At 43.7% G+C, this 72,089-nt stretch overlaps 1 protein-coding gene across 1 annotated transcript; it reads right to left on the bottom strand.

Annotated features, from left to right (window-relative positions):
* Positions 1-21,647: 21,647 nt before the first annotated feature.
* fam20ca (FAM20C golgi associated secretory pathway kinase a) lies at positions 21,648-60,381 on the bottom strand. The gene is made up of 10 exons (XM_073494556.1): positions 59,813-60,381; positions 58,875-59,059; positions 53,683-53,761; positions 28,123-28,215; positions 25,606-25,721; positions 24,681-24,861; positions 24,439-24,548; positions 24,271-24,352; positions 24,072-24,131; positions 21,648-23,379 (listed from the first exon to the last, which is right to left on the bottom strand). Exons 1-10 carry the CDS (start codon positions 60,361-60,363, stop codon positions 23,121-23,123), a joined length of 1,716 nt encoding a protein of 571 aa, XP_073350657.1. The 5' UTR covers positions 60,364-60,381; the 3' UTR covers positions 21,648-23,120.
* Between the last annotated feature and the right edge of the window lie 11,708 nt (positions 60,382-72,089).

Here is a 72,089-nt window from a genome sequence, read left to right as displayed (position 1 = left end):
AGGAGGAGAAGGGGTGAGAGGAAGGGGGAGTGTTCGCTGACAGGAAAGGGGGGAGGCAGATGATGCAATGGGCCATCATTTTGTGTATGTCTGTGTGTGTGTGTGTGTAAGTGCCCCCTTTTTTGGATGACCCATTTTCATTGTCCTCCAGTGGATTAAAGGCACCCAAAATGGATCGTGTGTGTGTGTGTTCGTGTGCGTTTGGGGCCATAGCGAAGACGGCCGTCATTTTGCTGCTGAAGCTGTCAACATCAATGCCCTTCCAATACATCCATCATCACACTACACACACACACACACACGTCCGATGCATAAACACACACATACATATATGTAGGCTACATATGGAGTATACACAGGTGACATAACACAAAAAAAATCCACTTTTAACAGATGGCAAGAGAGATGAGGGGAACACTTTTGAAACACTGTTGAATTTCCACAAATTACACACCTCACCCATAACCCCATCAGTCTTTACTGAGAGTTGGAACCTTCCAACAGGGTCACAAGCTCAATCTAAGGGGTCGCAAGGAGATTAAAGGAACCCTGTGTTGTTTTCTTGTAAAAAAAAGAGTCATGTTTACGTTCTGTATTTTTCATCAACTGATCTCAAGTCATTTGAAAAGAAGAAGCAAACAGTAATCATCATCTGCATCACATGTTCCCCGGTCCGACTCCCTTCTGCTGACCGCACAGATACAGCGGGGGGGACGCGATACCCGTGGCCCACTTTCTCAAAGGCGAAGCCTTCTCTTTCTCCTCCAAGGCCGAAGATTGCCTTAGCATCGAGCATTGGCATGCCACGGGGGAAAGTGGATCAATCACGGCTTTATGATGATGAGTGAGTTAGGGTAGGTGTGCGGGGAAGTAAATGGCACTACATTATGCAGCGCAATAACTTTTCATAACGGGAGGCAGCCGCAAGAGGCTAGCAGCAGAACAAGATGTTTACATAAACAGAAAGGGGAGGATGCTGACGATGTAGATTTGGCGGTGTGTGTGCGCGCGTGTGTGTGTGAATGTTGCAATAGCACAATGTGTTGGTGCTGTTTGAAAATAAGATGTGTGTTAACTGGTGCTGCTTTATTATATTTGGCTGTTTTTTTCTCATTTGCGCAGATGTGTGGATGTTTACAGATGTGTCTGCATACCGCCGTTTGATTTTGGTGCAGTGGCGTAACGGAATGCCGGACTGAGGACGAGACCGTTATCAGCAGTCGCTGTGACAATGGAGCCCCAGTGGTCACAGGGACAGAGGAGGAGAACGAGGGGAGGAGGAGAGAGGAGGAGTAAGAGCGAGGTGGGGGGATGGAGGGGGTAAAGTCTGCCGGAGGAATCAGTGATGGGGAAAATGGATGGAGGGGAGGGGGGTGGGGGGCACTAATGGCCCGAAGACACAGCTGGCTGCAGACACCCAAGGACAGAGAGACGGAAAAAGAGTGAGAGACAGACAGAGAGAGAGAGAGAGAGAGAGAGAAGGAGAGAGGAGATGATAAAAATAGAGGGGAGAGGGAAAGAGAGAGCGAGGGAGGCGTCTCGTCATCGCCACAGACGAGCGAGGGAGGCAGGGAGGGAGGGAGAGAGGGAAGGTTATTTTCTTGTCATGGCTTTTGCATCTGTTCGCCCACCGTGGCAAACACACACACACACACACACACACACACACACACACGTTACACATACAAACAAACACGGGTGCTGCTGCCGTGCATGTCAATGAATTATCCATGGAACAATGGCGGCTCTTCACGTTAATGAACATAAACGAGGGGACAAAGATAGAGGGCTGAGGCTAAAACAGCATGAAATCCTCTTCAGCTGATTGCCTCCAGTTGCAAACATTCATGAAGGTAATTAGCGTTTGATGAGAGGATCTGCAATTATCTGTCAATATTTTCCACGATGATATCTATATATATATATATATATATATATATATATATATATATATATGTGAGAGGTCATCGGATGATATCAGCGCATCCCAAAATACTTAGATGTTCATTGAGTAAACTCACTAATCAGTGAAAGTATTTCCTACCTATAACCCCCGGATACTCTCAGCATTAGCACCTCAGCTGTTAACCTTGACGGTGACATTACGCACGCTGAATAGATTAACAGGGAAAAGGTGTGTGTGTGTGTGTGTGTGCGAGCATGTGGCTGCTTGAATGAGACAGAAATATGCAATCATGCGTCATCCCGAAAGTGAGATAGAGGGGAGGAGGAGGGGAGAGTGATAAAAAAGAACAGACCCAATAATGAAGTGTAATGGGGGTGAGGGCAGCATGCTGAAAAGGGAGAGGATTGGTGTTAGACGAGCAGATGTGAGCTGACGATAGGGGAAAAAAACGGCGGAAAGGGAGAAAAAAGAAAGAGGAGAGAAGGAGGGAGGAGGTGTGGTATAGGATGTTGACGGAGCAGCGGAGAGGGAATGATGCAAAGACTGAAACGGAGAGGCGAGACACACTGCGAGCCAGGGAGACGTCTGTGCACACCGGCGAGAGGAAGAGAGAGTGAAAGAAAAGGCGGAGGAAGAGAGGAAGAGCATAAAAGGTTAAAGAAAGGGGAGCCGGGGAGAGAGAGATGGGTAGCGGAAGAGGCAGGGAGGAACAGTGAAAGATGGAGGCGCTGAGGGGGAAGATAAAGTGAGCAGGATGGGGGTAACTCAAAGGAGGAAAGGGAGGAGGCTGCAGAACAGATATTGAAAGATGGAGCTGCTATGGGGGAAGAAGTGGAGATACAGAGAGGGACGGAAGGGAGGAAGGGAGAGGAGGTGTCAGGAGAGGTGGACGGATGAGAAGGAATCTGATTACTCTCCTCTGTGACAGGGTACCGCCTTCATCCAGGTGGCAACAAATGAAAAAACTAAAGAGAATAACAGCGACTGTAGAATTACTTCCTCATCTTAAAAGGCAGTTTAAAACCAGTAATGATGATGCTGGTGCACATACCGCTGTTGTCCACAGGGGCCGCCAGAATCAACATAAAAAACAAAACAAAACGTGCTTGTAGCTGCTTTAAAAAGCCCAAATTATCTGATTTTGTGGTGTTACATGTTTGTGGCACCAGATACAAACAGATACAAGCAAATCCTCTTTTAATTGGATCATTTTCTATTTGTTTTGACTGTGGATTTTATTCAGATGTAACTGCCAACAATTTGTTGACGCTTGTGTATTTCTTTTCAACATGTGGGAGAAATCGTCTCCAACTTAAAATTAAAACCAGGAGGCCAAGGTGAGTGTGTTTTGGTCCAAACAATGACATGAATGCAGCATTTGGATCTTCCCTGCCAGCTCACTGGCACTCAGCACGCAGCCCATTTACTCCTTCTGGTGTAAATCTTTAAAAGCGACTCACAATAATGAAGTTTCGCTTCTATAAAAAGGCTAAACACTTTACTCAAAGAGCTGGGCACTGTTGTTTTCAACAAATGTCACTCAAATGGAAGGAAAAAGTGCAGCTGTTGGGGACTATTTCCAGCTGCGGGTTGATACAAAAAGTGTTTATTCACTTAAACAGTACAGTGTTTGAAAGACTGACTCAAAATGGACAACAGTGCCTTTGTTCTTGGTGGAAGGAACATGTCAGCCAGCTCACAGCGTGGCTCACTGACGTGTTTTTAATAGTTTTAGGACAACATTGGAGCTCCATGGCACAGAGGGACAAGACACACAGACAATACTTGTTATTAGGATCAATTCATTGTTGGTTTGGGTCTTTTCACAGGCTTTGTTGACATTAAGAAAAATATAAAACATTGGTGGGCTTCAAACATACAAACATCATCTGTGCTTCAGTTTGTGTGCAAGCTCACAATGTGTTTTCATTATGTGTGTGTTTGCGTGCGTGCGTGTGTGTGTCGGTGGGTGTCAAACCACATGAATAAATATGGCCACGGAGATAGCCCAGGGTTTGTTGACTGCTCTGATGTTTAAATTTGTGCTGCGGCTTCTCCCAGCGAAGCTTGTGACTCACCCTCTGATACAAGCTAGCACGCTAAAAGCAACACTGGGTCAACCTATTCTAATTTAATGCTGGGGGGAGAAACTGCTTAGGTAGCTGTGAATTGTTGCCAGCCTGAGCTAATTCCACCGCCCAGATGAGGAGGCTGCTTGTGTGTTTTTTTTTTTCTAGGAAGATCGATGTGTGCCAGATTGTTAGATGGCGCTTCATGCTAATAACATTGACACGGATTTTGATATTAGCCGGCTAGGCTAATGCATTCTAATGCATTCCTCGCTGTCTGTCTGTTATCCAGCCGGGATAAGTGTGTAGCATCCTGTCTGACTCACCGAGATCTCATTACAGATCTCTCTGGCTGTACAAACCCCTGTCACTGGCCTCCCCCCCTCCATCCATACATCCTTCACTCCATCCCTCGCTTGTCTCATCCATCGCTCTCTTCGCCCCTCTTCTATCCTGCTCTTTTTAGTATGCATTGCTATATAGTCTATGGCTGCAGGTGAGAGTCGATGCTTATGTATGAGTCCCCGTATGTGTGTGTGTGTTTGTCGGCATGGGTTAGTGAGCATGCATGTGTTGGCATATGAGTGTGATTGCATGTAAATCCAGGCTGAGGAGACACGGCTGAGTGAACTGGAACTTGATCTTGATTTTGCTTTTGCTTGCATGCACATGCATGCAGTCACAAACATGAGAGCAAATGCAAACTCTCGTACACACACACGCACACGGAGCACACACACTTGTACACACTGAGAGCCATATTATAGCATTACAGATGGCTTCTCCGCAGCCCAGCTGTGCTTTGCGCATATTTTCCTGTATAGGTTTGAGCGTGCATGTGTGTGTTTCTGTGAGTGTGTATATATGCATGCACGTGTGTGATTGATTACTATTCTAACTCTCTCCCAGGTGCTTCTACTATTCAGCAGCCTTCACTCTTTCCCCCCCGTCTCCCTCTTTTTCCTCCCCCTCTTTGTGTAAAGCCTCAGCACACACATGGTTTTATTCCCACAAAAGAGGTGATAGGTGTAATAAAGCGATATTAAAGCACAGAATAGCCTGGCAGCATCATTCTCTGCATTCATTATGTTTTGCTCACCGTGGCGGAAATACATCCTAACAAGTGAGATAATTGATGATATCAAATTATAATTTAATTTCAAATTTTGGCTCAGGCTTATCCCCTCATCGCGGCCCCAGGTGACTTTGTGTTTTGTGTGCGAACATGGGCGCATGTGTGTGCGCTTTCATCCTGGCTGCCATGGAGATGGCTTGGTCAGTTAATAGACATCAGAGTGAGAGGTCATTAGCATGTCCCTCGTGTTTTCTCTGCATGGGAACATTAGCAATTAGCCAGATCCGGACTATGCGCCTGCTTGTTATCTCCTTCGTGTGACTCAACAGCACACCTTGGGACGTGGCTATCATCTAGATCACAAGCCAACATGCAGTCCGACTCTGACGTCTGTGCCATGATTGTTTATATTCTTTTCACTTGGTGTTTTGTTCTTTGTCCGGACGAGTTCAGCTGATTTAGCACAGCTCGCCATGTGAGTTGTGTACTGTCGGGCCCACTTTCTGAGGGCTTTTTTGTTAGTTCTGTGCCAAACCTTGACCGTTAATTGTTAGCGTTTGACGTGCGTTTGACGTCTGAGGCGTGTGTATGTATATGTGCGTGTGGGTGCATGAGTGTGTGTGTATCCAAGGTGATGGGCCAGCTCTGACAATAACACTCTGACGAAGAAAAAAAAAAAATCTCCTCTGCCCCCGCACTACACCCACCTCTGCAATGCCGCAACCTCTTTCTCAGAGAGACACAGAGAGAGAAGAGAGGAGAAAAGCAAACAGAGAGACAGAGAGAGAGAGAGATAAGAGAAGGAAAGCAAACAGAGAGAGAGAGAGAGAAAAAACAGGGGATGAAAAGTGGAGAGATGCTGAGCGGCAAACAAAAATAGCGACGGAGGACGAGGAACAGTAGGAAAACAAACTGAAGGAGCGTCAAACAGACAGAGCAGCTCCATTATCACACTGAACGCTGCTTTTGACTTCCATCCACATACCAACGCACATTGTTAACCCCCCCTCCAGCCACCAGCCCTCCTATCACCACAGCAACGCCCCATTGTCTGCGCCCGTCGGCATGCCAGCGTGCCCACCGTACCCACATCCTGGCACCGGGCCTGTGCCCACTTTGAGATCGCACGAGCAGAGCGGCGTTCATTCACCTCGCTGCCTGCCTGCCTGCATGCCTGGCTGTGTGGCGCTGGTTGCTATGGAAGCTAATTCACAGGCAGAGAACTCACTTTGCGTCCGTAGCACGGAGGCTGTCGAGCAAGACATACACACACACGTGCAGGCACGCACACATACATGCGAGCGGACGCGCACATGCAACCTAGCAACGGCACCGAGTGGGGAGTGTGGTTAATGCACACAGTGGGGACTCGAGAGGGGATGCAGATTTTCCTTTGGATGCAAAATCATTCCCGTTTAGAAGTAAAGATTTAGCAGTACTGTGCAGAGATCAGGCAGATGACAGGTCAAAGGTCAAAGAAAAGATAATTATGTATTTTAAGTGTAGGAGGAATGTTGGCTAGGCTTTAGGGTGCACTAATAAACCATACTTTGTAGTGATGTCCATGTTGTCCAGATAGTTTGTGGATCTAACAGGTAGGAATTGAGATTTGCAGTACAGTTGCAGATTAACCCCAAAGGAAGTCTTATAAGGTGCTTCCAAGGAAGCGTGGCGATATACTAGTAGCCTACCTACAAACTCCATGGGAGTCCGAGGAGCATCGATGAGAGACTACAGTGTTGTTTGACTTTATTTTACAGGACAGCTTTATTTTAATTGACCACAAATTACCCTGTTACAAATTAAAACTATGTTAAATTAAGCCCAAATGCATCGTCCTCTGAGCTCTGTTCTCTGACTTACCATTATTAATACATCTCTACATATGTCAAATTATAGCCTGCGTTGTCTAATTAAGCCACTGCTGGTCCATGATGGTAGCATTAGGTGTGGTGTCTATGTTACATTTTTGTTAGTAAGGGGAAAACAGCCTCTAATTAATATATTGTGGAGCTGCTATGGCATTGTTTTAATTTTATTAGTATTTAGTATTAGTATTAGGTGTGTTTTAGGTCTGATAAGGCACCATGTGTGGTTTCTAATTACAACATGATTTAGTGTTTGTCTATTTTGATACATTTTGATTTAAATTTCGGCTTGTTACGTCTTATTAGTTTACCTGGGCTATAACTGTGTTCTTTATTGTTTTATAAAAAATATATTATTTCTAGTTTTCATCTAATTTTTTACACATTACATCTTAATATGTCTTATTAGTTTACTAAAGGCTCAACTGCCTTTGGTTACCATCTAATAAAGACCATATTATTTTTAGTTTTTGGCTAATCTGACAGAATGTACGACTGATTCTGTCTCATCAGTGTGACCGGAATGTCTACTGAGGACTGTCCCTTTACTTCCTCTTACATATACAGATAAATGTAAGGTTGTGTGTACGCATGTGAGCGTACGTTCATGGCTGCTCGGCAATAAAACTCTGTCGGGCAGCGAGGCAGCCAGCTACACCTTTAGTGCTTTCCCCAGAGAGCCTTTTCTATTCTAACCCACATCCGCCGACAAGACAGCGTAGCTGGGCCACACGCCCACCCACACAGACACACTCACATGTGCACTAATACACTTAACATACATACATTCACACCTTCTGCTCCCGCACTGTCCTGTTTTAGTGCAACGCAGCCTCAGTGGCGTTTTATCATTACAATCATGATCATATCAGCAGAATAACTGTAAAACTGTGCAAAACAAAGCTGTTTATGTTTGCCCTCACGTGGATGCTTATTCAGGCTATGACTAGGATTAGGTAAGTGTGTGAAAGTGTGTGTGTTGTGTATTATATCACGGCAGAGGACTTGTTCTGTGCCATTTCTCCCTCTTGGTTCCTCTATCTGTCTCTCTCTGTCTCTGATCTCGCTTTTTTTTCCTCTCAGGATTATGCAACTCCAGCAGCTGTTTGAAGGCACAGGAGGGGGGTAGAAAACTTTTCAAAGTGCTGTTGTTGCTGCGTGATCAGAACACAGGAGAGACGGCGCTGACAGTTTCTGGTTCCAGTACGATTCTTGACAATTGCCTGGTCCCATCACACGCTTCCTGCACGCTCTAATGGCTGTTATTTCCACCTCTCTGTTTCCCCTCTCTCTCTCTCCCTGACACAGACATACACAAAACAATCTGCATCTTTGACTTTAAGCTGTTCCTCCATTTTGTTCAAATGTTCCATATTGCGTTGTGTTGTTCTCTTGATTCTATTCTGTTCCCCCGATCTGTTTTCTTCTCCCTCCACAGCTCCCTGATCCCTGCTTTGGCATCAATCTTTATTTGTTCCCCTCACCTCATCTTCTTCTTGTTGCCTCCATCTGCCTCTCTGCCCTTCTTCTTCACTCCTTCCAGCATGATTTTCATCTCTCCCCTCCCTTTGCCTAATTTGTTTCTTCTCTCTCTCTCTTCTCTTTCATTCTCTTTCTGCCTGGCAGACAGCTAAGCAGCAGCGCGACAGGCTTTAGTTAGCAAGACGCTCATTTAGCTGAACGCACACACACATAGCCTACACAAACACACACTCCAAGTCTCTTAAAAAGCAACCTGACTAAAATTACGGCTTTGCTTGCCGGTTATAGCGCCGAACAGCTGAACCAAAAAACTTCAATACTAATAAGAATCTATCATTCTCCATATGCTTAAGGTCACTCCCTTCCTTGCTGATGCTGAGTTAAAGCCTTGATCATGCATATTACTTCAGCTTCACTCCTGCATATACAAGGGTGCAGGTTAAACCTTGGCGGTGACACATTAAGTGAAAAGATTTGAGCCGTCAACCTCATCATTTCCTGCATTCTGTTGGAATTCTTCCTTTATTTATATAAAGGACAACAGAGAAATCAGGGACCAGGTGACAATTTAAAGGAAAAGTTACGCAAAAATGAAAATTCTGTCATTATCTATTCACCCTGATGGAAAGTCCCCCCAGACAACCCCCCAAACTGGCTCCATACAGCTCGTACAGTGTAATACAAGCTCGACTGTGTATCGATGGCATGATTAATGATCTTTTCAAATCAACTTGGGGTCTTTCAGAGACTTGGATTATGCTGGAAAAGCTGCATGGAGCATTTTATTATTTTACTTGGATGTTTTTCCCCATCTACTTCAGTTGTTTAGGAGAATGCTGCTTTTCCTGTGAAGCTCTAGAAATGTTTTGTGGACGACAAAACTTCACTCGCCTTTCCATCAACATTAGGGTGAGGAGATAATGACTGCATTTTCATTTTTTGGTGATATTATGCTTTAAAATATAATGTAATATGATGCACTAAAGCTCTTAAGCAAGCTGAGGGGGACCCGTCCCCACCGTCCCGCACCAAATCTATGCCTATGCACATATACACAGCTCTGTGAGTCTGTGTGCTTACATACATTCATAATTGTACGTGTTATTTCTCACTGGAGCAGATTTTTCCCTTTAATTAGCAACAGGTGTATTCTGGTCACCCTGCTTATGATTTCATGAAAAAAGCATGTCACCACAGTAACATATGAAGCGTCTGTGAGACTTCATAATCGCACATACGCTTATTAGCCCGGATACGTGCAAATGATTTCATTACTGATCTTTTACAAGCATGATATATTCGGCTCTAATGAGGCGCATTTGATCAAATACTCATCAGTGATAAAAGACCCCCCCCCCCCCGCCATCTTCGTTCTCCCCTTTTCCATCTATCAGGACCAGCGTTGCAAAGCGGCGTTTTGTTGCGGTAATGCTGGGCCGGGAGGATTGAGCGCAGAGAAGAGAGGAAGCGATGAGCGAGGAAGGGAAGGCGAGGACAGATGATGAGAGGAGGACGGGGGATGAGAGACATGAAGGACAGTTGATGAACTGCACAGGGCTGGACGGCAGCCAGATCCTTTTAATGAGCAAAGTGCTGCACCCAACACCTCACACCTAATTACACACTCTCCCTCTCACACACACTCTTGCTGGAACCTTATTTTTTGCCTTCCCCACTCTGCAGCATCCCACCATCCAGCATTAAGTACTCCCTCCAGATCAAACAAGCAGCACACAGTAACCAGCATACAGATGAGCCTCTCTACCCCCTCCTCGCTCTCTCCCTCGCTCTCTCATCACAACCTCTGTCTTCTCTTCCCCGCAGTAACCCCTTGCTCTTCCTCTCCACCATCCCCCTGTTCCTCCCCCCCCCGCCTACATCCCTCTCTCTGATGTTCCTCACTCTCACGGAAGGAAATACATCAGCCCTCGCTAGACAAACACACTGCGCTGACACTGTCCTGGATAGTCCAATAAAAACATATTACCTGCAAACTGCATTAGGCCCAAGTGCAGACACACACACACACGGACACATAGGAACACACACACACACACACACACAGACAGACAGACACGGATGTGCATGCGAGGAGCTACTGTGTGTAATCAGATCTGGGTTAGCAGCTGTGATATACGGCTCACTGGAACAGCGTGTACCCGCCCGCTCACACTGTGTTTGTGTGTGTGCTGGGGTGTATGATGCACATGAAGCCCTCAGTATTTACACTTAGAGTGCGAGTGTGTGTGTGTGAAGATGCAGGGATGTTGGAGAAAGATGAGACATATGAATTAGTGTGTGTGTGTCTGTGTGTGTGTGTTTGTTTTAGGGTTGGGAGTGACGTCATGTTGCAGACCACGTGTTTACTCCATGTGTGAGCATGTGCGTGTTTCCGAGTGTGTGTGCAGGTATCGGAGATGAACACAAGGCAGAAGTTTATAACCTCTGGACAAAGAAAGAGAGTGGTACGCTACCACAGAGCGCGTTATTTCTCATAAACACATGGTTCACAGTGGGATTATTCAAAGTGTGCCATTACTTGTTGCCACTTTCTTAAAATAAAGTTAATGTTTGGTTTGTAATGCTCACTTTTCATATGCACACGTTATTTTAGACATTTATTATACATTTATCTATTATTTTATTAGATATAGTCCACTATTATTGTGAATCTCAGACTTTGCTTAACCGATTTCAAGCACCAGAACAATTTGTCCATCCGAGTAAAGGTACGTTTTTACAAGAGATGTAAAGAATTTCAAAAATCGGACAACAAATTTTCAGCTCTCAGCCAAATGATTTCTTAAGACATTGCTGTAGGGCAAATGAGTCCTGATTATTCAGAGAGCTGAGACTGTTTTGTGAATTTTGATATAAAACACATGGGTATCATGTTAAATCCAAGAACCTTTAAAAGGTCAATTAAGAAGAGATGAAAAAATCGAGTAAACGCCTTTAGACTCCAGCAGAATGTGTTGGGGCGATATGTTCCCAATACGTACCTTACAGCGATAAGGACTACATCAGTAGCAGAAGTTGTAATCTTATAATATTGCACATTTTTCTGAGCACCTTGGTAGTGGAGTGGTTATAGCACATACTGCATGACCGCATGGTCGCTATGATTCCATCCGGCGACCTCTGTTGCATGTCATACTCCTCTCTCTCAACAGTTTCCTCAGTGCCTCTCACTATCCCTGTCCAATAAGGCAAAAACAGCCAAGAAAATAACCTAAAAAATGTATATCGCATATCTCATCTGACCTTGGAACGCCTCAGATCCCCCAGGAGGAGCTGGTGAGTGTTGCCTGGGAGAGGAATGTCTGGACTACCCTGCTTAGCCTACTACCACCGCGACCTGACCCCGGATAAGCAGAAGAAAATGGATGGATGGGTGAAACATGTTCACACCTTCTGGCCATTTGTGGTTAAATATGACTTAATGTCAAAGCACAAACACATCGCAGTGTAAAGTGTACAAGCAAGCCTGGATTGACAACTGGGCAGCTGACCCCAGATCCTCAGAAGCCACAGGTTTCTTTAGTTTTCTTGAGATTTTGCACAGCCTGAGATCTGGCCTTTTGAATTAGTGCCCCATTTTCCATCACTTCTTAAAACATAACTGTATAAAGCTGCTCTACCCCCCTTATATTTATTGTGTTTCATTCAACTTCGACTTATTTTTGTCTTCCTTTCAGTCATCTCTCTATTTATATCCGTAAGCCACTGTAACAATTGCTTTTCCTTGTGACTCTTTCATTGTTTGCTAAGTTGTACAGCACTTTGAACTCTGTTTTTAAAGGTGCTGTTAATAAAGTTATTATTTCTGTATTTAAATGCCCCGATAGAGCATAACATTAAGTGCCCCAAGGTGACTCCTGCGTTTTCGCCCCGGGGCCGCCTCGCAGGTTAATCCGGGTCTGGTTACAACACGTGTATGTGTTATGCTCATGGCAAGCTGCTGGACCTCAGTGAAACCCGAAAGGAAAGAATCAGCCGATAGTTCAGTGATTTCAGGGAAAGCTTGCTACTTTTGACACGCATTGTCATTCAGCGTGAATAATGGCACGCTATGAGTCACAGTCGGAGTGTCCACATTCATTAGCAGCTCACTGTGTTTATGTGTGTGTGCTTTTAATGACGCTGCTGTGGTCCGGTTGCCCCCTATGCAGGTCTGCTTGGGTTCGTGGCACTTCTCTTTAATGAGGGACAAACATTCTCTCTCTCAGTCTGCCTAATAACCTCCCCCCCCTCTCCCACAGTAAATAACCATGAGCCTCTGGGGCAATTAGGTGGGCATGTGGGGGCTTATAGTGTGGCACTCATAAACACACAAACGTAAAGTACAAGGGTCTAGTAGAAAGCGGGCCGAGAGTAATTGAGGAATCGGAGAGATCAATGTAGGGACAGGGAGATTAAACGAAGGAGAAATGTGGAGAGAAAGATCCTCGTCCTCCTTGTCTGTCTTTAATCTGTCCTCTCAGTCTCTCATTCTGCCTGTTTTGTCAGTTGTTTTCCCCTCGACTCCTTGACCTCATATATTTGTTTTGGTCCGAGACAGAAAGGGGAAGGAAGAGAGGGAGAGAAAGCAAGAGACGCAGAGGGGAGCGTTCACCTTTCATTTCACCACGGCGATGAGTTGCCAATTTCAGTATGCCCTTTGCTGACCATCACACACATCTACACACACACACACACACACACACAGGCTGAAACCTGTTCTCCACACGCCGCCCAATCTCCATGATAATCAGCTTCCTTTCATTGTGTTGCATCATGCAGGAAACCCACTGTTAGCCTGAACAGTGTGTGTGTGTGTGCGTGCGTGAAGGAGAAAAAAGTCAGAGGAGAAGGAGACTTTCAGTGTGTGTGCTTGTCTGTGTAGCAGCGATTGTGTATTCGAGGTGCGTTGCCTTGCCATGCCATGCTGTGCCAAGCCAGTGGGCTGGCTCTTGTCTTATCTATTTCTTTTGACTACAGGAATATTGCTTTTACACACGCAGAGACACACAAAACAAAGCGCACACACGCCAGATCCGAAGACGTCAGCTGTAAACATCTTCGGGAAAACATGTACACAGAAACCGCAGGTATTTTTTTATACGATTAGACTAGAAATTGAACATTTATTATTAGCATATATTACCTATAAACAAAGATACACTCCTGGGCTATTTGTGCACGCGCACACACACTGTTTGCGGTGCAGATGTTTACGTGTTGATGGCGGCCATGTCGCTGCATCCCTATGGGGGATCAGAGTCTCATCTTCCATTCATATATTCTTCCTCCCCTTCATCGCCTATCACTCTCCCTCTCCCGCTCCATCATTCTCTCATTCTTACTCCTTTTGCGTGCGTTGCCACTATCTTTCCAGGCACACACACACACACACACACACACACACACACACACACACACACACACACACACACAGGCACACACACACACACACACACACTCTCTATCTCACCTCTGTTTTCTCTCTCTGACACCTCTCTACGCCCTCTCTGCGTTATCTCCGTCGTCACCCCCTCCTCCCTGTCGCTCTCTCTCTCTCTCTCCCACGCACACACACAAACACATATTGCCGTGTCTGTCTCCACCTCCTCCCTTTTGCTTTTATTTTTTACTCTCTCTCTCTGTCACACCTCTCTCTCTCTTGCTCTCCTCAGGTCGAGCGAGGCTGTTGGTAGCATCGGTTTCAGTCAGCAGTGACACTGCAGTCTCAGTGCATCTTTTAATGGCACGCTGTAGTAAAGCCGCCTCTGAAGTGACGCACAAACACACACTCTCTCTCTCTCTCTCTCTCACTCTCTCTCTCTCACACACACACACATATAGGAGCAGGGTGCATCTATAACATACAGCATGGTCAGCACATATCAGACAGGGCTTCACTTAAAAATAGCACCTATAAGCTTTAATTTGATCGTGCGCCACCTTTTTATTATTCCTCAACAACACAAGTAAACACGGATTAGAAGAAGCAAAATCTGCCTTCGTCACTGGTTTCATAAGATCAGAGCTTGTAGTGCGAGCGTGTGCGTATGTATTTCAGATTCCTCCTTATGCAATAGGCAGAGTAAACAGCGTGCTATGACACATCACCGCTCTGACATAGCGTCCCGTTATAGCACTACGTAACACATCCTAAGGCTCAGGATGCTGGACGCAGCGAAGGGAGAGAAAAAAAAACACAAAAAACAACAAAACTGAGAGGCTGCGGCTCCTCGTTCCAGATACAGTGTTTCGTTTTTTTCCCTTTCGGTGCCTGATGTTTGGACAGATGCTGGCTGGAAAACAAGGTTGAGGCAGGTGTCTAGTGTTGGGAGTGTTTGTGTGTGTGTGTGGGAGGCGAGTGTTCGTCACCCAGCGAAAATAGAATGCGATCCCATGAGGGAAACATGCTGTCCTCTACAAACACACACGCACACACACACACACACACACACAAACACACACACGCCCCCTCTGCCATTCCCCCTTTGCTCTCACTGTGCATCTGCACAGCTGTCCATCTCCTATCCTGCTACAGATGAAGAAGAAGAAGAAGAAGAAGTAGAAGAAGAAGAAGAAGAGTGGTACCTGTGTTAGGGGTCAGCCGTTCTCTCCTCCTCCTGTCGTCCCTCCAGTCCCCCCCTCTTGTTCAGCTATTCTGAGTTGAGCTGAGCCGAGGCGAGCCGAGCTGAGCGTGCAGCGCCGAGGCTCAATCCTTTTACCCTGCGATGCTGAAAATGGCACCAGTATTCCCTGATAGCGGCAGCCTGCCTGTCTGCCTGTCTGCCTGCCTGCCTGCCTGCCTCTCTCTCTCTCTCTCTCTCCCTCCCTCTCTCTCTCTCTCTCTCACTCTCTCCTGCTCTCTATCTCACCTCCCTCCTCTGCTTGTCTGCTGCCATGTTGAGTGCACGCAGGGCGAGGGGTGGGCTGAGAGAAGGTGGGGGGGAGAGGTGGATGGAGGAGAGATGAGGAGGAGGAGGAGGAGGAGGAGGAGAGAGTGAGGGGGACTCAGGGGGATAAGAAAGCAATTAGAAGACAGCCCCTCTTCCTTCCAGTCAGGAATGTATAATGGAATTAGCTCAGGGGGGCGGCGGCGGCGGCGGCGGTGAGGAGGGTGGTGTTGGAGGGGTGCTTCGTCCTGCAGCCTGTCCGACAGCCGCCACGCACAAATGTGTGTGTGTGTGTGTGTGTGTGTGTGTGTGTGTGTGTGTGTGGGGAAGGGAGAGTGAGAGCAGATGGGGGGTGGTGGTGTGGAGTGACTGTGACTGCACTGAGTGTGTGTGTGTGTGTGTGTGTGTGTGTGTGTGAGAGAGAGAGAGAGAGAGAGAGAGAGAGAGAGAGAGACTGATGGGAGGGAGGAGAGGAGTGGTTGAGCTGTGGGACCACCTGCTCCTCACCCCCCCCCCCCCCCCTCTCTCACCCTCATGCACTGGGAGAGAGAAAGGGCGAGCGGCAGCTTCAAAGCCCTTCTCTGTCTCAGGTTTGCTCTCCCTCCTCCTCCCCTCCCTCCCTCACTTTCTCTCTCCCTCGGAGTGGGTGGCGAGGAAGCTGCATGTGTGTCTGGAAACACAACTGTGCTGCTGCTTGCATGTGTGTGTGCGTTTACTCGTGTCTGAAAAGAGACGACCAAAAAAGAAAAAAAAAAAAAATCCCAGTGTGAGAGACAGCGATAGGAAGAGATGAGGGGGTCCGCGGTGTGTCTCTGTGTTTATGAGAAAATTAGATAACAAAAGGACAACAGGAAGAGTGTGTGTGTGTGTGTCACTGTGAGACGGCGTGTGTGTGTGTGTCACTGTGAGACGGCGCGTGTGTGTGTGTGTGTGTGTGTGAGAGAGAGGGAGAACGCGCGCTCTTTTGATGGAGAGGGACTGAGCCAGCGACTGCGTGGGGGAGATATGTGTATGTCTCTGATTGTGCCATGAATGAAAATAAGGAGAAAGGGAGGGTGAGGAGGAGGAGGAGGAGGAGGAAGAGGAGGAGGGGGGGGCTGTGACTCTCCTCCCATTCAGCCGTCTCCTCCTCTCCGTCCTCTCCTCCTCCTCCTCCTCCTCCTCCTCCTGTGAGTGACAGACGAGAGGCTGCAAGCGGCTCGCTCAGGCGCGCGTCAATAATTAGTATCCTCCTCTCCTCTCCTCTCCTCTCCTCTCCTCTCCTCTCCTCTCCTCTCCTCTCCTCTCCTCTCCCCTCCTCGCTTTCATCTGCTGTGTCGTGCAAAAAGAGTGCTTGTCGCAACCCGACCATAGCCTCTCTCCCGGTCATTCTGAATTTCCTCCTGTGCAGCCAAGGGTATTTCATCGGGTTTTACAAGCGTCCCTCCCTCCATCCCTCCCTCCCCTCCGCATATGCAATGGCCCGTGATCGCTCCTGGCACACAGACACACACACACACACACACAAACAGAGAGAGAGAGAGAGAGACACGCCGGAATGGACAGATGCGTTGGGGAGTAGTGCGCACAACAACATCGGCTGCTTTTTTCTCACTTTCATCAACAAATTCAAGCATCGGCTGGCAGTCAGTCAGTCAGTCAGTCAGTGACACGCACGCGCGAGCGGTGGTTCAAGGGCGATTGATTTGGAGTTTAATTTCTCTCCCGGTGCTCTTGACGCAAAAGGATGCGCCTCCGTCTGACCTTGACGACAGACAGGGGGAGTTTTGTCTCTGTCGCCAGGCTCGCTCTGGGACGCACACACACACACACACACACACACACACACACACACACACACACACACACACACACACACACAGCATCTTCACCTGGAAACGTCTACGTATTATTATAAATGAACGCTTTCCATCTGCTTTCTAATTATAGCCAACATAAGGCTATTCCTAATTTTAGCTGCAGCCGCGAAATAGTCGCCTTTTTAATAATTCATGAGTTCAGACACAGAGCCTGCTCCTACTGGCACGCTTATTGCCGGGGCGGATGAAAAACAAGGTGGACTGGCTTTTCAGAGAGGGGACAAGGCTCTGACGGAGCTTGTAAAGTTCTCGTCAGACACAATTGAAGCTTCAAGGAGAGAAAAAGGGGACTGAACAGCCGGCCCAAATGCAGGAAACCATATCAATCAGTTTTTAAAAAGATGTGCTGATGAGTGTTTGGCAGTTTGGATATCAGTACCACCAGATGCATGGAGCCAAGCCATGAAAACGTGTGCTTGAATCGTTTCGGTGAGCCATCCTCCCCGGGATGCATTTGTTTTGATCAATGCGGATCTGAGTGAGGCGTGATTTTGCCTACAGCGCTGACATCAATCGGAATGGACAGGGGTTAAAAACGACCGGCTCTGAAGGCGCTGTTTGAAAGCTCCTCTCATCTCAGCTCGCCATATGACGCACACACACACACACGCACAGGCCTGTTTGTGTGTGCAGCTTGTTAATGTTTTCCACTCAAATACATCAGCAGGAGAGCTGTTTTGTGGGTATGAGGCCTTCTCAAGTCAATAATAAACATTTAGCTGCTCATTTCTTAGCAAAATATCAAGATGTTTGGGCCCATTAGGTGGTTTTAGCGTCGCTTTATTAAACTGGCCCTGGCAAATTATTGCTTTTGCCAAAAAAAAAAAAAAAAGTATTTTAAGATTTTTTGATTAACTTTAGCTGTTTTCCTTTTCAAGAAATGTAAACGCCAATTCAGGCATAATCAAGTTCACGAATGGGGGAGGTGTGGGGTGTAAGGGTCAGGGTCATCTAGGACTCAGCCACACACACACACACACACACACACACACACTCACCTCAGATCAATGGGAGGCAGGGCAGGAAGGGGGTTGCATCTGTTGCCATAGAGACGGGAGGACAGTGGTGTTGGATACTGTTACTAGGCAGGAGAGGCTGCGTCTGAATGAGGTGAGAGGATGTGGGGTGGTCCGCTGTCTGTGGAGGGTGACATCAACATCAGGGCTGAGGGGGAAGTGATCAAGACGAACGTTTATGATATTTTCCTGCTCGGATTATTTTCTCAGGTGAGTTGGAGTAAAATAATTCACACTGGGGTCAGAAAAGACAGCTGGAAAAATGTTAGGAAGTCTGAAAAAATCATGAATGAATTAATCAGACAGCCACATCTGCCTCACTTGAACATATAACCCCAAATTAATTGGTCACTTTTATCAAAACAATCAATAACAACTATTAAGTGCTGCACAGTTCTGGTGCACAACCCAGTGGCGATTGCTTTGAAGTGCAGCAGCACTGTGCCCCATTTATCTCCCTCTGAATTACATGTCTGCTCTCTGCGCGTCTGTTTTTCTTTAACTTTTCCACAAGCTAATGAGCACCGTCGTGTTGACAAGTTGTGAAATCACATGGCATCATATTACAGTCTACTGCTTGCAGCCTCCATGTCCTTCAGTCTGAGCGAGGGTCATGATCAAAACACAGAAGATATTACCTGAAAAGTAAGATCACACCGAGGAGGAAGTATAATTCACAGGTTATCACCTTAATTCAGGGCAACAAACAGCGTCATCATCACTGTGATGAGGATGTAAGCCTCCCAGATATTATGAGCATGAGGCTCGAGTGCCACCTGCTGGGTTTTTGTCAGTGACAGCTTCCTGTTTCTGAGCTCTGCAGTACACTGGCGCCCTCTCCTGGGGAGTAATCGCAACACCTGCATTCAATGTAAATAAAACAGGACTACAGCTGTCCTTGATGACTTTCTGCTATAAGAACATGCTCTCTTGTACAACACTGGTACATTTTTCAAACTTTTTTTTGTTTTAATTCATTTCTACTTTTTTTTATTGTTTTCAACTCACATGTCATATTATTTTTATTTGTTATTTGCTTCTAATTATTATTTTATCTGATCGTATTCTTTATTTTAACAGCTTTAAGTCACATAACACTTAATCATTCGTATTAGTCAGTTGCTATTTAAATTTTTAAACCATTAAATACCAATTTAACTCACACGCATTATAAATGTTTAATTGTGTTTACTTGCTACTAATGTCACATACTCACACAGTTTTTGTGACTACAGCTGCCGTGGTAGCTCCCACGCTGCGCAGCACATTGTGCTCCTACCTGGAATAAAAATAAAAAGTGCTACATAAATAAAGTTTTGCTTTCTGCTATCTGTGTGCTGTTTTCAAAATCCATTGCTGTGTGAACCAACTGTCGCTACCTGGTGGGAGTGGCGCATGCGCAGGTACGTCCGTCGTCTTGCACGGATAGGTACGGCAACACGACTAGGACAAACGACATACAGAACAGCAGTAAACGAGCAAACGAACAAAAATAGGTAAACAAAAATAAATATATAGCCTAATGCAAGAAATAAAAAAATAGGCTATGTGATGTGATGTCAAATGTGTACAAGGGTGATTGAAAAATAAAAATATTCTAAATACCTTATTTTCTTTATTAGACAGCATTTTCCAAAGTATTTGAGAGGTCTTTAAATATTTCTTGCTCGCTGTTATCTTAGAAAAATAGCTGCTGTAATAATAATCATAAACAAACATTACAAATGTCCACTTTAAATGCTTTCATAGGAATGAACAGGGCTCTGCCTCCAAGGCTGTGTCCAGATATAACAAAACTCTCCTGCTCACCTCCCTCCATGCAAACAGAGTTTCCCCCAACACTAGTTTGCAGGGGCACTATTGCTGCATCCTGGGTAAAGTGTTTACCCAAGACTGTTGTGATTGGTTTAAAGACAGCTACCACTGACAAACATCAGGGCGCTGTCCGTGGTGCTGTTCATGGCACCATTACAGTCATCGTTGGATTCCTTCAGGACCTCAGACAGCGCCATGGCTCTCTTTGTCTGTCTGGCTGGTTTCACAGCTTAGTGTTCAGCAAATGCTGAACTTCATATTTCTGGTCTGGTCCAGAAAATTGAGGGAAACCATTTTAAGGTTTAGGGACTTTTTTGGCATGGGAAAACAGCTGCAGCCAGGTCTTAAACTTATCTAAAAACTATATCTATATTATGTAAACAGATTTATTGATTCTTTCATGATTTCTACAAATAAATCATTTATGGATGTGGCATCAAATTTACCTGCTTTTAAAGTACATTCCAGTTTACTTTTGTTCATGAGATAACGCATGATGGAAACTGTTAATAGGACAAAAATAACAAAAATGATCAACAGTGTAAATAGTTATTATGATTTTGTTTTAGAGATATCTACTGAATTTAGCATGCTAACCAGCTAGCCCCAGCCCATCCCTGTCTAAAGCCCCAGTGCTAGTGGTGTAATTATCAACAGTCCCCTGGTCCCCAAGCTCAGACTGAACTGCTAGCTGCACGGCTAAGCAGACAGCAACTAGAGTTAACAGCAGTTAGCGGTTAATGTGCTGATGTGCCGCACCTTATTTGCTTTGAGTATGGATTTGACAGGTGGCCAATTCTTACATATTGCAACTTACTGCAAAGTTACTTTAAATAAATATGTTGAAAACAAAAAAAACATGGTAAATGTGCTGGAAAATATGATAAAAATGTTCAGTGTGCTTCTTCTAAAATGCAGTAAAACGTTACTATGATACATGATACTGAGCTAAAAAAATAATATTTATAGCTAAATTTATAGCTTATATTTGGCGGACCCTGCCACCTTTCTAACTTCAACAGTGTTCTGGGGACCTTATTTTCCTCTGGGACTAGCTTGTTAATTCAGTTATGGAGAAAATAAATATGCCTGAGTTTATATTATTACCTCATTAATATTGTAAACATTACAAATCTGAGTTTGAATTTCTTCTCCAAAAACTACATAGTGCCCCTTTAAAGGATGACAAAACGGACATTTAACTAATATAACGATGAAAAAACTGGGGCTCAGTAGCATGCAAAATGAAATGTATGTGAGAGTGCATGCAGTTTTGACTCACCTTTAGTGGTTATCAACCAGAAAGGTTTTCAATTTAGAGCTTTATTGAAACAAGAGAAATGTGGAACGTTGACGTTGTCACAATCTTCACCCAGAGGCCTGTAAAATCAGCATGAGTGAGGAGGGCTGAAGGTTATTTATAAATGAAGAAACTGATTTAAGTAAACGGTTTGATCCATTTTCCTAACCTTTACGATGAAGGCTGAGTTTGCTCATGTGATTTCTTTAAGGCTGCAACTTGCCTAGATGGGTTAAACAGATGTGAAACTGTATTGTTGATAAAAAAAGGACACATACACCTCCACCCATTCATAAAATCAATAAATAATAAATCATACAATCAAGTCTCACACGTCCACAGCTGCCTACACAATGACAGATCCATCCTCACTCTTTGTTTTTATTGCACACTTTAATCATTTAGTAAACAGATCTTTCACAGTAACAATGCAATAGCAGAAAACAGAAGCAAATCACTGTGCGGTGAAGCTTGTTAGGTCTTCAACGTATTTATAGGTATTTACACTGAGAATATGAAAATCAAAGAGCAGTGCCCGAGGTTATCCCTGCAGTGGGACGAGGCGTTTTTAACCCCTTTATCGACCCCCGAAGCACTTCTCAGACTTGAGTCCAGCCTCTCAGGCTGTACACTGCTTGCAGCTCTGTGAATCCTGTCCATACTGCTAACCCAAAAACATTCAAGTACTGTATTTCTGTCATTGCACAGGTACCGGGTCAGCCAGTGCACAGGACTCTGTGGAGGAGAAATGCATGGCACTGCGTCAAAAATCTAATAGCTTTGTTGTTTCTCTGTCATCTGAACATAAAAAATAAGTCCCCAAAGGAATTTAAATACGCAGTATCCAAATGCTAAGGTAAATATTTCCCAACATATAAAGCAAAAACCTAGAATGTATTAAAACACATCTCATTCTTTGTGATGCACCAATAAATAGTCATCTGGACATGAAATCTCTTAAAAATGACTCAACGTACAAACTGTAACATGTTGCATTGCATAAACTGATGACAGCTCTAAATGTTCCAGGTCTGCATGTAAGGATAGTAGTGCATTTGAATGAACACTAACACGTTTCATGTTTTTGGTTTGGAAAATACTATTTTAGTGTTGCGCTGTTGTGCCGCAAGCTAGACTTGCAGGGGAGATGAGAAAGTAAAAAAAGAAAATCAGAATAAGGCAAAGTGAAGGAACTATTTGATCTACAGCTTCAGATATACTCGCGCTCAGATCTAAGCCGTTCAGAAGGATGTGATAACATTTTCAGTCGGTCTGTGCCGAGACAAAAAGCTTATAAAGACCGATAAATTGAACACGCAGTTTGGAAACTCTTGCTCTCCTGGTCGTGACTTCATTTTCTCTGCTGGCTGCAAAACAAATATCCTGCAAACACACTTTCTCAACCTTTTCCCATACATTGTAATAACCGATAAAGCTTATTGTCTGACCATACGCTGCCCAGTCAGGATGTAACGTTCTCATTTGGTTATGTACTAATATCATGAATCACATAAAACAAACCCTCCATGTTCAAAACAAACAGGACAGAATCAGAACACAGCAGCGGTTCCTTTGTGTCTTGTACAACATTTGATAAAATACATCTGTATCTAACAAATACAAAGCCTCTCTCTGTGTGAGGACAGTCTTTCATGGGGTCTTCTTCTTCTTCTTCTATATAAACACACGTAAAAGCAGGTTCCATAGAGGCAATGATGGCAAGTCTTGGAATTCACTGAATTCAGCTTGATATCAGAAAAGTGAGACTTTCGGTGCAGTCCCATTGGTCGAACAGCCACACACGTGGTCCATTGTGGTTTTCCCTCGAGTCTCGCCCTCACTACCTGTGCCCCGGGCTCCTGTGGGTGGCACTGTCCCGGACAAGGTCCTCCTCCACCACGTTAATGTAGCCTTCTTTCTCTATGCAGCCCGCCAAGACCTGCAGCACCAGCCGGAGCCTGCGGTCCATGGCCTGGAGGTGAGGCTGGATGAGGACGGGGGACAGTCGGTCACGGAGCAGCGACTCCTCCATCAGGGCGCTCAGCTGGTAGTCCTCTTTGGCCAGAAGCTGGAGACGCAGGTAGGTGGATTTCCTCAACCTGGAAACAAGGAAATAAAACTCACTGTGATGCCCACGAGGCCATTTACAACTAAAGGATTACATCCTTTAACCTCATTGAGATTATTTAAGGATTATATGAATCAAGATGAGAAGCCACATGTGTCTGAAATCGACACATTTTATAATCTCCAGATAGATATTTCTTTGGTACATGAAGCTTAATGGTGGTGATGGAGGAGCGGCTAGGCCACCGAATACAGCAGGGTGTCTATCGGTGTCAAAAAAACCTTCTCAAGATCATTTATGACCAAATTTAAGTCTGATTTTTGGACAAATCATCTATTTCTTCAAGCATTGTAGCTAAGTATTAATGTATGAAGGTTTTACTGTTTGTAGGAATATGGTTATTAGAATGAGTTAGCTTAGTAAAAGTAAAAGAGGTTCACCGATTTGTAAGATCAGAAATGTGGACTCATGCAGAAGATTTTGACTGATTTTTACAAAAAGAAATTAAAATCAAGACAATTTAATGACTTTCAAGGCCTAAAATCTTGATTTCCAGGGTATATTTCAGTTTGAGTTGTTGAGATGTGTGGCTCTGGTCTAAAGTTTTTTTTAGACCTGCTGAAGCACTGGTCAACATCCTTCAGGCCCTGTTGCCTCGAGGAAAAGATACACTAACCCTCTAAAAGGACTGTCGGAAATTCACAAACAACCGAAAAGTCTGACCTGCAGCACTGGCTGAGGGGCACCAGGATGGACAGCTCGTCGTGGGAGTGTTTTCCAAACCTATGAGGGAGATGAAGCAGGAATTATCACAAACTTACCATGTTGGACTGCTGTTCAGCTCGCCACATGTTTATTTAACTGATTTTCATCACAATGCATCAAACATTTAGCGGTTTGTGAAGCAGCTGAGTGTCTTTACCCTCTTCCGTTGTCAAGGTGAATAATGAAGGTGTCGTTTCCAAACTTCTCAAAGGTTTCATAATGGTGTCGATCCATGTTTCCTGTACAAGGAGAGAGCAAAGTGGTGAGAACATGTGACTCAGAGGGAGGACTCTTCATATGTGATGTCCTATCCTGTTACTCTTACCCATTAAGAAGTCAAAGATGGTCATATCCATGACGTCCAGCAGTCGGGTGCCTCGGTCATACGGAGGAGTCTGCTTAACCTCGTCACAGTAATCTGGATCCACCTCCCACCTGAGAACACACAAAAAACATATTAAAAATATATCTATATTCAGTCACAGACAGGTGGATGATTACATATCCACCTGACTCAGAGGCCATGAGGTGTGCTGACAGATTCATGAATCAATGTCGTTTCCTTACTCGGCCTTCTTGCGTTTGTGGTAGGAGCGTCTCCAGGGGTTCCTCCAGGTCTTGCGTTTGGCCAGAGTCAGGTCTGGCAGGAAGGCTGCTAGCGAGCCCTCGATCTGGTCCGGTTTGCCGCACAGAGCGTGCTCCGTGGAGCAGTAGTAGGAGCACTCACCGTAGAAGCAGACGTTATTGGCTGAGGAGAGAGAAGAAAACAATATGATGTCAAAGAGGAAGCGCACGCAGAGGTTTGTACATTACCTACTGACCGTCATTTAATATGTCTGCCTACTAAGTTACTGGGTGAGGTGAGGGTCCATTTATCACCATAATCGAACAACATAAAAATGAATGAAGAAAAATGATTTAATTTAATTTAGTTGGATGGTTTAAAATGAATTAATCTTATTTAGTTTTGGTTTTATTTAGTGATTGTATTTACAAAAAAGACCTTCTGATGCCCTTTTTGGAAACATTTTGGGAATTTGTTGACCTACTCTGCCACCCTGTGGTGACTTCTGGCTATAACTTTATTTATCATCAAATATAATACAGTACAACCCTGATTCCAAAAAAGTTGCTGTTCCTTTTTTGGCATATCTATTTAATTGTTACCGTACAAAGACAATATGTTTCATGTTTTACCTCATCGAATTCACTGAATTCTCCAAAAACACCTGTTTGGATCGTTCCACGGGTAAACAGGTTCATTGGTAACAGGTGACAGCACCATGTGTGGGTATGAAAGAGACATCCTCAAATGTCTTAAACAGTGTCCCAACTTTTTTGGTATCGAGGCTGCACACACCAGGGCATACACACTCCGACTACCCTCAACTACAGGTTCATAACTCATGTTGCACACAACCCAGTTTACTCAAAGCCGGTGCGATGCAGACATGTAGCTGTGCCACACTGCTGTGGCTGACGGAGTCTCTACCTGGCGAGATGAAGAAGGTCCTCCACAGCTTCTTATCACGAGTCACGTCTCTGATCTCCCTCGTCATGTTGACAAGTCGTCCTGCCACCGGGGGCACTCTCCGGAAGTCAAGGATCCTGCACAAAGAGAAATGTAGACAGATCTAATAATTGAATACTTAAAATAGAGTGGCTGATGTTGCTTTTTACATAGAAGTTGTATTGACACAATGAATACTGTTCATGTGTACCCTTCCTCAGACACATATTTTTGATAGGCACATTCAAGGGAAAATCATGTATCAATTGGGCTCTATTAGTAAGCAGCTTATTAAAGGTTAATACAGTATATGTAACCTTTTCATTTTACTGTATCATACAACGTTTTTGACTGTAGTTTGCTCAGAACAAATGTAGCTACCGTCAGTCTCCAGCTCTTACTCCCATGATGCCCCAGGCACAACAGATTTCCAGAGCGTCTCCAGCTGAACAGGAGAGATATGAACTCTGAGCACCTGCCATGTCTGTGAGAGCTGTCTGACCTGGTGCTCTTGAGTTCTGCACCTTCCCCTGCTTGCATCATCTGTCTGTTAACACACGTTACCTGCATGTCTACATAGTAAAGGTGGGTGACCTGATGATTTTAGATCGTCATTGATTGATGAAATTTCTTGGGGTGGCCACCAAAAGCAGTTTTATGGGCAGTCAAAATTGTCTGGCTGTGTGTGCGTTTCTCTTTTTCACCTTATTCTCACCATTAATTTACTGTAAATAAATGGTACCTAATGTTAAATATCAGATAGAGGCATAATATGCATACGTATGCAACTATATAACTATAGCTAGCATCCTGCTGAATGAAAAACAAATGTGTGCTTTAACGTTGCAAATGGAGAAATTAAGAGGCTATTTTAAAGCAGAGAAAAAACATCGCAATTCAGATGGTGGATTATAATTGTGATTAAATAGAGTGTGATATTACTTTATGGCTAGATCGCTCCTACTACACAACAGGATGTACTCCTGCTCGGCATTTGTCATACTGTTCTCTAAATAAAGACAGCTCAAAGAAAAAGTGGGACGCCAGGACACTTTTTCTCCCCAGAAGAAAAACATTTAATGATTTCCAATCAAAACTGTCAGAAACAAGAGCTGGTCTGTATCACTTAAGCACACGAGGTGTTCAATAATTCATCATCGTTGCTGTGCTCTCCGTCTGCTTTTGTGTTTGGCAACAAAGGCGGCATTTAACAAGGTCCAGCATCCGCTTCTGAACAAAACAAGGACGGAAAACACGATTCACACCTCGGTGAACCACATCTACTTAATCACAACCTGTTCTAACAATCGCTCTATTTTTAGACGTCACTGCTCATTTTAATTCGTCTCCTCCTGTCTCTCATCTCTCTCATTGCTTTCTTTTACTCTCATGTCAGAACACTATGCCCATTCAGCCTCACTGTACGTTTGCTGTCCAAATGACCCTGACCCGTTTGAGACTAAAACTAAGCCTCCTGGGAGCAGACACACACACACCCACACACACACACACACAGACAGACCGGCTGAGTGGAACAGGTTTGGTGAAACTTTATCCTACAGAGGAAAGTATTAAGGAGCTGCAAACTGCACCATCATGTTAGGGCCCCGGTGACAAAGGAGCACCTGTGTGTGCGTGTGCATGTGTTTTTCTATTTGTGCGCCTCTTACACACTCCCGAGTCACAAGGAGTTCACGACAGATGGTGGTATAGTACAGCAGTAAAGCTTAAAGCCCTTGAGATGTAGAAGTAATTACTGGAAAGCAGCACCTCTTCGGGATATTTTAGTACATTTCATCACAACTGTCCAGAATTAGAAATCAAATTAAAGAAAGTTTTAGCAGCGGGGCAAAACATCCTCCTACTCCACATTCCTAGCAATAGCTCTGACTGGTATCCGGAGGCTGCTGCGGTCGGGCAACTGGACTTTAATTCATAGGCAGCCCTGCGTGACACACAGGCTAAATTCAAACTGCTCTTTAGGGCTAACAGAGGCCCTCCCCCCTGCTCCAAAACCATGTCCCGGTGGTATGAGTTCCTGTTTGGCTCCGTCCTCCTGCCCACACAAACACATGCCACTGACCTCATCTGGAGTGAGTGTGTGTGAGTGTGAGTGTGTGAAGTAATTAACTTTCCTTCACCTTTAATCGTCCTCTCCTACCATATTTGACTCTCGGTGTTTTTACCTTGTCAGCTGAAGCCCGCAGAATAAAAGGATCAGGTGGAAATCAATATACTCAGGAGCAAGTAAAGGAGATGATCCGAGTGTTATCTAATCCCCCGTGTACCAAATCCCATTCACATTTTCACAGCTTAAGTCCATTATTGCGCACCTCCGGTTTATAAATGGGTTAAAGCGTCTGCTGTATGAGTGAACGGACACGAGTGACCTGCCATTCTCCCTGGAACAGACTGTGAAGGATGATTTGAAAAAGCACTCAGGGTGAGTCACGAAAACAGGAGTTTTTGGGAGGGAAGGGGGGAGATGATAAAACTCACCTGTCCAAGTGGAAAGCGGCGATCTCAGCGTTGTGCCGCTCAAAGTCGGAGAAGTAGAAGAAGTCTGGAGGGGTTTCCTGCTCCCGGGTCTGCCTGAAAGATAGTGACGAAGAAAACGTTACACACAGGATCCAGCAGCAGTGTGTTAATATGTGTTATTTTTGTCTCCTCACATCTATCTGGCGACCCTCGGATATTAACTCAAAACCCCTTTGAGGGTCGCAACCCCCAGGTTGAGAACCAGTTGAAAGAGTATTCAAAAATGTATTTATTTGAAGGTAGGTTAGCTTTACATTCAAACAGGTGAACATGTAGGGGAGCAAATTACTATGGGAACTTGTTCATTGTTTGAAAAAAACTTTAAGAAATTCAACAAGTGAAAGTAGATTTAAGTAGACCACCTGTGTAATAAAACACACAGGGAACTACTAACTAACTATTCGACCAGAAGGGCACCCTAGAGGGGACTTTATCATGTTTTATCTACCATAGAGGCACTTAAGAGGGCACCTTCACTGCTCAGTCCACCTGTGGTCCCAACTCTCATGTTTTTGTTACCCAAACAAACTTTAAATGAGGGCAACAAGAGGGAACAGGATAAATCCCTTACATTTCTACATTATATCCATGTCCCACTAAAAAATGTTTAAATTCAGGGCTGTAAGATGAGAAAATATGAGTATATATATAATCCCTTGTTTGAGTTCTGACTCATCAGGAAGGAGATCATATTTTTTAAACAGTATTGTAACAAAGACGGTGAGTAAATTCAAAACAATATCCCTATAGCGTGCGTTTCAATTTTAAGTATGCCATCCTTTGATTTGAGACATTTGTGCTGCTGTCCGTGCAAATCTCCTCCTCGGCTTTCATCAGATTTTAGTTTGCCGCGGGCTCAAACTCATCTCAGCGTCTGCATCCCTTTCTAGGACAGAAGCTGACGCATGAGACCAAAGCCTGTGTGGACAAGGCTGCTGAAGGGAAGCTGGATGAGATTCTTGCTCACATCCTGCAGTTCCTCCCAGCGAACAAACACACACACGCACACACACACACACACACAAACACACACACACACACACACACACACACACACACACACGCACCCAAACAGACAGACATCCAAGAGATGTGACTCCCTGCCAACCAAGCCGTGGATCTGAGTCAGGAACTGCTAGAAGCCCCTTTGTGTCTCTCTCTCTCTCTGTCTGTCTGCCCGCTCGTCTGGCAGCAGGATATCATCCCTCCACATTTGCACGCTTACGTTCTCCTTCTCGCACACATGCATGCAGACACACCTGACATTAACCTGCTGTAGCTGCTGCGCTTGCACACAGTCAGCTAAACTTTACATACTACATGCCACATACTTTATCCCCCCTCATCCCTCCTGCTGCTCTGGCCTCCTTTATCTTTCCTCCCCCCCCTGCTCCTCCTCCTCCTCCACTCCATTAGTGAGGATTGGACTTCAGGGTGGAGCAGTGCATCATTTCCTCCCTCCCCCTTCCTTCCTTCTCTCCCAATTTTCTTGAGAAGGCAAACCACTGACAACGGAAAAGAACCTGTCCTCCTATTCACTGACACGTCAGGGAAGCAGCCATTTACCCATAAATCAATTGCCGCTATTGTGATCCCTTCGTGCACGGTAGGGGAGAAAAGAAAGGGGTAGAATAAAAGGTAACAAGGGCAATTTGTTTGAAATAGGTGACCTTAGAAGCTGGAGCACTCATTGCACCTGTGACGTACCTCGTTGCCATTGAAATATGCTGCTATCAAGGCGCCTTATCACGTAGAGATAGTCAGTGTTTTTGTTTAAACCTGTTCTGGAAACAAAGTGGGTCCACTACTTCATGTAGTCTCACATGGTCCAAGTTCAAATGAGATAATATCACTGAAAATTAACACAGTACAAAATGCCATTTTTTGACCTCCAAAAACCCCTTCCTGAGAGTAACAGGGGCAAAAACTCATTATAGTTCTTTGTTTCCTGATTTACTCTAACTTTATGAATATAAAAATAGTCAAAAACAAGTGTCTTGGTGAAAAACAAAACAGCCTATTCAAAGAGCAAAGGGCATGAAATGACATAAACTTGCATGATTTCATAGTTTAACGCTTTAAAAATGGATATAAACTATATATTGCTGGATTTGAAAGCAATCATTGGCTACATGACGCATGAATCATCCTGCAGCTGGCGTGTAAGTGGCTCAGGAGAGAGGAGAAAGAAGAGACAGCGAGTCACTTGTCTACACGATCACTTATTGTTTTTCACTTACTTGCTGTTGTAGGCTGTAGGGTGGGCATAGAAGCCCCTATCTAAGCTTTCTAACAATATAGACTTAAATTGAGGCGTTCGCTATAGCGGCAGGTCGCAAACACTGAGGTGTGAAAAAGAGGCTTTTTTCTTTAGGATTTTGCCCTGAATTGTACAACGGTATATATTAAGTTACCTAACAAGTTACTCTGGAAGAAAAAGAGTCTAAAGTTGAAGGTTGTTTCTCTCTGCAGAAACCCCAAACTCAGTTCCAGTCAGTTCCTATAATGATGTCTTTCCTTCCAAGCTTTTCCAGCGTCCATACTCCCCTAAAATTTCACTTCCCACTGTGCAAAATGTGTAAGCGTAAACCTGACTGACAGTTAGGCATTACAGGCTTTGGTTGCCATGGTCACCATGATGTAAAAATGCAATTTCCTGTCAGCGAGGAAGCTGCTTAGAATTTCGAATGTAGGTAATAGAGCAGGTTTGTGGTGTGAAAGGCCAAAACACATGAACACACACACACTGTCAAATATAATTTCCACTCACATTTATGCACACACGCGCTGAACACACACACACATGCACACACACCCTTTGTGAGTGAGTGTCCTTGATAATAATAAAAGGCCCTTTATCTGAAGTAGACTGTGATTAGGCTACAGCAAATGTACTGTATGTAGTTCAGCAGAATCTACTGGAGTGTGTGTGTGTGTGTGTGTGTGTGCTTGAAGTGATGAAGCTGAACCTCTTCCCTATGTGGACTCAGTTTGCGCTGACTCGGCAGTTTTAATGCTCTTTCATGAGCTTAAACCTGCACAGTGGAGGGTTATATTAGAGAGATGGGCGAGGGAGGGGAACGCAACAACAGCTGTGGCCCAGTCTCTGCACACACACACTCCTCTTTTTTCTTCTTTCTTCTCTCTATCTCTCTCTCTCACTCACACACACACACCGATGATACATGTTGGGGACAGAGAGAGGGCAGCAGAGACAAACCCAGCGAGAGAAAATCAATGCGCTAATCACGTCCGTGTCACCTTTTGGAACGAAACCGAGAGGAAATAAGCGACTCTCTTCACATGTTCCTGTTAACTGAAGATGTAACAGCATGAATACAGCACATACTCCCACTGACCTCGTGCTGTAATGCCACCTTGATACTGATCCCAACACAGAGCATGAGAGACAGAGAGGGTGCATGGGAGATCTGTCATCTATTGGTAATCCACAGCAGATTTCAGCCCCCCGCCGACAGGTGTCTTTGTCTCCATCTGGCCCTCTGTCCTGGGTGCGCTATGTGTGTTATGTGTGTGGGTGGCTAAAAAGACACGGGGAGTGCTTTGCTATTAGATCTGAGTATTCATGCACACATGTAAATCAAAGTTCCTGAATATAAAACGTTAGCTATTTTGTTGTATTACTGTGCCTACGGAGAATTAACACCTGAATCTTCAGCTCCCCTTCAGCTTTATGGAGCATAATAGTGTGTATCAGCTCGTTGTTATTCCGCCCAGCCTACAAATTCAGAGTTTTGATCAACTGTCACAGCTCTCCATAGCATTGTTTTCAGCTGCAGCAAGCTCCAACAACTCACAGCAAACAACCTGTTCAGCAGCAGACGGCAGACAGACACAGTTAGAGACTAGCTGGTGATCATTATGGAGCATGTATCAGATAAAGAGCCGGATATTTCCCTCAGGAGGTGGTGGAGACCAAAACAGAGCTAAAAGATATAATTTACATTGGTCAAACTCAGCACATCAGCATACATTAACTGCATCGGGCTCAAGTCGGGTTCGGATGTAAAAAAACAGAACACCTGTTGAGTTTACTATTATTTCAGATGGAGTTTCATTTATTTTTTAATGCAGTTGCTCTTTGATGGCAATGCAAAGGTAATTTGAAGCCTAGTGAGCCCCTGATTAGTTTTTTCTTTAGAACGTTTACAAAGTTAGGTCGCCTTTTTTCTTTTTTTTGTCAGAAACACACAAACAATACCCCGTGCTTTCATCCAGTCGACCATAATGAGCCATGGACCTTCAATCAACCCCATCAGCTGAGATAAGTGGATGTAACTGACAAGACGGCGAGCGGGCCTGCTCTAATGCATCCCTGAGGCTTAACTTGCCCGGAGCCGTATGAGATAACATTTATTGCATCCTCTAAACAAGATGTGGGATTATATCGGTCAAGTACACGAGAGAAAGAAGTCGACAAGAAGAGAATAACACGAAGAAACTGCAGCTTACTGTTGCAACTGTTTAAAAAAGAGATTGGAGAATATTAAAGTGTGTTTAGGTTTTTCTAACCTGCTTTGATTTACCAATTCTGTTTGGTTACCGTGCAGCCAAATGAAATTCCCTCTCGCCAGCCTGACCCTACTTAACACCAATTATCAAGCATCCAGCAGCTCTCTCCTCTGCTCCTCCTCTCCCTTCTTCCTCCACTTACTCCTTTTATGTACCAGCGTCCATGTATACTCCCCGTCTCTGTCACTTTTTAATTACTGCAAAACAGAGACAACAGACTGATGTGTACAGAACAAATTTCACTAAAGTATATATCATTTTTCCTCCCTTTTGGCATTATGTTTTTAAAGTATGCCCTGTTTCCTGTGAAGTGGTGTGCTGAGAGTGTGTTTTGCTTGCGAGGATTTTGGAGAAAAGCAAGTGATCAGCACGATATATTCAGGACACTTGTGGGTAAGTGGCACCTTGTCGAGCACTCACTACGCCTCTCAAGGTGATGGACAGGTGGAACGATGGAGGGCCGGATAAAAGATTGTGAGATAAAACCTCTTCAGCCTGGTGATTTGTGTCAGAGGGCGCTTGTCTGTCAGCAGCACTACATGCAGAAGTATCAGAGAAAACACAGACCAAGGCTGCGTGTGTTTACGTCCGCCATCAGCAGCAAAATGTGTGTGCATTTATTCCTGAATCTGCGTCTGCTTAGCCGTCTTTATATTCCTCCGCGCATGCCGCATCTTCGCTTCCTCCAGCATCTGTATCGGAGAGGGATCTAAGAATCGGCCCAGGGCCCCAAGGTAGCTGTCTGGATTGAATTTCAAATCAATGTTACACAAGTTGTGTTCTAGCCTCAGCTATTTTCAACACAGGGTGAGGCAGCGCCAGGAGGGAGGCGGCGAGTTATCTGCCTGTGTGGGAAGCAGTATGGGCGATATTATCATAAGAATGCTGGGAAAAAAAAAGACCTGACTCAAAAGAAGATGGATGATGGCCTGAGTCAGTGCTTCAATTTCAAAGTTATTAGACAAGAGGTGGGAGGGAGATTATCAGCGACCAGCTTTCTGCTGCATAACGTATTCAGTAGAGCTGCCGATATCTATTGATCGATCAGAACAGGGTGCACTGGGGAGTTTCATTAATGATCTGCATTAAAGGTGCGAGTCGTTATAATGACTACATATGATTATTTACATTTAGTGTGAGAATGGCCATGCTTGCGATAATTTTTTTTAAGTTCATTCATTTGTTATCTCACGGTGACAAAGCTGGTTTGTTTTTTAGATAATCAGATAATTAACTGGTGATCTTTGAATTTTAAGCACGGCCTTTCTCGGCTCAGTTATGTAAATGTACAGTTACAAAGGTTAATGTGGCTTAAAATACATCAAAATATAAATCCTATACATAAATGTGTAGGCACAATACGTTACAAAGCCACTTTCTAAATGACAAAGAAAGTAAATGCAGATAAAGTGTCCAACTATCTCGTCAGCAGTCAGGCAGTGTTCCAGTCTCCATCTTCCAATTATCTCATTCACTTTATCTCACATATTCCACCTTTACCAATTATCTCCAGTGCCCTCGCTCTTTCTTGGCTGTCTGACCTTCTGTCCACAATATAACCTGCAGGCACAGACTGAGACCTTGAGTGTGGAATCTAAATGTGAGGGGAGCTGCGTAGCTGTGGGCTAGGTCACTATCTGTGACCACCAGAGATCTCATGGCTACCCTTTAGATAGATGACAGAAACCCTAAGAACTACAGTATATTGTGTCTATGTGTGTGTGTGTGTGTGTATGTGTGAGAAAGACTGTGCCTATCCATGTGTCTCATCTGGCCAGATGGCTCGAAGTCCCTGTCTGTCAGGGATGACGCTGTGGCTTATGGGTCCGCAAAGCCCTGCTGCTCTCTATCGACCCTCTGTGCATGCAGTGTAACAAGGCGGACTACACACAGGGAAATAAAACACACAAATATGACGGCTGACAGGTTGGGGGATCAGGGAATGAAAGCTCGACTTGAAGATAAAAAATATGAACAATAAAAGCTCTGATCAAAATGTGATTGCCAGTGATTGAAAACCCTTTAATGCACCGAGGGGGATTAGCGCACATACAATAACAGACACATTAAGCACATCAACAGCACAGCACTTCATAAATAGAGGATGAGTTTTATCGCAAGCCGTGCCCACCGCTTCCCTCCACTCGTTTTGCTTGGGAAAGATGTTTTTTCTGACACCTCTTGCTTTCATGGCGATGATCAAATGAACACTTTCTTGACTATGTGAAATCTAGAAATGTCAAATTTTTCCACCAAAATCAGTATCTGAAGCTTCTACACCTCAGTTTACATGAAGAAACGACTTCAAAATCTTAAATCTACATAGACTCCTTTACAATCGTGAATGTATAATTATGATTCCCCGTATTGCAGCTATGTAGGCTGAGTCTCACTTCCCTCGTCTCACTGCTCTACATTACTGTTAGAGCTATTTCTGAACCGGCTGTGAATCTTTTATTTTTTATTTTTCCGCTGGCCTTAATTGACTGCCGTGTCATATTCAGCCGTGTTCCCCTGGGCGCACGTTTAAAGGCCTGAAATCACTGTGAAGACCTGATGCAAAGCTGCTGAATTATATCTGGGCTTTTTGGGATCCCTTCCCCACAATCATCTTAACGGGCTCCCCCGAGTCTGAGCGCCCTTGGAATATGGATGAAAAAAGAATGAAAAAAATAAATAAGTAACTGGAAATCTTATTAGTATCACTGCGTATTTTCCAGCTTCACAAAGCCACTTTTTTTGGTGAATGTATTAGAGTGTTGTGCTTGTTGCTCGATAAGCGTATTCGCTGGCGGCTTTCAGTGGGGAGCGCTACCCCAATGGCAGCTTTCTGATATCAATAGAGTAAGTGTTTGATGATTCAACTGCTTTTCATTCGCTCAGAATAACCAGAAAATATACCTCAATATGGTTTTTGTGACATTACAACAGCTTAACATCAGAATTATGTTTTGTCGAGGAAAAACTGATTATTTTTCCTTTAAAAATGAGCAATACAAAAACAAATCCTGTTAATTAAAAGTATTCAAACATAAACATTTTTCCCTCCTGTTCTTGCCATACTGGATTTATACTTTCTGTGAGAGTAATGCCCTCAGGCTGCTGAAAACAAACAATCTCCTTTGGGGTGTAGGAAGTCCAGGGAGGAAAATATTTTCCATGGAAGGAAAAGAAAAAAGGTTGAGGCGATTGCAAAACCTCTGCAAACTCTACGTAATTGATAACATGTGAATAACAGATTCGATTTAATCGAATTCAACAGCGAACGTTTCTTTACATGCACGGCATGAAAAAGGGCAAAGCAACGACACAGAAAGGAACGATTAGAAACAGTTGTTCATGTTTTGCAATAACACAGCTGTTTTCATGTATGAAATATATGTTGCGTGTGTGTTTGCTAAAGGAGATTATGTATTCGTATGAAGGATGAGACAGGTCTTTATGCTGATGGTTACCCTTCTTCCTCGCTCCCACACAGTCACCCACAACAAGCAACACACACATCAGGGTTTATCCTCAACAATCAGCCGTGTTCCAGCACCACAGAGCCACACTTGGTCATATTTACATATCCATCCACAGCGGATTATCTGTTTTCAATAGCACAAGTCTGAGGCAATCCTTCGCAGGGTGCGCAATTCATGACAGGCTTTGCACAGAATATGAACTGTGAATTATGCAAAACATACACAAACATCAAGGGTATTCTTGGGTCAACAGTGATTAGATGTCACAATGCACAAGCTCGGGGATGTTTAGAACAATAGGCTTCAAAAATATGGCAGAGGATGTTGACACTGCATGCTGACAAGATGTGCGGCTTTCTGCAGTATGTTTCTCTCCATAAATACCCATGTTGCATCTTGAAGTGTAGTTTTTCCCCGCATTGTAGCAAGTGAGATTTTCATGTATTTTTTTTTAAAGCAGTTCTAGATGTATTCAGTATCTGTGCCTTTAAACCAGTCCTCAGGACTTGCGTAAGGTTGTGTTGTCACAACTATACAGTCACAAGCCTTCACACAGCTGTGGGTGAAAAAAAATACTGGCAGAGCTGATGTGGAAACACAGAGAGCGGTGTCTGCTCAGGCCTTTGAGAGCTGACCAATCAGAGCAGACTGGACTTATCAGGAGGGGGCCTTAGGGCTCATGTCTACTGTGTTTTTTTCTGAGCGGCAGCCTCTTTTGTCAATTTTTTTCAAATGAGGAGAGAGCATGCTTTTTTGAAGAGCGCTGCCTTTATTGTGCAGCAGCTCCGAGCGCTTAGAGTTTAAAACCCAGGACTCAACGATAGTGCCCCTGTAAAATAGTGTTGGGGGAAGCTTATTTTTGTCATGTGGGCAGGCGATTTCTGGCATTAAAGGGGGTAAATTCCTGCAAAAGAAAAGGTTACAGCTGCTAACTTGTTTGCGTTTGTGCCTATAGTGAACAGGTTAGTTGCCAATTTCAGCGTGTAGGTTGCTAGCTTGGAGGTTGTTGTTGTTAAACGTAGCGATGGGGATTTTGAAAATGGTCCATGCAGATAGCGGAAGGGAGGGCCCAACAGTCTACATCCAAAAGAAACAGAGAAATCATAACAGAGATGAGCGCTGAATGTTACTGGCGAGCGTTTTATCACCCTATGCATTGCAAGCTTGTTATTAGCTGTGTAGTCAGCCCTCTGTTACCGTAGCTTTAGCTACTGTCAATCAAAGCTGATGTGCAACGTCTTTTTCCCTCATCACACGAGTGCTTCAACTCAAGAAAGAAACGTTATGTGAACACGGGCCCTCAAAGAGACCCAGTGTTCAGACAGATGTGCTGTTTCAACATTAAAGCATGTAAAAAATGTCGAGTAGACGCCCAAAATAAAAGTATGAACCTGAAAATGAGCACAATGCGGGACTTTTCAGGCCAACCACCTGTTCCAAAAAAGTCTCAACGCTTTGGCAGCTACAACAAACTGAACATCCGAACCAGACGATCCACCATAAAATGAGGTATGAGAAGATCCCTGGGAATGCAGGAATGCTGTGGATTGTTATTTCCCTCCACCCTGCCACAAATATTACACCCAACCTCCCTAAAGTGAAACAAAGAGCATTTATGATGTATTAGAAGGCACTAATACACATGAACAGTGGAGCACAGTCCCTCCACGCTCTATCCCAGCAGGAAATTCCTCCAGAAAGCCTCTACCAGTTGTCTCCATCCCTCAGAGCAGATGGGGGAGGGACTAACGCTTTCAAAGCACCAACAGCCAGATTCAAACTGAATAATGTGGGAGAAAGTAAAAGACGTCCTCCACCTTGACACCTCGGGTCTTACAGAGGCAAAAAAAGAAAGATCAACAGAGGCCGACATTACTTTCATAATGAAAACAAACTGGATCGTTCTCAGCCTGTTGGGATCAATGGGGATTTTAGAAGGTTTCCCTGTATGCGTGTGCAAGTTTTTGTTTCTGCCTGCACAGAAAAATCAATGGGCATTACCATGAGTCTTCATCTCACAGGGGCTGAATAACAAGCCCTGGTATTCAGCATGACATGTAAGCTGAAGCTGATGAGAGGAGGGGGAGAAAAATCCCAGTATGAGCGTGTCAGTAAACTGCAGGGTTAGCGAAAAAGCAGTCTCTCCACTCAGCTGAGGAGGATTTGGGGAAAAAAGATACAGAAAGCCGCTCCACTTCAGGGTATCTCCTCTCAGTCTGAGTTCTCCGCATTCGACTTTGATGGGTGGATGCTGCCGCGCCTTAAGTTTGAACACATGTAATTTAATTGGAAAGGTCTTCAAAGCCGTTTCGAGAACGTTTGCATGCTCTGTCTTTGTCGTAAAATAAATGCGAGGTTATAAAAGGCCAACAGAAAGTCTCTGACCAGGGTGAAAGTAAAATCACGTTCCGGTGCTTGGATGAGATTCAAAGCTGATTCACCGACTGGAAATTGGCAGATGATGGCTCCAGAACGAGCGCTGAGGAAGAGGAGACTGAAACACCTGCCAAAACCATATAAATCATCCCCCGTTTTATAGCGAGAGTCAGTACTGAGAGGCTCCGTGTAGAGGACCTTCCTCCAAACTAGCCCGCGGTACAAACCATTAACAATTTATTTGATTATCGCTAAGTAGTTGCTGAACAGCAAACACCAATTAGTGCAAATTATGTTAAACCCTAGGAAGCATTAATTTTCCAGTGCTGCTGCTCCAACACCACATACACACACACACACACACACACACACACACACACACACACACACACACACACACACACTAGTACATGGAGTGTGTCTGTATGTTCAGAGCCAGGAGAAGTTAATTGGATTGTGAGTAAGCATTTTTGACGTCCATTATCTTTGGCCATCTGTGGGGGCGAATATCTTGAGGTGTTTCATCCAGAACAATCCTATTATCTTGACCCAGAGATAAGAATGCACACACACACACACACACGCACACAAACACACACGCACTCTCTAGCACATACTGTATAAAACCATGTTAAATATCGCCTGCTGCAGCTCTCCCTCTCCCAAATAAAAACGATCTTCCCATCTCTGTCTCAGACATCGTCCTGTATGGATAACCTTGTCACCGCAAACACATCTCCATCATTTTTTCCCCCCTCTTTCCTCCTCTTTCTGATTTCCTTTTCCTGAAGGACACGAGTCAAGTCACTCCCTTCCCCATCTGTGTTTGCTTAAACCGCATGTGGACACAAGAGCAGATAAAGACTGTCATGTGCAAACACACATGGCAACACACATGGATGCGCACAGCGGCACATCCAAGGAGGAACTTGGCAGCCGTTGATATTTGACTATCTCAGAAGACTTTAATCTGTAACAGGCCAGAACGGCTTGAAAGACTTGGTTACATTTTCCCCTAATTAGTCCAATGTGAGGCTTGTTAAAATGCCATATTCCAGCAGCGCATGACTGATGACTGAATAGTGTTTGATTAAGTAGAGCTGTCTCCTTTCAGCTCCCTAATGAATGTGTTTATTAATTACCTGAGAAGCTTTGGGGTGGTCGCAACAGCCTGTTCTGTTAAGTGCTAAAAGTTACAAGCTCCTGCAGTTCATCCATCACCACATTCAGCTAACAGAGCAGCAACAGCTCAATTTTTAGCGGGGCTGTCGGTTATTCTCCCAAAATGGATTGCACACCACCGAGTGCAGCCTAACTGCATAAAACTTCAATACCTCGACCAAAAGAAAGCAATCAAAAGAGTCCTTCCAGAAAGCTATTTTGCAGACAAGGCCCCCAAATCGAGGCTCGGGTGTTTGTGCTTCGTTTCTCCCACAGCTGAACTTTTCTATTTAGACCTGTCAACAGTCTTGTTGTGCTCGGTGGTTTGTGGTCAGATGCTGTTTCCTAAATAGAAACCATCTATCAGAGGCTAAGTGGTGGCTGAGAGATGTCATTGTGGTCATGAGTGGGTGACGGCGGTGGAGGAGGAAGTGGTGAAACCACTGGAAAAACAGTTCCAAGGGTTGCATTTATCCTTGTGTAAGAGCTAAGTGGGATGGAGCGAGTCCAGTGCACTTGAGGATGAATAGAGTTAATTTGTAAGTGAAAGGAATGAAGAGGAGACTTGGGATGTCTTCACACTTGAGCCAAGAATACATTTCTGACAAATTTTCTCAACATTCATATCTATCAAAGACATCGCTCTGGAGGTACATTACAGCACATTTTCTCGTCCACTGTGATTCTCACGAGATAAAAACAAATGAAACACCGGTCGAATGTCGATGAAAGATATTTTCTCTTCACCATTACTGGTCACACAGCGTACCACGAGGCATCGTCCATGCATCATCGTGTGACGGCTGCATTTTGTAATGTGACCTTTAATGTCTCTGCACACTGTGTCCCAATGCATCATCTTGTAATGATGATGTGTTGTTGGTGCGTCGGTGCTCTTTGTGTATATCCCGCACAACGGAGGCACAATGACATAAACATCTTTCCGTGTAATGTAATTCCATACACCCAAACATCTCAAGAACCACAAAGTTAAATTAAGACCTCTGTGACCCTATTTAAGGTTGAGAAAAGAAGTATTTTTCTGGCTTTTGCAATGGATGGCACGAGGACAAATAGGTGGTATTATTTTTAGCCAAACTAGCGGCATGGCTCGAGGGATGGCAATGTCAGGCAGCAGGTTGCTTGGTCCACCACTTTGGTCAAGACTGAAATATCTCAACAATTTTTCCATCAGTCGCTATGAGATTTACTGCTGTGCCAAAGTCTAACATAGATGCTAGCATGACTGTGGACTGAAAGAAAATTAAATGCCGACTATTTTGAGAACTGATTAATCATTTCAGTCGTTTTTAAAGATAAAATGCCAAACTTCAGCCAGTTCCATCTTGTCAGATGTAAAGATTTGTTGCTTTTCATTATCATTTATGATGGTGACTGAGGATTCTTTGGGTTTTGGGACGCTGGTTGGACAAAAGACGCAACTTGCAGACGTCACTTTGGAGCTCTGGGAGAGTGTGATAAGCACTTTTCAAAACTTTGGGGCAGTTTTTAAATGACTAATCGTGAAATTAATCAGAAGCTTAATCCCTCATGAAAATATGGCTAGTTGCAGCCCTACACACAGATGGAGCCGGCTGTCCGCAATGCAGAAGCTAAGATAATAGGGCTTTTTTGTGAGACTCACCACCTGCCTACACGTTGACCATTCCACTGGGACGACAGCTGCTACCTGAAATATATCTGTGGATACACACAGTCTCTACAACTACTAATGCTGCTGTATAATGACCCGTGTGGGATGTTGTACAGAATGTCTACTAGTTAAACTGTTGAGGTTGCTATTTTTTTCATCATACATCTGATAACGAATGTCTACTCTGTCTTTTGTTGCACCTGACATACTTGAAATAGGGTCAAGTGGAGGTGACCCACACACACACACACACACACACACACACACACACACACACACACACACACACACACACACACACACACACACACACACACACACTCTGTCTGAGCTTTTCCATATCTCAGAGACTCCACCAGCACTCCTTTTGTGAACAATCTTCCCAGCAGCAGCAACACTGAGAGTCTCCCTGCACCTCCAGCACAGAGGCTCTTCTGTCTGTATCACTGCTGCCCAGAGCTGCAAAAAGGAGGGTGGGGTGGGTGACCCAGGCAGGCCCCTGGATCAGGTTCCTGCCTCCCTGGGCTGGTGATACCAGACCTGGCCACTGCAGCCCCTCCCACACCCCGTCCTGACAATGGGCAAAGCCAGGGAGAACCCTCCTCTGGTTTAATTGGCGGACAATGATTGCATTCTCCTCCCCCTCCGCTGGCCTCGGTCAGGGGGATAGGGGAGTCGCACACAGCCTAATTGCCACCTTGCAAGGGACAGGCTTAGACAAGCACGGGCCTGGCCCACAATGGATGTATTAACCTCTGTGCATGGTATCACAAAGGCCTGAGTTACATGGCCACAATGTGTTCTCTCTTTCTCTCCGTTGAAGGACTGTTGTTTCATTCATTCGGCTCGGGGAGACATTCAGGTGGACTGTGATAGATCTACCTGGGAAAGGTCGTTATCTAATAACGGGGCTCAGTTGTAAGGGGTGGTGCAGTGCGTGTGGTCCCATTGACGAGGGGCAGCGGTTGATTTAGTGACAAAGTAACAATGAAGCATGTGTGCTCTGTCATTTTCAGACTTCCGTAATGAAACCAGAATTACTGCCTCAATAGTATGCCTCCACCCACTAGTCACCCTGCAGTTTACATCCAAAGTTTGGGTGAAATTTTGTCAGAATTAGTGCATGAAATCTGTGGTTATGGCCATAAACGAGGTCATAGTGATCTTCACCTTTGACCACCAGAATCTAGTCAGTTCATCCTTCAGTTTAGGTGGATGTTTGCCAGTGCGGAGGCATAAAAAGGAAGAAGCATCAGCCACCAAGCCAGACAGTTATCCTCATTATGCTTCAGAGACAGACTAGGAATCGAAAACAGAAGGGCCATTAGCAAGATTTCACGTTGCACAATAAGTTGTTGTCTAAATGTCAGGATAAACTCTGTAAATCCAACGTCTTAATCACAGGTAGTATATTCACAGAGCCACTTAGATGACAATTAGCCTTTGAAAATCCCCCACAATTAAGTGCAGCGTTCCTGAGTGCTCATTTAAGGGAACCAATCTGGGTTATTTTGTGTAACTGCAGCAGACACTCCTGCTGAAGGTACACGATATATCCCCGCCAGAAGTCAAAGGTCTGGCCCACTTTCCTCGGCTCATAAAAAGAAACGCTCAGTCGACCAGATTTCATCTCCTGGAGCGAGATGAATTTTCAGCATTCCAGACAAATGCGGCAGCGACATTCCTCGTGGGAAGCTTAGGAATTCCCCCCATACTGTATTTTAGACTATAATAATATGTTAGGCTGGCTGAGCAACATAACCATACAAAAGCAGTCACAAAAACAAGGTCAGGAGCCACAACAAGCATGCACAACTGCAGAAATGGGATTCACTTGGATGTGGTGGAAGACAGAGGGGCGCACACGCTCTGGTCCACAGGCATGCACACTAGCACAAAAGCACAAACATACATTAGAAATAGACAGGCATGCGATTCAAATATCGGGATTTATTAACAGACTTATTGATCCAGTCATTAAACATACATCTTTATGTGCAAAAACCTGTTTAGAAAACTCCAAACCATCACATCACTCAAGGCATGACCCATCCTGTTGTTATCGCAAAGTTAAGAGCCTACTTAATTTCAAAATACACACATGCTTACACCCACGTCAATACTTTTACCTTATAAATAGACAGACAAGAAGAAGAAGAAGAAGAAAGTGATGTCAAAGTGCAAAGACTCAAGAGCCGCTGGTGTTTTTTTTTACTGTTTCAAAGGAAGATGGCACAATAGCAAGGGTGCAAACTACATCTTTGCCTTTCTTACTCTCACACATGCGTAAAGGTCAGTTTAGGAACTTCTTTTTAAAACACAAAAATGGGAAGTAATCGATTACTTCATTTGTATCAGCCATGGCCATGAGAATCAGGTGATTATCGGTTATTGTATCGGCTGAAAAAGGTCTATATTGCGCATCCCTTCTGAGGTCTGACTGGGGTCATTAGCATAATCCAAAAGTACACACATACACATACACACACACACACGACTCACAGTATCATCTCCAGCAACTCAGCTGGCCTGTAATCACATTACGATTAGGGCTGCCACATTACACTGTGTGTGCATAAACACTTGTTAGAGAGAAAACGGAGAGAATCTAAAAATACAGAGCAGAGAGGCTCTGAACAGAGGAGAGGGACAAGCCGAGGATTAGTACCGCCTCAGCGAATCAAACAAACAAGTCCAAAAAGGAGCATGAGCGGGAGGTGGAGACAGAGAGAGAAAGGGGCCGGGCAGAGGAGCGGGAGGAAGGGAGGGATGGTGATGAAAAACGCCACTTCCTCAGGAGCTGACCTAGTAAAACATTCATGAGAGATGTCTTTATGTGAAGTGAAGTGAGAGTGGGGAGGGTGTGAGGGGAGTTAAAGGCTCTGGAGTCTAAAATAAGACAGTCCCTCTGTGTTTCGGTGTCTGTGTTGGGAGTGTGCGTGTGTCAAAAAAAGTTATTTGAGATTTGAGATGATACACGAGCACGTTCGGAGCCTGATGCCGCACCGTCGACCTCTCGAATCGAGAATAGACTCCGAACTGAGACACAGACGGAAACATGAAAAGATGTAACTTCTTGTGAGAACATCCAGCGATGGGATTCAGCGGTAATCATGACAATGATGAGAATGATAGAAAAATGACTGATTGCGCAAGAGTTTAACATGTGGCTGCACCCAAACACACATTTTAATGACAGGACATAATCAGATAATAAGTAGAACACATATAGATGACTGACACTTCAATTAAAACATCACACACTGAAATTCTGCAGAAGACTTCACGAAGCTTGAAATCTTAACTCAAACAGCATGTGTGTGGAAGTCTGTGCGTGTGTGTGTGTGCGTGTCTGTGTGTGTAATCATGTGTGTGCTGATGACTCGGCAGATGTGACTGCAGCTGGTTACACGACTGTTGAAGCATCACACTAATTAGCCGGCTCATCTCACAGACTACAAGAGGTCAACGCATCAAAGCGCCCACGCACTGAGTGCACCGGACACACACACACACACACACACACACACACACACACACACACACACACACGTGCATAAATGTGTACATACATGCATGGTTACCCAGATATAAACACTCCAAGTTCAAACACATGCAAAACAACCCACATCATTTGCTAAGCAACATCACAGTGTGAAGCCGAGAGATGGAGAATTTCATTAAGAGGGTTTGTTTACATGGATGGAAATAGGAGAAATAAAAATAAGAGTGTAAATGTGGAGAGAATTTACAGTCCATACATGGTAGAAATGTAAATGTAAATGCGGTTACAACAGTATCAGTCTGAAGCCGGAGGGCGCAAAGCTCTTTAAATGATGGAATACAGAAGGAGAAGGAGGAGAGAGGTCAGGAGAGGATGAAAGAGGAGCATGGAAGGGGGAGAAGAGGCCGTGTAAGATGAGCAATCCTCAGCCACATTAGAGCAGCTTAAAAACCAAATTAATCTTAAAGACCTGCAGAGGGAGTCTGCAGAGCCCAGGGCCTGAAGAAGAGCCACTGGGCCTGGTCCTCTCCTGGCTGCAAGTACAAAGCTGCATGAGAAACAGATGTTGCAAAACGCCTGACACCGCAACGCTCTCACTGTGTGTGTGCGCGCCTGTATGTGTGTGAGGTAGCGACAATAAAATGTAGGAGAGAGGGAAGGGGGATAAAGAGCAGCAGATAATGTTTGACAGCGGACATTATCTGCGCCTCAGATGTTCCTCTGTGTCTGATTTCCCCGGCTTAGGGAAAGATTGTTGCTGTGGCAAATACACTAGATCAACACATGGTCAGGGGCAAGTGAGACATTTGGTTACGTTTAGGGAGACGTTTTAGTCTCGGTTAAAAAAAAAGTAAATGTTATTTACAGGTCTGTGATGGGAGGCAGACTTCAGTTGTGCCAAACAGATTTTGTGTTTTGTAACTGAAAAACATTATTTGGAAAATGGTAATAAAACTGTAATTGAACATACAGTAATGATACTGTAAATGTGAATACAATGCTAATACTGAAATAAAAAAAATACCGTAATACTGTAAATGGAAAACAGCCATGTACTGAAATTGAAAAATAGTACTAAAAACTGTAAAATTGTACAGTAATAATAATGTAACTGAAAATACAGATAAACTACTGCAATATTGTTATTGAAAGACAGTAATAATACTGAAATTGGAAAACAGTAATGATACTGTCAGTAAAAAAAATATATTAATTGTACTATAAATTAATTAAATTGAAAAAAAAAAACAGTACTGATACTGTAATACTGTAACTGGAAAACAGCTAAATACTGGTACTAATAAAACTGTAAAGCTATTAAACTGTATAGTAATGATACTGTAAAAGAAAATACAGATATAATACTGTCAATGAGAATGCAATACTAATACTGTGATTGAGACACAGCAATAATACTGTAATTGAAAAACAGTAATAATAGGGAGGGAAACGTAAATGTTATTTACAGCTCTGTGACGGGATTCAAACTCCATCATACCCAACAGATGTTGTGAAATGCAACTGAAACAGTCTTAATACTGTAATTGAAATCACAGTAATAATACTGCATTTGGAAAACACTAATAAAACTGTAATTGAACATACAGTAATGCTATTGTAAATGAGAACACTATGCTGAAATTGAAAAGAAAAACCCATTACTAATACTATAATACTAAACTATAATTAGGAAACAGCAATATACTGTAATTGAAAAATAGTAATAAAAATATTGCTCAAACTGAAAAACTGCACAGTTATAATACTCAAAATACAGATTTACTAATGTAGTACTGTAATTTAAAATTACAGCAATGTTACTGTAAATGAGAATACAATAATAAAACCGCCCACCTTTACTTTCTGACCACCACATAAAGACCACACTACTTCCTCACCATACAAAGATCATGGGATGAGATGAGAAATCATCCAATATGGATTCAACTCCTAAGTTTACTGTGCTGCTATACCATAAACTAATAGGATCAAAGATTTAGCCTCAATTAATCATGTCTGAAAGTTATTCAGACGAAGAGCTTAAAGTTAGCTGTTGCTCTCGTCCCTTTTTTCATGAAGCACTGCAAGTTCTGAAGTGTTGTTAGAAAAACTAGTTTCAAATTTAAAAGCTAGTCTTAGCCTGAAGCTGCCACTGTAAACCAAAATAATGAGGTTCAATACTGAATATATAATAATTGCATTCTAAGTGTAGCCTTTTGAAACACCTAGTTTCATTTCATTACCGAGAAAAGTAATGACTCACCCCAACATAGATGTCAACACGCCCAAACTGTCTCTTGTAGAACTCTGTTAGGCAACGTTTGACTGTTTCTGTCTATCAAAGCAACATTTCATAGAAGCAATGAAATATGACGACTGCAGTGAGGAAACACAAAGAGAATCAAAGGTGCCAGATGGATAGACGTTTAAAACAAATACACAGCCTCCTCGATCTCTGCCTACACCTGCTCTCCACAGATTGTGAGTGATTTCAACAGCCAGGTCAGACAAATTGCCTGGCAGCCCGAGCTGCTCTGTCCCCTGCCAGCTGATTGGTCTAGTGTGCTTGTGAGACATGAGTGGACTCAATGGGACGACTGCTGAAAACCTGAGGAGTCTCCGCCTGCCAAACAGCGCTTGAGCAGAAAGGCTGATGAAGCCGCAAAGTCGTGCTGCCAGAGTTTACATAACCTATCAGCATGTGAAAAGATAGATGTGACAACTCAGCTGAAGCTTTTCATAATGTGCAAGACTGAGGTCAGAAAACTTCATCGTGGACGAGGAAGTTAATGTGAAGAGATTTGACGTTTCATCACATTTACAGTCTCTTTATGCGCTTCGAGGCCTTTTGACTTGTCACGGTGGAAATCATTACTGCGAGTGTTAAATGGTGAGTGGTCGGGAGTGAATGAGCTACTTCTCTATTGTGTGTGCAGGCCTGCAGTCGTCACCTCCTGTGTAATATACCCACGGCTCTGACTGAGCGGCTACAGGTGCGGCTCGGCTCGGCTCGCTGCTCATGGATTTTCCACTACCAGCCTCGGGTGATGGAGGGTGCACGAACTCCGCAACCCCCGCAGCGTCCTACTCTCTGCAGCTTGTGTGCATATGTATATGAGTGTATGTGTGTGTGTGTGCAGCAGCTGTGCGAACAGCTGTCTATAGTAACATGCTTCATCTGTGCATACAGCCAAAGATGAGCTCAGACGGCACCTCGAAAAGTGTGTCCCACTTATGCGAGCCGGCCGCATTCTTATGGGAGCTCTTCAGGGAAACACTGTTATACCAAAGAGGAGGAAGACACTAAAATGGATGTGGTTTGAACAATGTCTTTAAGATAATGAGGATGAATTCAGGAGAGGATTTTGTGGGTGTTCATGTATGTTCCCATATTCTTTTATGTGCATGTGTTTATCCATGAAATGAGATGTTCTCCACAAAGGCACTTGTTTGGATCAGGATGGATCTTCTGAGGCTTCCTTTGATTTATCTTTTTCTCTACACCATTATCCTTTCGTCAGGTTTCTATTCACGATTACGACAGAACGACATGGACAACTCAATCTGTGAAGCGGCTGTTATTGTCACTCGGTCCACAGATGCTTGTTATCCAGTCAGGAGTTTACAGGACGGTGATCTCGGCGGATGAATCTAAAATCTTTGCAACTGGAGAAGATTAAACAGCAGCTCTCGTACGGAGGAAAGCAGGTGAACTCTCCGTAAACTTACCATAAAAACCACAAGCCATCAAAGGCACTTTATGAACAGCTGCGGTCCCTCCCGCTGCACTTTACATGAATGCATGCAAATCAATGCTAAAATCATCAATCTTTCATGATCAGATCAATAACCAGAGCAGTGAGAGGCTATCTCTAGAGGACGTTAGATGGCTTTGGTCCTAATGGGATTTCCCATCTGCAGAGGGAGGATCCATGGAAGACAGTCAGTCATAACCCAACTGGGGCACAGCAGATACGATGAAGTCCTTCAATAGATGATAAAGCAGCCTCTTGGGTGCTGCAGCTAAGAGGCTCTGCGGCCAAACCCACTGGCTTTACTGGCGCAAGCTTGTCAAAACTGATCGGGTTGATGCAGATGAGGATGCATACTGATTCCCCACGGTGCTTAAGGATGGGCATGTGTGCCCTATATATATGTTCTAACACATGTCTTTGCATGTAATGAAGCCTGTGCGTTGATATAACAGCTCTCGGCACAACTGGGGCATGTACACAACAAACAGAGACGATGAAAGTAATTTCTGCTATTCTCGCGATGCGTAAACCGTTTTGAACTGTGAGACTATCAGCGGAATCAAAGCGAGGGGTGGGGTGGGAACGGGCTTGTCAAACAGCGTTTGATGGAGAAATTAATTCTTCCTTTGCATATCTAAGGCTTACACTCCCTTTCTCAATCCCTCAACCCTCCATCCGACAAATCCAATTAGCATGACATGAAGACTCTGTATACACACCACAACCAGGAACTTGGCACAGGATTGGTAAGATGGACACCAGGGACTTGAGCCATACAGACATGCAGGCCTGGCATGGAGGGTCTCCACTCGGCCTGTAACCTGGCTCCAGCTGGAAGACTCAGTTCCTTGACAGGCTGGCAGTGATAACCACTCCCCTACCCCTCTGGTCTATCTCTGCTTTTCATCTGTCTCTTTCTTTCATTTGCCACTTCATTTCCCTTCCTTCCTCCACAGACTTTGACCCTTTTACTCACAGCCATCTGACATCTCCATCTTTGGTTCAAATCGAATCTATTATGTATTCGTTTCTCTTGGCTGAAGGACAGATTTTCACATGATGACACCAGAAAAGTCATTCATGTGTTACTCTTGTAGTCAATGGATCCTGATTAGTCAAGACACCTTGTTTTGTTCATGTTTGATATCAGTGTTGTACAAATTACTCAAAAGTCATTGTGTTAAAAAACTGCGAATAACGTATCTGATATTAAAGGTACAATATGTACAAATTTAAGCAAAAAACATTCAACAATTAACTAAAAATGATCAAAAGAACGTAAAGATAGAACAGTTTTGATGTTGTGTCAAGGACGTCAATGTATTGGGTTGCAGAGATATCTACTGAAGTTAGCATGCTAATCAGCTAGCCTTGGGCCTGAAAACCTCTTTCCCCCAGCGATTCATAGCTCCTGTGCTTGCTGTGTAAACACCGACACTACTGTGGTAGTCCAGCCAACTGCACGGCTAATTGAGCTAACAAGCTACATTAGCTGCAGTCATGGATGTCACTCTGGTGATCGGCTGCCCCTGTTTGTTGGCAGTACAAATTCAACAGGTGGACGATTTTTCCACATTGCACATTTAAATGTATCAAAAGTAGTTGTCTGGCAATAAATGTATTTAAGTATAAAAAGTTGAGTAAAAGTATCCGATTTTTGGCATTGGTGTTTTTGTTTTTAATCCAATTACCATTAAAATAATAAAATATAAATGTAGTGGAGTAAAAGTAAGCTATTTCCCCATCAAAACGTAGTGGATTCAAGTATAAAGTAATACTTTGAAATGCTTGGTACCTCAGTTGTACTTAAGTACAGTACTTCTTTGAAAGTCTGATATAATGCCTGGGAGGCAATGCATCATCAACATTTGGCTTAAGCACAAAAATTCAAGGAGATCATCTGTTGTGGGGAGAAAACAAGCTCTCGTGACCTACAAGACTTCACCAAATTGCAGTTTGAGAAACTAAAGAGCATCTTCTACCCCGTTGTGGGCGCCCACTTTAAATCACCAAACACAATCACAGAGTTAGTCTGACAGATGAAACGATTCTCCAAACTTTTTTCCCAGAGCTGCACAGACGAAATATCGTGTGGAGGTGTCTGGCAAGCTGTCAGCTTGTGCAGTCTCCTGGCCCATGCAGATTTGCATTCGGCTCAAAGGAGGCCCGAAACATCAAAGCGTCTTTGAAGCACCACTTGATGCTGCACAATGGGACAGGTGAAGTGAAAACAATGCAACGCAGCGTTGCTCTGAACTACTGTACCCAGAATGCACCACAGTTCTGAAAATAAAAGTGGGACACATCAATGCCATGATCGAAACAACAAAACCTCACGATACACTTTAACAAAAGTAGAACAAAGGTTATTTTTCTACATTGTTTCTCTCAGAAAACTCTATTAAAAAACTCTATTTTTGTATTTCCGCTCTGAGGACTTTTGTATAATATCTGTAAACACTGGAGACGGATGACAGTGACAGTCAAATCAAAGACTTTGAATAAAATATGACAGGCTAAATAAAGAGCTGTAGGATTGTGTAGCATATAATTCAGAAACTGACATGCAATTACTGTCAAAACAGTTTCTGACAGCAACTGAGACAGACTGAGCAATCAGCACTTTACTTCTCACAGTTTCCAGTTCACCGGACAGAGTGTTATAAAACCAATACCTGCTTTGTTTTTTAACATCTTTCAAGTTTTAAAATGACATGTATTATTAGGGGTATTAGGTGTGGGAGTCTCTACGCACCTCATGCGTCCATTCAATTCCAATTCTGAGGGCAACAATGTGATTATAAAACAATTATTGATGCATTTTGATGCATCAATATTTTTGATTTCTCACCATGATTACATTTTTCTCGCTGTGTGCCTACTTGCTACTTTTCAGAGACAGTTTATTGGTAATAATCCATAATTAAATAAACCGATCATTTTATTTCAGTTATCTTTGCTCATACCATCCTCAGCAAAACTCAAGAAGCAGCCTGTATGGTAGGGCCGATTTAAAAAATGTCAAACCGGATTGATATGAGACTTAATACAATACCGGACAGGTAATACTGAATTTTACCACTAGCTGTCAACAAGCTGTCTCCCAAGACAACATAATGAGAATGACAGCAGCGCTACAGTCCATCATGTCAACTGTGACATCGCGTTTTCATTTCTCACAACAATTCAACTTAACTTCTCTTATTCTAAAGTTTAAAGGTCCACTTTGTAAGAAAATTGGTTTTTGAGTCTCATTCCCAACTCGTGAAAAAGTGAAGGATTTCTGTCAACTGAAACGTTAGAGGGCTTTTAATTTGAAATGGATACAGGAAGTGTTGCGTTTGTATTAGCAGTGTAATGCAGTGTGACGCTTATAAACTGCAGCATAACCTGCACAGGCCTAATTGGTTCAGCTGTAAAATCGATCATAATGTTTACAATTGGGTTTTAAATGTCCAATTATTGACTTTCTGCCTTACCATCCACTAAGAGTTTATTGGAAAATGTGGCCGTACTACTCTATTATCCAGATATAGAAATAAAATGCAGATTATCTGCCAATTAAAATCCAACGTCAGTTTTGATAAGCGTATTCATTATTTTCAGAATTTCTAATAGTCATTATCTGTGTTTTGCTTTACAACTGAGTGAAACCTCCATATGTGCCTTTAACAAGACTTTCCATGACTGCTGATGATGTATGACTTTCTCCTGATACTGTTAATGCCACATGATGCTCAGAGCAACAGCCCCCGGCCTGGCAACACCTCACAACCCTCTCCCCCCTTTCCTTGACCCGTCCTGCCATCACATTCGCACTCGCACTCATGCGAGCGCACATATTGTCCAATTGTCCGTGTTGCCTCGAAGCAGCGCCTGAACACCTAGTCCAGTCTAATAGCTACTCAAAAATACTCACACAAACACACAAACACACACACACACGGGGTAATCTCAGTTCTTGTCAGATATGACTATGCCGCTGATGCCTACCGGGAGCGGTTGTTGACTTGAAAGGTTTGCGTGTATGAAAGCTACAATAGATGCTCAGATTGTCATTGTTTGGACATACTCTGAGGCTAATGTTGTAAACAATGCCTCATGTTCTAAAATTCATCCTCTGATTGACCTTGGAATAATACGGCACATTAGGACAAAGAAAAATGACTCTCAAATGTTACTGCTGTTTTTGTGTATATATATTTAGGGATGAAGCTGCACTGTATCCAGGTGAAGAGGAGATGGAAATAGCTGGATAGAGTTTGAATAAACTTTGCAGCCTCTCCATAAATCAAGCCCTGACAGTGAGAAGATATTCAGTAGCAGCATTTTCATCATTCATTTTCAAGCTCGGACTCCTTATCCTCCCACGAATGGGACTGCAAGATCATCACAGACTATACCTGAGCAGGTTGTCAAGATATGGCACTTTGAGCTTTCATGAGCAAACACACACAAACCTCTTCCCCCCCCCCCCTCTCTCTCTCTCTCTCTCCCCCACAATCTAATGCTCTCCACCGGGGCTCTCATGTAGAAAACCGTTCTGCATCTCACAGCAATCAAACCGAGCTCCTGAGCAATTACTTCTGATCGCAGCCCAGTTGGCCTGGACACTGTTTATCCCCGTTGGCATGGGAATTCATCGGGCAAAACCCAGACAGCTGAGAAGGAGGGCACTTCCTTTTTCATGCGCGATGCGCCTTTGCCAGCATATATGCCTCCCCGAAGACGTCTTCACGATGGCTCAATGCTCATTTTAATTAACACATAAGCCTGTTGATGTTAATTAAAAAGCAGTTCAGATGAGATTTCCCGTAGCCCTCTTGAAACAGATGCATTACAAGTGGGCGCATCACACCGAGTGTATCAAACGGATTTTCGATGTTAGCTATTTTAAGGGGGAAAATGCAGATTTGCTGAAATCTTAGAAATGCGTTAAAAGCAGAGAAAGTGCTATTAGAAGTCCTAAAAAGGGTGCTCTAACACTGATAATGTCTGCAGATGATGTGGTGTAGGCTGATATGTAAATCTATCTGTGCTGGCATGCGTGTCAGCTGCGGTGCTACTTACTTCATGGGCTTGAACAGCGCTTGTCCGTAGTTCTGGAAAGTCATGATCAACTTCAGCTGGGTGCCTCCTGATTTCATGGCTGGGTGGAAAACAATCAAGATGTTAGATCAGTATTTGAAGCATAAACACACACACAAACACACACACACACACACACACACACACACACTCATATAAACATAAACACATCCAAAACACACCCGCACATATGCACAGCTGTTGTGTTATTTGCCAATTTGGAGAAGGCAATTTAGCATGAATACATAATAGAGCTATCACATCTGCTGACCAATTTGCCAGACACTGTACAATCAAAGTGCAACTGTGGCTGTTAGGAGCTGGGTGTGACTGAGAGCAAGAAGTGGCATCTGCTGAAAACTACGGCTAGGTCAAGGGTTTGATGGAGGAATGGACATGGAAGTGGACAGGCTGTCCAAGTTTTTTTAACATAAGACAACACATGACACTTAGTCTTTATATCCACATTACTGATGATTATTTATCAAGAAATCTCATTGTGTTAATATCAATAGTCATCGCGGCGATACAATCGCAACATCCATATTGAGGTATTTGGCTAAAAATATCGAGATATTTGATTTTGTCGCTCAGTTGTAGCATTGAGGATAATATATTGTGTATCGCAATACAGCCTAATATATCTTTGATGATATTTTAAAGGGTAATTCTAACCAAGGTCTTATATTTACATGTTGTGGCGTGTAAATGATTCATATTTAGAAAAAGTTTTGAAATCGGTCCAGCAGATCCCCTCAGCTAGCGGCAGCGACATGACAGCAACACAATGCTTTGGGGCAACCGCGACTGCCAAAGATAAAGGTTGGCTGAGGTTGTTATTCTAAGTGTCTGTCAACATTACGGACACAATTCCTACAAAATTCGACCCTTTGTAAAAGTGTAAGATCTCTTTTGTAACCAGAAACACAAGTCTTGTTCATGGAGAAGTCTTGGTCTGAAATCTAGCGTGGTGAGGTGTTAGCTGAAACATTTGGTAAGTATGAATCATTTGGGCCCAGGTTTAAAAATACCAGATTTCCACTTTAAGGCAATATCAGCCTGCACTAGTATTATTATAGTGCAATTGTTGATTATGTATTTTGATGAAACAAATGAATTGACCCCTGTATGTGTCCATCCATGTGCGTATGTGCTCATGCTGCACAACAGACCTGATTCTGACCAGATGTTTCTCTGTAAGCCCTCCTGTGGATTGCACAAATCGCCAGCGATCGCTCGGACTCTCCACAATCACTTTCTCTCGTTCCCACCATGTTGACCTCGTGCACCCTGGGAGAGGAGCCGGGGCACATGTCTCTGACTATCAGTCATGTCCACGGTGTCTCCCAGAGGCTGATGGAGACTCACTGTGAGCTTCCTCCTTGCCTCAAACAAAGGGACCGCCAGGCCTGTCTAAATGCCTTGTGTTTCTGTCATAATGGACAGGCTTTCGGGGGATTTGCCCATTTATTACAGCGCATTAACTTGGGCATATTACACAACGCTGCGCTTCTGCCTAACCCAACATCAACATAAGCCCCCTGTAGTGGACCCACTTATTGACAGGCTTGCTTGCTGAGTAGCTGGCTGCACTCCCCCCGCCTGCTCATAACTATCTTGCGTGTTTATTGACTCTCATGCTGCGTCTCTCACTTTCTTCCTCGTTCTTGTTTGTACATGTCATCCTCTTATTCTTTCCGTTATGCTCTGTCTGTCTCACTTTGTTTTACTCACCGCTGGCAAGCCTCCCCATTTACCGTGACTCATTTTCAAAAGCTTTTCGTGTTTTACATCCACTGTTGTACAAAGTACATCCTACATAACCTCAGGTCAGCGTCTTTTCTTTCACGACAGAGGACAGATATTGAGTAAAGCCAAAGAATACACTGAGAGCATTAAGGCCGACACACATGTGCCAGATTTGCTGCAGCCAGGTCAAGTGGATGGTGCCCCTGAATAATCTTTAAACTTGGTACAGCGAGGCCTTAAACCTTTGAGAGATTGCAGATGACTGAACTATGTTTTAATGCTGTGACCTTGAGCCCGTAAGCCACAATCCTTGAGGGACTGACCTCAATTCTCTGCTCGGTGCTGCTGGACGTTTATATAAAAATTTTGTTTCTAATTGAAAACTACAAAAGGTAATCCTTTGTGAAAAAAGCTGAGCTGATTGTTTCTCTGGATTGTATCTGCGCTGACATGCAATCAAACATGACTGCAACGAGACATTCTTTTGATTCTCCTAAAGGCCATCTGTCTAGCGTCCCTGTGCAAACATCTCCGTCGATCAAACCATCTATCTCTTACATCCACAAATGAATCGATGCCCCTGTCTCTGCTTCTAAACAATCATGTTCTCCGGCCTCTCAGAAAGCTCCAGGCCTCAGCCAGCATCATCGCATCCGCCTTCCCATCCCAGTGCCGTGATGATAAATCCACCCTGCTCTCACCTGTGCCACCGCACGCTACTGTGCGTATGATTTATGGGTCCGGCTGAAGACAGAACAAAAGGCCACAGAGAGACAGACACGGAGGGGAGGGCGGGGTGGTGGAGGGAGGCAGCACTGCACAGAAAACGCTGAACAGGGAAACTTTCTAATGCTGTCTCTGTTTAGCAATTTTAGTGAGACAGATAAGTGGCAAGTGTGCGTGCACCAATTACGGGGCACAAAAGCTTGTAATGCATGCTTGCAGGCACACAAACACACTGGGTTTTCTTTTCAGCAGACTGGCAGGGTTTTATAGGTGTGTCTGGGCAAAGATTGATGGTTGATATGCTGTAAACACAGAAACAAAAACCACACAAACTACTGAAAGTGTAAGCTGAGATGTGAAGCATGAATGACTGTGAGCTGTGAGCGACGGAGGGACAGATAACAATAAGACAGCGGACACAATGACTCTTTTCTGCGCACACAAAGAGACAGATGTAACAGCAGTGGAGGATATTTTTGGTCTTCACTGTCCAGTTTGAATGAAATCCAAATAATCTGCTTCATATTGTGGTCGCGATTGTTTATCACAGTTATGTGTCTCACATATTTTCACACTCTTTCACTCAGAAGATTTGGCCAACAAAGCACCATCAGAGGAGACATCAGAAAGACTATTACAGAGTACATTTATAGGAGGGATGCAGATATTATGTCCATGATGTGATTCACGATTAGTTGGAACGTTAAGTTTTTGCAACACAATTTTCATTTTTACTGAATAAACTATTAAAATCTTGATGATGTGACATTTGTTGGGATCGCTATCAAACAAACACGGCTTATCTGATACCGATGTAAGGGAGTAAAACATTCCGATAATAGATATATTATAGATAAACATTTTTTGCAGTGATCCCTCAATTGTGGTTATCAAACACCTGTGACATGTGATGCAGGCAGGAGATTTTGCAGTTTAACAATAAACTTTATCGTCTAAAAACAATCAATGCTCTGAAACAGTAAACTTCACTCGGAAAATCACCCCAAGCATCTAAAAAAACACAAAAACTAAAAAAAAAAACAACGTCAGCACATATCGGAAAACATATGTGACGATACCGATCTATCTGTCATAGGCCAATGTCGGCTGTTAATATCGGCTCTAATCAGGACAGAGGTGCCTCCTGTGCCCAGAGATCATTATACCCACCGGTAAAGCTCTGTTCAACAAAGCCCTGTGATATGAGGTATCTGTCGCATGTGTGTTCATACTCTTTATTGTTGGTTAATCACTTTGTTGTTCAGTGTCTGCCTTTGATTGTGAGGACAATAAACAAAACTAACTAACTTGTATAGTACTTCATTATAATACTGTTTTGTCACACATCCTCGAACCTTTATCAGAAAATTGCAGCTCCAGTGATTTGGATATGGATATATTTGGAACAGCACAAAAAACCTGCAGAAATGACTTATTTTGCACCTTGACATTTTCTTTATTTTTTTTTACTTTACTCCCTTTTAAGATCAGAATTTCTCCAAAGCAGCAATTTGACGTCTTGATGCTCAAGCTCACATTCTTTTGCACAAAATTTGCACTTAGTCATTGTCCAGGTCGAGAGCAGAATTCTCCAAATCGCAGACAGATATATATAATTAGAATTGAAAGTGGTTTTTGAGAAGAAATTCTTCTTGAATTGTCCATTTATCAGTTTTCCTGAAGAAGTCTAGCAGCTATGTCAAGTATTTAAGGCATGTGCTACCTTTCTCTTCCACCCATCTGTCATCCATCTTCACTTTTAGTTTACAAACACTGTACATGTTCTCGTTCAGGGTTTGGTCAGGTGAAATGAAGCGCTGCATTCCTGCACTGGGACCTTTAGGGGATCTATTAATGATTGAATCATTAAAAAGCCTAAACACACATCTGAACCAACATGCTGGCTTGAGACACACATGCTCGCTCACACACCGACGCACTCACACTGCTTGATAAAGATAGATTGTTAGAATCGAGCCCCACGAGAGTAAAAGGCAGCTGAACGTAACACACACAAGCAGAAATACAAGATAACGGGGCCAGATTTGTGTGTGTGATTGTGGACGCAGTCATGTTGCACAAAGAGGAACCCACATATTGTGATTCACTGTACAGTCAGACAGGTCAGGTTGCACACAGGTCATCAAACAGTTTTTGTTCCTGAAGGCTGATACTGCTGGCAGCACTTAATGTGGTTTTATTTTTGAAGATTGCTTTTTATTGTAGGGTTGCAACTAGCGATTATTTTCATTATCAATTAATCTGCTGATTAACTGTAAAAAAGCAGTAAATCTGTACGTTTAAGAAGCTGGAACCAGCAAATGTTTGACAAATTTGCTTGGGAAATAACTGAAAGGATTAATCGATTAACAGATTAATTTCCTTTCGATGGAATCGTCGATTGATCGAGTAACCATTGCACCTTTTTAACTCTTGCCAGTGCAGAAAAGCCTCTGAAGTTGCACAATATCACAGGGTTGAGTCACACATTACTGTAGGCCACAAGTTCTTTATGTTACTTCAACCCACATTTAACCAGCTCTCTGAATAAAAATGAAGGTCACATTTCCTTTACAAACTCTTCTGTGCTGGACAACACGAGGCCAACACTTCATCGATAACAAGTCAATGTTGGACCAATATGTACACATTTACACCAACTCCTTCACTTCACACACACACACACACGTTGGACTCACCCACGCTGGTGACCCTCTGTGTGACCAGGTCCTGCAGCAGGGCGTCCAGCACGGGACTGTGTCTGGAGTACAGCTCGTAGCGGTTGATGCCGATGTGGAAACGCAACCAGTTGGGGTAAGACTCCGCCGTCACCTCTCCGGTCGGTGAGAACTCCTCCTCCTCCTCGTTCGCCTCCTCATTGTGCCTGATGAACAAGGAGAGGAGAGGAGGTTTTTAACAAGATTCCTGACGAGATTATTATTAGTTTGTGTAATTGATGATTACAGGCTCTTATAATGACTGTATCAGGGAAACTGGTGCTGAAAGAACTGGCACAGGGGCACACACGTAGATTTGTTACTGTTATGAGGTTAAAATGCAGTTTTATTGACTGGTATTATGGGATGGTAAGTCATAGGGTGCGTGCCTAAGAAGATAAGATGGCACGACAGTAGGAGAGATGGGTGGGTGATGCATGAATGGACATTACGCTGGAGGCAGAGGAGAGACGGCGAGAGATGGAAGGAACTGTCAGATAGATAGATAGACAGATAGATAGATAAGTAGATAGATAGATAGATAGATAGACAGATAGATAGATAAGTAGATAGATAGATAGATAGATAGACAGATAGATAGATAGATAGATAGATAGATAGATAGATAGATAGATAGATAGATAGATAGATATGTGCACAGGTGGATGCTTCATGATTTGTAGGCCTGCATGGACATAAGGCAGATGAATTTGATTGTAAATATGAACAATATTAGAGAGCATGAGAATTAATTTAATTCATCTACTTCAGTACAGTAATCAGATTACTTATATGTCTTTATAGAGCAAATATCAGCTACTTTGGGTCCTTTACTTGCAGCCCATCAACAGTCACAAATAAAGCAGTGTGACAGTCCCACTTGTAACCCCTTTAAGTTGAACAAATTCCCATCAGCTTACCATCCCTGGTTGCCTGCTGCTCTGGGATAAAACCTGATGTCTGTGTTGACGTTAAACAAAGTGTCATCGTCCGTGAGAGGAGGAAGGTCAACCTTGTACAGAGGATGCTCGAACAGAGCAGACAACCGGGACACACCGCGGGCGGGGACGGTCCGAGCCCCGCTCGCGTCCCCGATGAGCGGCTTGTGGTCCTCCGCCTTCCCCGCCGACGGTCTCATCCGCCGGAAAGAGTCCGCTCTGTCCGCCGCCGCTGTGATCTTCTCCAGGGAGTGCGACGTGAGGTTGGAGCTCGGCTCGTTGCTGAAATCCTGCAGGATTCTCAGCGTGTGCTTGTTAGGCCAGCCCGCTTCGGCCGCCGACCTGGCGCGCTGCTTCCCCCAGCCCTGCGCCTCCCCGGCCGGGTGGTGAGCGCACTGGCAGCCGCCGTCCCCGCTGTCCGCTCCCGCCGCCCGCTTCTCCAGTTTGGGTAACAAGTCTATCATGATGTGCATGGTGCACGCCACCAAAAACACCATGAGTATCAACACTCTGAATTTACGAAACAAAATCATCTTTATGTGTGTTACTATTTCCTGTCTTGACACAAAGCTTTAAGCGCAGCGCACCTCACGGCACCGACATGGATGTCCAACAGTGTTGTGCGATGACAAAGCAGCGACGCTGGTTTGAAGATTTACTGCACACATAATGCGTGTCAGCCTATGTTAACAACTCCACCATGTCCTCAGCTCTTTACTCTTTATTGATCTCTCTCTTTTAATTATTTTTTTTTCTCTACAATAGTCCCGATTCTTCCTCCACAGACAGGTGGACGGAGCGACACATCCTCCTGGACACTTCACTGGCAGCGGCTCAAGAAGTGCTCCTCATCCATTCATCGCCTTGTTGAAGAGGATACAGTGTCAGGAGGACGGAGCGCTGAGAAGAGGTAACAGGGGGGAGGGTGGAGGTGGAGGTGGAGGTGTGGGGGTCCCTGTTAAAAGCGCCGATAGTCTTCCTCAAAATCTGCTCCGGAGTGAGATGTCAAAATGTGTCATGACTGTCTTCAGGAGGGGGGAAAGTGACAGGAGAGATTCATGTAGTCCGCAAAAACACAGTCTTCAGAGTGTTTAGGAGGAATTTAAAAAAAAAGAAAGAAAGAAAAGGAAAGTGAGAAATCCGGGAGAATAGCAGGTGATCCGCCGCTCAGATGCGCCTTGGATGCGGTCCCGCTTCCTTCCTTCCCCGCTGAAGTCAAACCGGAGAGCGGCTGGCAGGTGCAGCGATCCCGCTCGTCATTCGACCCCCTCAACACCGCCTTGTCTCCCTTCCAAGTGTTCATCCGGGGTGGGTGTGTTAAATATTATGATCCGAGCCCTCTGAGCCCAGCCTCGGTGGCGTCATGAGGGAAGAGATTGGCTGCGTCCGCACATACAAGTCGCGGCACTAGTGGCATGAAAGGCGAGCTTCAGGGAGGAAGAAGGAGCGGAGCTGTGGTGGACCCGAAGCCCTGCAACTCCTCCGTACGCAGCCAGAGGGCGTTGGCACGACCTGAAACGCTGTGCTTGGCTGTGTGATGCATGATCTGAAGGACAATGTGGATGTATAGCTAGTGCACAATGAGCCACTGGTTGTTAAAGTGGGCTCTGAGGGGTCCTTGGGGATGAGCTAAAGGGTCACCAGACAAAAGCAGGAGTCATTGAATTTCACTTTTACATTTATGAGAGGCTGACAGACTCACAGACACTGTGCAGCGGACGGATACAGACCATTATATTGGTACCAGCCACAAAAGATCCTTTGTCATAGGTCGCTTTAAAGGAGACAATACATATATGTGTAACATCTCTGCTTTAAAAAGTCTTTGTGTTTGAACAATGATGATCCAATCCAGCAACTCAGTCACATTCAAGGTAACAATGAGGAAGGAAGTCGGCGACTAAATGTTACATAAATAAAAATGTAATACAACACCTCACCGGCTAACATTTTCAACTTCATTGCCTGTTTGACAATGAAGACAACAACTCCCATTATCCCACCTTACTTCGTAAACATCTTTTGTTTTCATTGTTTTGATTTAGAGGCAGAAATCATACTCTGCGTTTACTACATTTTTTATGATCTGATCATTTATTTAACATGACCCATGTTTGTGTTAGTTGTGAGGCAGCGACCTCAAGCAGCTGTAGAGGGCTGAAGTCACGCATCTTCCTGTGCGTCCCATGGGAGCTTATGCAAGAAAAACTTTGTATGGTAGTAATGGAGAGAGACAAATACATTTTTTGATCCCGTTTGAATTGTGACATGATCTACACACATTTGTCGATTTAAACGATTTTTTCATCTTGAGAAAGTCGCAGTTTGTCTTAAAACATGAAAATACAAGGCTGTGAAAATACGTGATTGCAAAGACGACACAGCCAACAGTCGTGTTAGTGACGTCGTCTCGTTGAACGCTCACCAAAACCTGTAACTTAAACACTGTAGAGCTGCTCCTGTGTGTCAGCACCTCAAAGAACTGATAAACTCTCCTTTCACATAACTGCAGTTGTCAATGTGACCAGATTTATTGTGATTTTCACCTTTTTTAGTAACATTTCTGTGCCGAGTTGGCGGCCATGTTGGTGACATGTGTTGAGCGAGACGATGCAGTTCACTGAGCGGTTTCACACAAAACTAGATGGTATTTTACTTAAATAAAGACAAACTTAGTTTAAATTATCTTTTGAATTGACAAACATATGTGTGATTCATGGCACAATTTAAAAAGAATCATTTGTCTCTCTCCATTCACTACCATACAAAGTTTTTCCGAAAATAAGGTCCCATGGGGTCCAGCGGAAGGGGGGTGATTCGCCTCTCGATTACAGCTGCAGAGGAGAAAGTGAGGAGAAGTACTATGAAGAGTGAAAAGTCTGTCTGGGAAAGAAGTCGGGATGGATGTTTGGGTTGAACAAGCCTTTCAGTCTCCTTTTCTTTAGGAGGCCACTGTTCGTGTCCAGTGTGAAAGCAGAAGTCAACGGCGAGTCCTTTAATTGATTAAATTGGGCTTAATTTGGACTATTTTCTGTGTTTTCATACCTGAAGACTAGTCGGGTAGTCTAACTTTAAACTTTGAACAGCCCTAACCTGAATAGAAGTCCTGCATTTGTCTGATATTGTCGTCTTTAAGCCTTGGTTTGGGATCCACCAGCTCCTTGGGAAAACAGGTGGGTCTTCAGCTTTCCCTATAGATGCGTGACTCTCCTCAGCAGGCAGACACGGTACAACTGGCTTGTCTGCACTTGTTTGCTGTAAATGTCTGTTGACAGTTTTATTTCTGGGGCTCATAAAACATATATAATCTACTGTATGTGAAACCTGTTCATTCTGAGTGGCTCTAAAGTGAGTTTCACATTACACAGTCATTTGATTCTGTGTTAGTATCAAGAATCAGAGGACATTGATCTATAACGTGGCGCTGACTGTACAGCGAAACTGCATTAATTTAATTCTAATCAAAGGCTTTCTAATCTAATCTCAACATTAATCCTCTTTGGTGGACGTTCTGCAGTCAAAACACACCTACCTGCCTTCTCAGAGGCTATTTTTTTCTCTATTTGCTGATAAAGTGAAACAAACCTTTAAAACTGCAGGGGGACAAAACGCTTGCAGCAATTACTGCAGCCGGTACTTATATACGGGGCTGGGTTACACTTCTCTGAGACTTTAGATGAATAACACTTTAAGTGCCACGGAGCTCATGCTGCTTGACAAAACATACAAGCTCACTTAGAAATCTATTTAAAGATTTTGTCACAAAGCGGACAGGGTGACAATGTAAGAAAAGTAATAAAATGAGCAAATTATACGTATTCGTTTGGCTTGTGTGCTGTTGTGCTCGGCTCACCAAAGTGGGCCCTACTGGAAGAGCTTCACTTGGCTTCTGCCCCTCGTCCCAGAGGTACCGAGTCGAAGTTCATGCCAATGGCAGATTTGTGTCTAAATAAAACAGAATCTTAAAGCTAACAAGCAAACCAATTGTTCTCCCAAAAGGCGAGCCTGCTCTCCCGATTCATCTTGTGCTCCCAACAAAACGCATTGGCACGGGCAGACATGTTGGAATTCACTGATGCTAAAAAAGGCCATTCTGTGAATTATGTAATTTGCTTCGGCAGGTTGACCACATGAGAGATTTTTTAGTGTAGGAGCAGTCTGAGCCTGTTGCTTTTGGCACACGGCAGCACAGACCTAACCTATATCAGCTGACGAAGCATATTTGTGATTCTTTGCTAGAAGCAGCTGTCTGGGATTTTACCCCACTCCCACCCCCAAAACTTAATGTTTTAAAAACCGAAAAGAGGTTTTATTTTCACCTATTTTTTTTTTTGCAAACAGTGAAAAAGAGTAAACATGTTGATTATGAAGAAATGGTATCATTCACGCTCTTGGCAAAAAAGCAGTTTCGAGCACTTCTTGGAAAGGAACAGGGAGAGATTCAGACTGCGTGCTATTTCCGTCCAAATGAATGTGGAATTATAATGTCAAGAAGAAAACAAAAAAAAAGTAATATGCATCCAATTTGTCCGCAGCGACAACAACAATGTGTCTCTCATGCTTTGGATTCATGCCATGAAGTCAGATTCATGTCGAGGTAAAACTGCTCCACAATGAGCCATAACTATTTTGACATTTTCTAAAACACCAGGAAATGAATGAAAACAACAGATTGGTCTCTTCCAGGAAGATGAAGCGAGGCTACTCTAGGCTCCATTAAATGTAAGTGCCGTTCAACTTTTTGAGTAGCTTGCTGATATTGAATTAATTGTTTAAAGTCCTCCTCCAGGAAAAAAAAAAACATTTTTCTTCTTCTTCACTGCGTAGAATGTTACATGTGCAGAGTTTGAAAAACTTTTTAAGAGGCACATATGTGGAGGGGGTCTTTAAACAACACTGGAGCAACAGTTTTCAAATGTACTGCAGAATTACTTTTACTGCAAAAATACTGTTGCAGTTATTATTGGCCCATGGACGTGGGAGCTGCAGCACCCCCTACAACGAGGCATTATAAAAACCATCAATTCATAAAAAAAGTGTGATGTTGAAAGAGAGAGCGCTCATGTGGATGAGCAAGATAGAGGGAGCATGAGAATATGAATAAGTACAACTTTCTTTGATCATGAAGACAGCTGTTACTCTACAATTCTCTGGTTTCTCAGTTAAGTGTATGAAGAGACTGCAGACTGGAGTCTCTGTTAACAGCAACTTGGCAGATGTGCCTTATACCTCACTGTAAACTATACACTTATACGTTGGTTTATCCTTTGACGTGCATCTTTGGTGATCTGATCACAAGTGGACAGCTCGTCAGGTCACGTCTGGCATTAGGCGTCTCGACATGCATCTTAAGTGACCACTAGTGACCGGATCTCACTTCCCTGCTCTCACGGGGACAAGCGGACACAATGTTTTTTTACACAAAGAAAGAAAGAACTTGATGTATAACATATGCCGAATTTACAAGAAGGCCAAAAATAATCAAGGATGTGTCATAGAGCATTTTACGAAGTTTATAAAGTTTCTCCTAACTCAACAACTCGCAAAATTTAGCCATTTTATAAGGGAGTCTGGGAAATCTCTCTCACACTTCATCTCCCTGCTGTTGTTGACCATAGTTGATGTGGCCGCTTTGACCCAGTATGTTGATGTTCAAGTTTGCTGTCTGCTGTAGAGCAACATTTTCTCAAATTGTTGTTAATAACCTTTAGATATAAGTTATCCTGGCCATCCAAATTGATATCAAAACATGAATGTGGCGCACCATTTACAATGATGTCATTATATTGACTGAGCACCCCCAGCTGTGATTGAAAAGGCAACAACACATTTGTCTTTGATGGATCAATATTGCGATTTTCTTTCATATAATTGCCCACTAATGACAGATGCCAATAAACTGCTGCAGAATAAAACACACACAAACCTTTTGTTATGATTCGTTCACAGTGATTCAATACATTGATTTAAAAAAAGAAACTCTAAAGTGGGAAATATTTTAATTCAATCTATTTTAAAGCCTATAATATTTCATCTCAACTCCAGTAAATGACAATAGTGCTTTAAGGTGACAAACTCTTCACCACATTTCTTGGTTCCACTGCATTATTCCCAGAGCAATTTCTCTCCATCTAATATATTGCCTCCGCCGCTGTAAGAGTTTGGTAATCTTTGACCCAAAGAAGAAAAAGTGACAAAAGATTGAGTAGTTCAGCTTCGCAGGGACCCAAATTCGTTCTGAATCTGGTCACATACCATTTTGATTAGCCTTGGGTATTAGAGAATGATTCACCTCGTGTTTAAAATGAGATGGGAGGAGAGATGACGGAGAAACACATGAGCTAAAACTAAAGATTAAAAAATCATCAGGGCTTGCTCTGGATTCTGGTCTGACTTGGCCCATTGGAATTCACTGAGGGAACATTTCTGTGTCTGTCTGTGTGGCTGAATGTTTGACCCGAGGGCTCGTCTGAACCTCAGGTTGGAGACAGACTTCTAAAAGTTCAAATCTCGCTCCCAGACCTCACCAATTTTCAGACTAGACTGCACGAATCAAGATTATATAACAGGGGGAAACTGGTAAACTTTAGCACCAGATTAAGACAGAATTTATTTCCAGTGAATCAAACAGTGACAATACCTCTCTGGGGAGCAATGATAAAAAATATATATCCATTTTTATCGCTGTGTTCCATAAAAGGCCATAAGCTCAGTCACAACAAGCCCTGTTCGGCAGTTTCATGAGCCTGATGATTTGTTAACAGCTAATTTCAAGCTGAGGGATAAATGGCTGTGCAAATGTCAGAAGTACCGAAGTTATAATTGCAGAATAATGTGCCAGAGTAATTGCAATAAAACTGCAGTTTTGACAAATGGCTTGTCAGTGGAATAGTGAAAGATAGAGAATAGGGTGTGGCTGACAGTGTGAGGGAGGGTGTTGAGTAATGACGCATTTATTGACTTGACTGAGAACAAGCTGAGAATGGACTTCTCTGGGGACGTGTTGTGTGAAAAGGGCCCGTCGCTGACTGAAGGTGTAGGTTGTTTTTCCTCGGGTGGAAAACCTGCAGGAGTCCTTATGCGATTTTAAATGTGGCATTATGACATGCTTTAAGTTTCAATGGCTGTACAAATGGAGAGTGCAGAATACATTAAAGTTACATACTCTAAACTGTGTAATTTTCAATAGAAAGCGTCACTCCAGCACATGGGCCGTGCCAGTCTTTGATTTGGACCTTGTGCCAATCACAGCACGACACAGAATTAGAGTAATGAGACTACTGGTGCCACGCGCTGCAGTGGGGTGGTCCCGCTGTGTTGATCTCTTTATCTCAAAGACTCAAAGAGTAAAACTGAGCCCGGGGATTTTAAATTAGCGGATGCTACGGTGTGCGACCTTGGAAGTGATGGTTGGATGTGCTATGCGTGTGTGTATGTGTGTGTTATGAATGGGCTATTCCTAAAAGAGACATGGCAGCATCGCAGCAGCTCCTGGCCCATCTGTCATCAGGTGGTGAACTCTCATCTGTCCATCATCTGTCAACAAAGTAGTTGACACCTTGTTGTCACCCAAGGTCCCACTTCATACAGCTATCAAAGGCTACATGATAGATTGTCTGCGTTTTCCTTTTGCTCACTATCAGATGAACTCAGTTTCCTGGATGATGGGTGATGGAAACTTTGTGATTTTTACATGCAAAGACTTGACACGTACATGACAATCCCAGTCTTCTCTGTAGAGTTTGCTTGGTTTCCCTTCACAGTCTGAGGGATCGCAACTCATTTGAATGTAGGATTTGAATCAGTACAGTTGTGAGTGTTGATTCAAGTTGGGTACAAAGCTCAGTACTTTTAAGGGTATCATCCAAATGGCATGGGTAGTATTGAGTATCGATTCACGTTGAATAAATCTGTGCAGATTTTTGGTGCCTGAGAGCCCAACTGGCTCGACTTAAAGGGTACGTTTTTGGTTGTTTCTTTACATTTTAAAATAAGTCCCCATCTACTTCAGTTGTTTAGAAGAATGCCGCAACGCTGTTTTGCTGCGAAGCTATAGAAATGTTTTGTGGACTATAAAACTTCACCCAATTTCCATCCGCATGAGTGAGTACAGATTGAAAGAGAGAGAGCAATACTACGTCAACCTGCAGCTTGTTCAAGTCACAGTATGTCAAGGTAATGGTGGTTACACTTCTCAAAACTTGACACAGACAACTCTCGCAGCAATATTAGTACAGTAATGTGAAAACCTGGTCAGGCAACAAGCTGAAGAAACAGCTGTTCAAACACAAAATATATCCAAAACCAGAAGCCCTCACAGCAGCTGACGTTAGCATGCCGTGGGCCAGGGCCAAGGACATTGAAAATGCTTCATGGACGACTAAACTTGAGGCATCTTCTGCTTCATCAGGATCATGTAATTCATTAGCTAGTTGGATAGGTTGTTGTTGGAGATAGCTTTTTTTCTTTGTTGAAAAACTTGACACAAACTAATTTAGGTCCAAAAAGTTTAACTTACTTATACTAAGTGCTTATACCATTGGGCCCCAATACTGGACTCCAGGTATTTGGACTGGTATCTGTTCAAATATGAACTGTTCCCAACTTTAGTGTTAATGTCTGTGCGTTAGCCACGGGATACACTGGTGACTTTGAACTACCTTCAATGTACCCAGGGCACGCTGGGATAAGCTCTGAGTCCCCTGTTGGCTCCCCGAAGGGTGTAGAAGTAGAAATGATTTAACTTACCTACAGTGAGCAGCACAGAGGCGCAGTCATGTTTACCACCCCTGCTAAGAGATTGCTTGAGAGCAAAAGATACTAAAAGTACAACAAAGAGGAAACATCCACAGTCCAACATTCATTCTATGGAGTGCTTCCTCACTGAGAGACCTTTTTATGTTTTGCTCTTTTTCAACATTTCCTGTACACATATACTCAGCTCTTTGGTGTTATTGGGGCACACAAGATAAATCTCAGCCAGACTCTTTTCTCTGTTGTAGCCTGTGTTTGTGATTTAGGCCGATGCTGCCAAAACGCCTGGAGGAGTTGTCTCCACTCAACCACTCACCTTGAAGGACAGTTTAACACGCTACACAGCTGATGACAAATATATTGTGTATATAGCACCTGAGACCTTTGAGTAACAATGTAGTTTCTCCAGATGCCCTGTAAATATCATTCTTTCTGCTAGACTATAAGCTGTTGTAGATGTTACCCTGTCTTTGCTGATGTGGACTAAATATTAACCAACAAGAAGTTGTGTTTTGCACCCTACTAATCGGAAATAAAACACAGAGTTCCTCCCAAGAGATTATTGTAGCCAGCTTGAAACCATCTGTCGGCGGTGTAGACTCTTGAACTCTCATTGTTGGGCCTAATAACTGACTAATTACCAACTAAAGCATCATCTTTCCTCTACTGACATCAGATGCTAACACACCTGGAGGGTGAGCAAATGAAAGACTGAGAAGGCCGCAAATCCTCGGACTGGTTCATCGGTTCAGGATTTGTTCTGTTATACCCTTTTCACACTGGACAAAAAAACCCAGTGGCTGTTGTCTTCAGTGTGAAAGGACACAATCGGCCTTCAATCTCAGGCCAAATGATTCTGCAGTATTCATGAGTATTTGTCAGCTGCAGCTCTGATCAGCTTTGGTGGCAACATGGGCCCAGGTAGATAAGCTAATTACCGTCTCTTTCCTGGCACGATGCTACACTGTTAAGGAAAACTGGTGCAAATAGAGCCTAAAATAATCACAATAATATTGTTACTGGCCTCCATTCTGGTTTCTATTGTTCCCTTTCTTAGCTGATGTTAGCTATTTTTACTAGCATTAGCCAAAGCTCACGCCCCCACCTATGTCTGAAAAGAAGACAAGTGAAATGACATTTTTGTTTTTACAGTGAGAGTTAACTAACAAAAACGGTACCATTAGTATCAGTTCAAATGTGAACAGTACCCTTGTGTCTATGTCTGTTCGGTAGCCATGTGATAGCTTGGTGACTTTGTGCTAACCTTGCCTACACCCAGGGCACACTGGCACATGCTCCAAGTGCCCTGCTGGCTTCCCAAATGACGGAGAAGTAGAAATGATGTTACCTAAGGACTCATTGGCATATTTATTTATTTTAGCGTTTAAAAAACATGGATTTACACTCTAATTTTGGTGTAAAAATGGTACACATGATTGAGGGAGGCTAAAATTAGCCTGCGTCAATCTATCCAGTGCTTTATCAGGGGTCAGATTTGATCTCTGGTTCCTCAGATTTATATGTTTCAGCATGTGTGTATGGCAGTATGTGCATGTGCGTGGAAACAAATGGTTAGTGAGTTTAGGGAGAAGACGACCTGTGCCCTCAATTAAGCAGCTCGCAAACGAAGAACGAACACGAGGTGAAATAATATGTTTTCAATTTGGATATGACTTATTGGTCATTACCCTTATCACAGGGAACCTGTTTTAATGACTTTGAACATGAGCACAAAGGAGAAGGTGATTTATTATTGTTACACCTCCAGCAGCTCATTCACAATGCATTTTGTCAACACGAAAATAAAAATGGCTGGAGATCACGTTCAGTGACTCGGAAGTTGAAATTAACACCGTGTCCAAAGCTACGACAACAATAGCCGAACAGTGAGAGAGGACAGGCCTGCGACCACTCACTGTAGCAGAACAGAGTCATATTTCAACAAGGTTATTGGTAAGCTGGGCTGCAGTGGTAATATGCTGTCATATTAGCTCCCTGGATGTCAGAATGTGATGCCTCAGAGGGAGATCATGGGCTGTATCTCCTCCAGCAGGGCTGAAGCTGGAGCTCTGCTCAACCAAACAAAAGTAATGTGCATGAGTGAATAATGATGATATTGTTAGCGAGGTGTCACTTCCAATAATGCATGTTTTGGATATTGGCCTTAGTCGGCCATACAAAAGTCTTAGAGTCACAGTATTTCTGTCTCGGTTTTGGATGCTGTGGAAATAAAATCCAGCACATGGAATAAAATGATGAATTGCTCCCTGTGGCCAATAAGCAAATCAGTGCTAAATCAATGTTCATTTGGGATACAGGTAATTAATGGATCAGTGCATTATACAGTGTGCAGTTGCAAAGATTGTAGGTAAAGTCCAATCAGAGGTCAATGAGGTCATATACATGAAGTAACTGTGCTAATTTCAAGGCACAGGGTCAAAGGGACTGAAATACAATTCTACTGGGTGCCGGGTGCCCTGGTAGGTCGCTGGACAACAACAGTGAGGGAGATCAGTGGGCCCTGCAGCCGATAGCCTGTTCTCGACTGTCCTATCACATCCACATGGGCCGAGTTCCACTGAGCTCCCTCTCTGGTGTTATCCAACAGACTACCTGGGCACTTGAGGGGGGGCAGTGTGTGGACACAGGAGGACAGCCAAGAACAGGCACTTGGCCGTGGTCATAGTTCCCACTGATGTCCTTCCATGTTGTTGTCCAGGCTCATGGCCTGTCCATGGTAGCATGGTGGCACAGTGGTTAGCACTACTGCCTCACAGCAAGAAGGTCCTCGATTTGAATATTGCTAGGGCAGGGCCTTTCTGTGCAGAGTTTGCATTTCCTCCCTTTGCTTACGTTGGTTTCATCCGGGTACTCCGGTTTCCCCCAACATCAAAACATGCACACTTGCACACTAGGTTACTTCTCCAGTCAGTGCCCCAGACCAAGGCACGGGCTAATATCTGGAGCTGGCCCCAGGGTGCGTACGCTGCCCACTGCTCCCTCGAGATAGGTTAAATGCAGTGTACCAGTTTCACCATGTTGTTCATTGTGTGATGTGCTGTATAGATAAAGATTCTTCTTTTACCACTATATTGGAATATGGCCTGTGAATACATTCATTATAGACCGAATGACCATGATGTCGCAATAACAACAACAGTGAAAAACAATGGGACATTGTTAACAATGTAAACCCAGCAGCGCACACTGCCGGGCAATAGCCATAGCCACATGAATCCACGTGGACGCACATCGCTAACACCTGGCGTAGTAGGCTTGCGTCAGTTGGTGCAATTGAGGTAACGGTCTTAACACTGACGCACTTAGCAGTTAGGACCAGCTTGGTGTGGTGGAAACTATCCTCCCAAGAAAAACAACAGAATCAGCGATTTCAGCAATTGCCCTAAATTGCCATATGTTTGCAATCAAGTGAAAAAGTCCCACAGACGCAGTGGTAACTATGACCGTTGAAAAAGCGCTGATGTTTTTACATTCAGGATGGATG

The sequence above is a fragment of the Pagrus major genome, chromosome 23, assembly GCF_040436345.1.
Source record: "Pagrus major chromosome 23, Pma_NU_1.0".
NCBI lineage: Eukaryota > Metazoa > Chordata > Actinopteri > Spariformes > Sparidae > Pagrus > Pagrus major.
Note: the sequence above shows the minus strand (reverse complement) of the source record. Positions and strands in the feature narration are given on the sequence as shown.

What these genes read in the sequence shown, in the direction of transcription:
- fam20ca (XM_073494556.1), bottom strand. Translation starts at nt 60,363, where the DNA reads ATGATTTTGTTTCGTAAATTCAGAGTGTTGATACTCATGGTGTTTTTG. An exon ending in GCAGCAGGCAACCAGGGATG is followed by an intron (nt 59,060 to 59,812) that starts GTAAGCTGATGG and finishes CTTGTTCATCAG; the next exon opens with GCACAATGAGGAGGCGAACG. An exon ending in CACCTTGACAACGGAAGAGG is followed by an intron (nt 24,132 to 24,270) that starts GTAAAGACACTC and finishes TCTCCCTCATAG; the next exon opens with GTTTGGAAAACACTCCCACG.